The sequence below is a fragment of the Nicotiana tabacum genome, chromosome 19 (assembly GCF_000715075.1).
Source record: "Nicotiana tabacum cultivar K326 chromosome 19, ASM71507v2, whole genome shotgun sequence".
NCBI lineage: Eukaryota > Viridiplantae > Streptophyta > Magnoliopsida > Solanales > Solanaceae > Nicotiana > Nicotiana tabacum.
This window is the reverse complement of record NC_134098.1, coordinates 107,199,709-107,261,207: the sequence shown is the minus strand read 5'-3', so window position 1 is coordinate 107,261,207 and position 61,499 is coordinate 107,199,709. Positions and strand designations below refer to the sequence as shown.

At 38.9% G+C, this 61,499-nt stretch overlaps 2 protein-coding genes across 2 annotated transcripts; one reads left to right on the top strand and one right to left on the bottom strand.

Moving 5' to 3' along the window:
• Nucleotides 1-8,342: 8,342 nt before the first annotated feature.
• LOC142173633 (uncharacterized) lies at nucleotides 8,343-10,256 on the bottom strand. The gene is made up of 5 exons (XM_075239259.1): nucleotides 9,559-10,256; nucleotides 9,407-9,459; nucleotides 9,144-9,287; nucleotides 8,908-9,041; nucleotides 8,343-8,540 (listed from the first exon to the last, which is right to left on the bottom strand). Exons 1-5 carry the CDS (start codon nucleotides 10,254-10,256, stop codon nucleotides 8,343-8,345), a joined length of 1,227 nt encoding a protein of 408 aa, XP_075095360.1.
• Nucleotides 10,257-35,702: 25,446 nt separating this feature from the next.
• On the top strand, nucleotides 35,703-37,399 carry LOC107803422 (tyramine N-feruloyltransferase 4/11-like). Its single transcript, XM_016627137.1, has 2 exons — nucleotides 35,703-36,005; nucleotides 36,917-37,399. The coding sequence occupies exons 1-2, from the start codon at nucleotides 35,703-35,705 to the stop codon at nucleotides 37,397-37,399; spliced, it is 786 nt and encodes a 261-aa protein (XP_016482623.1).
• Nucleotides 37,400-61,499: the final 24,100 nt, after the last annotated feature.

Genomic DNA, 61,499 nt, shown 5'->3' with positions numbered 1-61,499 from the left:
GAATTTCAGCATTATAGTCCTGAAGTTTTTGTTTTTGTGTTTGCTGAACTTCGAGTTTATGCTGAAGTTTTTATTTTGTAATTGGTGAACTTTCAACATTCTAGGAGCTGAAGTTTTATTTTGTATTTGCTGAACTTCAGCATTTAGGAGCTGAAGTTTTTATTTTATATTTGCTGAACTTCAGCCTTCTTAGACCTGAAGTTTTAACGGATATTTGTTCTGACGTTATTTTTTCTATATTTTATTTTTTTTGAACAGATGGCATCTACGAATCCTAAAGCACCTAAAGATCCTAAAGCACCTAAAGCATGTAGAATACGCAAATCTCTTTCAGTCCCTATTGCTATACCTACAAAACCAGGGGACGAATATTATGAGTTTGGAGATTTGTTTAACTGTCGTGCTTATTGGAAGGGGAACAACGGATTGAAGCATTATATTGCAACTTTCTTGACTCCTACACAACAGCAGAAGCTGAATAATGGTACATTTCGGTATATTATGGCTATGGAGAATTTCCATTGCAGCATGAAGTTGGATCATTATTTGATTCTTTCTCGCGTATTCACCAATGATCGAGACTCCATTAGTTTCAAGATTTTTGGTCATAATGTGTCGTTCACTCTTGAAGACTTTCATATTATGTGCGGTTTGAGGATCACATCACATGATGTTGAAAAATCAGTTAAACAAGAGAGCAAGATTCTGAAGCGCTATTTTGGCAAGTCTAAGAGTGTGATCTTGAAGGACATTCGAGATTATATGACCCGGAATAAAATTCAAAAGGATGGTGTGAATTTCAAACACGTATGCGAGAGTGATGAAGATGTTGTGAAGCTTATAAAAATTCTTGTTGTGGAGTCTGTTTTGTTTGGAAAAAAGAATTAATCAACTGTGTCGGTGGATTATGCAACTATTGTTGAAGACAATAAGGCTTGTGCTGATTATCCTTGGGGTAATGCGTCTTATGAGAAGCTCATTACCTCAATGAAACATTCTTTGAACAACCAGGACAAAAAGAAACCAACTGAGTATACTGTAGGTGGATTTCCATTTCAACTATGTGTTTGGTTCTATGAGCGCTTCCCAGATATTCGGGAGAAGTATTTAAAAGAGGAAGACTTCCTTGATACCCCTCAAGTTCCCAGGATGTTACGTTATGTATCTTTGGGAGAGCGTAAATATAAAGAACTTTATGAGGATTACTTAAGTAATCATGGTGTAAGTTAATATTTTTTATTTTTCCTTTTTTTCTGTAGTTGTGTTAATATGTTGACGTATCAGTTTTATTTTATTTTCATAATATACTTTTTTGTATTAAACAAAAATATCGGACATTTAGGATATTGGATATAATTCCTACCGAAGAGGAATTGAATTCAATGCCTTTAATTGGACAATTACCATGCAGCCAGATTCATTCAAAGGTACTGAATCCGGTTCCATCAACTGGTGAATCACCACATAGTCGGAGTCGATCAAAAGAAGCCAATCGAACTCCTGTAATTGGTGAATCATCGCGTAGTCGGAGTTTATCAAAAGAAGCCAATCGAACTCCTGTAATTGGTGAATCACCTCGTACCAGAGTCATTCTAACCGTTCTACAATGGCGTTTGACAATGATGAATTAGTCAACACAATATGTCGTATAAGTTTTGAGCTGAAGTTTTTTGTTTTTGTGTTTTGTAAAACTACAGCATGTTTTAGCTGAAGTTCTTTGTTCTGTTTGTGATGAACTTCAACATTCTAGCAACTGAAGTTTTGTTCTGTATTTTTTGAACTTCAGCATGTTTTTAGCTGAAGCTTTGTTCTGTATTTTGCTGAACTTCAGCATGTTCTAGCTGAAGCTTTGTTCTGTATTTGCTAAACTTCAGCATGTTTTAGCTGAAGTTTTGTTATGTGTTTGCTGAACTTCAGCATTCTTCTAGACCTGAAGTTTTGTTCTGTGTCTCTATACTAGAGGGTAACGAGGGAGGTTAAAAGACATGTAGAGGAAGAAAGACACATGATCGCGAAAAAAGTTGTTGAGGAGTTTCAATAGGATGATCGATCTTCTATTGTGGATAAGGTTATGATAAAAGTCAAGGTAAGCTTATTTATAGAGAAGTCTTTTTTTTCTGCTAATGTTATTCAGATTTATCATTGTTAGTAATTTTTTTATAGGAATATTTTGATGAGAAGTTAGAAAAGTTGTTTAAGATTGTCGATAAATAAAAAAGAATGGACGATGGTGATGCTGATTTTGATTTGATGAACTATAGATAATATGATAGGATGAACGACTCGTTCGAACCTCTATCGGATATTAATGCTGCTCATGATCCACTGCATAAAGTCGCAGATGAAAATATAACAGGTGGGGAAGTGGCTCTTGAAGGCGATATTCAAGTATTCGAGGAAGTTCAACGTGTTGAACAACAAGTTGAAGAGGAATGTACCAGTGATGATAGACTAAGCAAAGATGGATATGATGAACAGTTATCAACTGATACTGTAGGAAGTAAGAAAGGTGCAACTGATGAAGTTGTCGATACTGAAGAACATGCACCGAGTTGTGCTTTGGGTAGTGATATTGCACAAGGCAATGTGTGTGGTGATGGAAATCATGAACCTGTTGGTACTGAAGAACTGACACTGAGTGATGTGTGTACCACTATTGGGAAAGGCAATCCGTTTGCGGACGCAATAGCTATTTGCCAAGAAATTTTAGGTGTCGAGACATAGAAAGTTTTCACTACAGGTATAAATATTTTCTATGTTATATATACATATATCATTGATCCCTCCCCCATCTTTATGAATATGCAGTGGAAGTTAAAAATAGTTGTGCTTCAATTGATACTACTCAAAAACTCTCTGATGATGCTGTATTGCATGAAGATAGAGTTGAGAAAATCCTTCTAGAGAATACTTAAATGCTCTTCGACGTCGTTGCTGCACAATTGAATGAAGCTGGAGCTGCTGAGATTGACAAAGGCATGCAGTCTGGCGAAACCGCAGTGGAAGACAAACGTCAAGGTATTCTATAGATCACGAATTTATTACATTTGATCCAATTATATATTTTCAGTTTGAAATTTTACATACTTTCTTTTCCTTTTTTATGCCTTTTGATGATTATTCAAAAAGACTCAATGCAGCTGAAACAGAAATTGGTGAGATCATTCGGCTATATAAAAAAGGAGAAATACATCTATTCATACCTGTTGGCTCAGAGACTGGTGTGAAGTCTGTTTGTATTATTTTTAAAATTTAGTCAGTATTATTGAGTATATTATTTTTTTGCATGAAGATATAGGCATATCTGATGGTAATGGTAGTGGATCCATTGGAATGCAAACACAATTTGTGTCGTAACACTTAGACCAGGTAGTTATTTTCTGCAATTCGATTACAAGGTATTTTTTTTGCCTAATGTGTATTTTATATCAGTTATATTTTATGTATATATTTTCCTTGCTTTTGCAGATCTCATCTGATGCATCACAACTTCTTCCAAATCCTAAGAGAAGGAAGATGTCCAGTTATCCTAATGTTATGAGTGACACCAGTGATATCCCCAACTTCAAGTTATGTTCATTTTCGCTGGGTAGTACAGAAGGGACTGGTTCAGAAGGTAATTCTGCTGCTATTGTTGTTGGTGAAGAGAGACAAGAACATCGTGAACAGCAGGGAGTTGGTCAAGTATCTGCCTCCATGGCTGTGGATTTTTCCCCTGCTGCTGAACCGCAACAGTTAGTTGTGACGGAACAGCAAGCAGAGCAAGCAAAAAAGAAAACCAGATAAAATAGGGAAAAGAATTCGTATGGAGAGTATTTGGTTGAAATCTCCTTACATCATTCCTAAGCAAAAGCGAATGGGGCAATATTGGAAAGTAGGAAAGACTACACGAAGGTGTACCTTCCATTATGTTAATCAAGACAGTGCATTGATGCAAAGATTTACAGACTGGTTGAAGACGATGCCAGTGAATATAATTCCAAGCCATTCAGATTAGCTGGAATTGATATTCCAAAGTTATTTTTACCGAGCTTGTGGATCCTACCTCTGATCTTTCGGGTGAAGTAAGTTATTAAGTTTGTTTTTTGAATTGGTTTTCGACTATATTTTTCAAAACTTCAGCTTATTTTTGTTTTAAAGTTTTTGTACTATAATTTGGTAAACTTCAGTTTTATGCGTGGTAAAACTGCTGAAGTTGTTTAGCTTATTTGCTAAAACTTCAGACTAAATTTGCTGAAGTGTTTTACATGCAGTCTCTAGTTTTTTTTTCTAAACTTTAAATCAAACATGCTGAAATTTTTTAGGTTATTTCCTAACACTTCATACTGAATATGCTTAAGTTTTTGTCATGCAGTTTGTAGTTTTGTAATGTGTTTTTTCTAAACTTTATACTTATGCATGCTGAAGTTTTTTATTTCACATATTTTCTTTTGTTGTTGTTCATTTGCAGCATATTAAAGTGGGCGTATATTTCTTGTGCAAAAAATATTGTTATCACCTTCCAAGTTATCCAAAATCAAGATGTGCAGTAACAAATTTAATTTTTGATCAGTATATGACTAAGTTGGCTAGCGTTCATCCTTCAGATGAACAGAAGGAGAAAATTAGAATAAGGAAGGAAAAGAGAATGGAGGAGAAAAAAAATGAAAGGAAAAAAGAGCAAATCAAAGAGAAAGAGGACTGCCAAAAAATAGGAATGTGAGGATTATGAAAAAGAAGAAGTGGAGATTAAGGATCTTACCGAGTTTACTTGGCTTATTGAAGAATCAACTGGTGAAAAGGTGGCCAACTACGTAAGAGGCATTGACCTTTCATGTGGTATCACATGGGCATCTGCCGAAAAAGTATTCTTTCCATTTCGACTTAAGCCAAGGTCGGGCCAGAGATCTATGCATTACTTTCTTGGAATTCTGCACTTTAAAGATAAAACTATATATGTGTATGATTCCATGAGCAATACGCCATATGAGCGTGCGGTTAAACATGTCCAAAATTATGCCCGGTTGATCCCATACTATCTCAAATGCTTGGACTTTGGCACACACAATAAAATTTATGGGAAAAATCATGTGGAAAAATTTACAATTAAGTGGATGAACACACACCTACAGGATAACAAGTATGTGTTTGGCATATGTTTACCATGCATCTTATGTTTATTATTTTTTCTTCTTGTGTTAACTATTCTTCAATTCTTTTTCATGTTCTTTTTGTAGTGTTGGTTGTGGTATATTTGCTCTTAAGTTCCTTGATATGCGGTTGAAGTAAGAAGATGTCTTCAAATTCAATCAAAGTCATGCGTTGATATTCAGGAGAGAATTGGCTACAAATCTTTGGGCTCATGGAAAGTGAAAACAAGATAGCGGTTATGAAACTCCAGAAGAGCAACTAGGACATGACTATGGAGAATATGAAGACACTCTATGTGATGTTTTTCGATAGAGAATAACTTGTAAATGAAAAATAATTTTTTTTCTTTTTTTTCAAGGATGTAAGTGAAAACAAAATTGGATTTGTGAATATACACTATTTTTTGTGAATTATGTGATGTCTGTATTTTAAATTTTTTTTCTATTCGCGTTAATTAGTCTTTTAGTTGACTTAAATCGTATCAAATACTTTTGTCTCTTTTATCATGAACTTAAGTATATTTTTGTGAAAATTCAGCACACTAAACTTCAGCATGAACTCAATAACTTCTTGTTTAGGCTGAAGTTTTGGATAAAAAGTGTCGACTGTAGGACAAAAAGTACATTAGCATATTTAGCATATTAGCATATTAGGATATTAGCATGAAGTTTTTAAGTTCTGCATGCTTATTGTGAAGTGTTAGAAAATGAACAAAAAAACTTCAGCATGTTCAGTCTGAAGTTTTAGCACATGAACTAAATAACTTCAGCATCTGTAGACTGAAGTTTTAGCACATGAACTAAATAACTTCAGCATATTAGCACATGAACTAAATAACTTCAGCATATTAGCATATTAGCATGAAGTTTTAACTTCTGCATGTTTAGTGTGAAGTGTTAGGAAATGAACAAAAAAACTTCAGCATGTTCAGTCTGAAGTTTTAGCACATGAACTAAATAACTTCAGCATATTATCACACGAACTAAATAACTTCAGCATATTAGCACATGAACTAAATATTAGCATATTAGCATGAAGTTTTAACTTCAGCATGTTCAGTCTGAAGTTGTAACACATGAACTAAATAACTTCAGCATCTGTAGACTGAAGTTTTAGCACATGAACTAAATAACTTTAGCATATTAGCACATGAACTAAATAACTTCAGCATATTAGCACATGAACTAAATATTAACATATTAGCATGAAGTTTTAACTTCAGCATGTTCAGTCTGAAGTTGTAGCACATGAACTAAATAACTTCAGCATCTGTAGATTGAAGTTTTAGTACATGAACTAAATAACTTCAGCATATTAGCACATGAACTAAATATTAGCATATTAGCATGAAGTTTTAACTTCAACATCTGTATACTGAAGTTTAGCACATGAACTAAATAACTTCAGCATCTGTAGACTGAAGTTTTTATTGGAAACTCATTGCTAACCTTCAAAACTTCAGCATGTTTTGGTATTTTTTTAACTTGATACTTATCTTTTTTGCATTTACTAGCTACTTTTTGTCTTTTATTACCTACTTCATCTTACATTTAAATTTGTTTGACCATATAATAAATGAACTGAAAAGTTACTTTTGAATTTACAAATAATAAATGAAAACTTTTCATGCTGAAGATATTTTCTTACTATAGATAAACTGTGGAATTATTAGGATGAATTTACATTTCTTTTTCCATTTACCACCTACTTATTTTTTTACCACCTACTTATCTTGTTACATTCAATTTCTCTGAACGTAAAACAGTAAATAGACCTGAAAAGTTACCTTGGCATTTATAGATATTAAATTGATTAGGTGTACTCTTTGGCTATATTAACAATCTCTTCACTTGAAAATTTCATAGTCATCCATAGACTTCTATCATATTTCTTTAAATTTATATTCATCCTTAGCCTTTTAGCTTTTTAAAAGAAATAATGTCTGGTGCTAGCGGAAGTAGGAAGGTTACAATGGATGAACTTATGCAGAAGTGGGAGAGTTTAAAGTCTGATTGGAATAGTAACGTACCAATGGCTAATCTTATGCAGACGTGGGATCAAATAAAGGTTGATAGGGAAAGAATCAAACCACAGTTTTTTGCCGATGAATCATTCCAGAATAGGCTGAACCTCGAACGCAGTTGTGAAGGTTATTCAACCTCGTTTGACAAGATTGTCCAGCAGTTTGATTGTTTTAAGTTTCCCATCTGGGACGACTATGCTAAGCTGCAAAACAGCTTGAAGAGTCTTCCTTATCTTATGGACATGGTAATAGTTGAACAAAGTCAGTTGCGTGATGAATTCAACAAGTTGAAGTGTAATCTCATTGGACTTTGTGGTCTTTTTCCCGAGTATCCTATAGTTATCTCTGATTCGGATGATGATGAGATATATCGAGAAATTGAAGATTACTGTTCTGATGATGGTGATGATGCTCAGTTTTTGTAATCCTTTTTTTTATGTTTTTCTTCTGTGTTTGTTGTTAATGTTTTTTATGGATCTTCTTTTTGTTTTGTCAATGTTTTGATGATGGTTGTATTTTGTTAATGTTTATGTTGTTATATTAATGAAAATCTTATTATATTTTTTGTAATGATTTTTTCCAAACTTCAGAGAGAATATGCTGAAGTTATTTAGTTCATTTTCTAAAACTTCAGTCTAAATATGCCGAAGTTTTGTTATACATGTTTTTTTTTGTGTGTGTTAAAGAAATGTATTTCACTTACAGTTTTTTCTCGCTGAAGTCATTGCGCACTTTTTAAAAATGCAACCAAACATATAAGTCGCGAAACAAAAATGAGTGGTTTGTACTTTAAGCAATATATAAAAGAGTATTTTTCAATCCAAGAGCTTATTGTTTTTATTTCTACGAAAACAATCACATTTCACATATATCATTCAATAATGAAAGTGTAAATTCAGACCAAGAATTATTGAACGTTGGAGTATTTTTCAGCGTGTTTCTTAGAATATGGATGAGGTTCTGGAGAAGACAAGCAAGTTATTCTGTCATGCCCAATTTGTTTACAACGACTGCATTTGGTAGACTTCAATGGTACTGATTCAGTCGTAGGGATATGCCTCTTCTTTTGTCTTCTTCCTTGTAAAATCTCTACATCGGGAGGTTGAGTGATTTCATATTCTACATTTTGTGGAATATCCCATGTATTTTGATCTGCCACAATATTCACATGTCCTTCATATGTTTTGAACTATGTTTCCCTTGAATACCATTTTGAGCAATAATCAGATTTCTGCAAAAATCTCTTATTAATAGCAGCAATTGCGCGTGGACAGGGCAATTCATTAAGTTGGAATTCCAAGCAGTCACAAGTTCTCTTCTTTAAGTCCACAATGAATTTCATTCCTTCACTATTTATTCTAAACAACATTGAATCGAGGTTGAACACCTAAGAAGGAATAAAAAAATAAAAAAAACTATATTAGTGTATTATTGCTTCAAAAAGAAATAGTATAAAGTTTTTTATATGTAACCAGTAAATCACTGCAACGGATATAAAAAGCTGAAGTGATTATGCATTAGTTAATTACTTCAGAGAAAACACGTTGAAGTAAATTCTGAAGTTAATAAATAGACTCGCAAATATTTTGCAAGCATCTCTTCTTCTGCCCATATTGATACTTTGTGAAAAGTTTCATGTGTTTTTTTTTTCTCCGTTCGTAAAACCACTCTCCCAACTTTTCTTGGATGAAATCTAACATTCTTATAATAGGCATCTCTCTCGCTTTTAGTAACACAGAATTCATTGATTCTACCATGTTTGTTATCAGCATATCATAACGTCGCCGTGGGAACCACGATGGAGCCCATCTCTCTGGCGGCTCTTCCATTATGTAATTGTATGTTTTCTTGTCAACACTTTTGATTTGGTACATTAACTGATTAAAATCTTTACATTTGTATGACCTTGCAGTGCTTTGAAAAAGATTTATTACCGTGGCTTTTGCATGTCTTTGCTTTAAATTTTTCTCAAAGTGATAGAGGCAGATACCATGGTGAGCTTCAGTATAAACTTTTCTAATCCTATTTGTGATCAATTGGTTTCTATCTGATAAGAAAATCAGTTCACGACGGACTTGAATTGCTTTTCTCATTTCCCCGAAGAACCAAATGTATGCATCATTATTTTCTGAATCTGCTACACCAAAAGATAAAGGAAAAAATTTGATTGTTTGCATCCTTTGATACAACAACAAATAGAACGCCACGATATTGACTTTAAAAATGTTGTATCTACTGCAATCACGGGTCTACAGTAGCACCAACCAGCTATTGATGCCGCAGGAGCAAAGAACATGCAAGCAAATCTGTACAGTGAAACACAAAAAAACAAATCATAAGGTGTGAAGTTTTTCAGATAGGAACATTTGAAACTTCAGGCTGATGGTTAGTATTGTTTTGCTTACCGATTCTGCTCATCTCTTTTTATGCTAGTGTACATTCCTGAATTTTTATGCACCATCATGTGTAGGTATGAAGGAAGAATCTGGTAGTTCTCTTCCGGTGTTCCCTTTATGGAAGCAATAGCTTTTTGAATAGCGCGCCATGCCTTGTGATATCCAATGTCAATTCCAAATTTCTTTTTCATTTCACTTTCTACAAAGGCTGGTGTAACCTCAATCTTTTTATCTCGAACATGTTCTAAAATTTGTTCACTTATAAAATTTGATGTAGCATGCTTCTGATCTGATTTTCTTGCATCAACCGAGCATTCATGATTGTTATGATATTTTATCACCCTGAAAAGTGAGGAATTTTTTATTCTGGTAGCACGTACATTCCAACCACATTTCTCCACGATGCATTTCAGCTCGTATCTCTTTGAACATGATCTAATAGTAGTGAATTCAACTTTTTGGTTTATCTCCAAGCTGCAGAAAAATTTAGTCATGTTCTTCTTGTTGTCAAAAACTGATCCTACTCTTACTTCCTCAGGCAATGCATCGTGCCTAAGTATTTTACATGGTGGAGATTCTTTCAGCTTTCTCCTCACTCTTTTTCTTGATTTCTTAGAAGCAGTAGAAGTTTCAGCAATTTCTTCAGTTGTATCTGGTGTTATTGGTATAAATTCCTTGTTTTCTTCATCTTCGTTGTTGCTTGTCATTGCAGAAGGTAACAAAAAACTTTGTTGGATCGTGTGTTGGTTGTCTATTTGCATTATTAGCTGTCCTTTTTCTTCTTGATCGTCAACAAACTAGTATGAATTTATTGTAGCGGTATATAATTGTTGTAACATTCCATATTCTGAAGCAGCCATAATGTTAGAAGGTTGTTGCTCGTTGTCTACTTTCATTATTGAATGTTCTAGTTCATGTTCATAATCAGCAAATTGTTCTGAATCTATTGTATATCCAAGAGATGGTTTGAATGTTGCAGATTCTGAAGAAGCTATACTGTCAGAAATGAGTTGTATTTTTTCGACGACAAAATGGCAATTCTTGTAGGCTGAATTAGTTGTTAGCAAATATATACAGGTTCTGAGTTCTTCATCTGAAGTTACAAGCATACTTTTGCTTGTATTTAGTTTGATATCAAACCATATCTTTAGTGAATATTTGGTTGAATCAATATATGTAACTTCACTAATTTTCTTTTGGAAAGTATTGAATGATACTTGTTTATTAAGCAGAACAAGTTTTGTATCATGATCCAAGTATTTTAAATCAAAAGTCCACCTCCCATTGAAAGTAATAACAAGACAAATTGAACTCATCCTGCAGAAGCATGTTTAGTGTCAAGTATTAGGAAACTGAACAAAATAATTTAAGTGTGAAGTTCATAAAACATTCATTAGAAAATTACATACTGCAGGAGAAAAACTTAAGCACGTTTAAGCTGAAGTTTTGGCAAATGTACTAGAATACTTCAGCTTGTTTATTCTGAAGTTTTCGAAAAAAAGCTCATGAAAAAGCTGTTTAATGCTGGACAAAACTTAAGCATGAACGAAATTTAACTTCAGCATGCAGGAGAAAATTACATAGTGCAGGAGGAAAACTTTAACAGTTTCGTCCTGAAGTTTTTACAAATGAACTAAACAACTTCAGCATCTTCTGCTGAAGTTGCTGAAAAAGCTCATGACAAAACTATTGAATTCAGGACAAAACTTCAGCATATTGAATGCTGAAGTATTAGCAAATGAACAAAAAACACTTCAGCTTGTTTATACTGCAAGACAAAGATTTCAGCGTTTTGGTGTGAAGGTTTAGCAAATTATGTAAAAACTCAACTAGTTAAATTCACTAGAAAATTACATAGTGCAGGAGGAAAACTTCAGCAATTTCGTCCTGAAGTTTTTACAAATGAACTAAACAACTTCAACATCTTCTGCTGAAGTTTCTGAAAAAGCTCATGACAAAACTATTAAATCCAAGACAAAACTTCAGCTTATTTTATTGCTGAAGTATTAGCAAATGAACTAAAAAACTTCAGATTTTTTATACTGCAAGACAAAGACTTCAGCGTTTTAGTGTTAAGGTTTAGCAAATTATGTAAAACTCAGCTAGTTAAATTCACTAGGAAATTACATAGTGCAGGAGAAAAACTTCAGCAGTTTCGTCCTGAAGTTTTTACAAATGAACTAAACAACTTCAGCATCTTCTGCTGAAGTTTCTGAAAAGGCTCATGACAAAACTATTGAATCCGGGACAAAACTTCAACATATTTTAGTGCTGAAGTATTAGCAAATAAACTAAAAAACTTCAGATTTTTTATACTACAAGACAAAGACTTCAGCATTTTGGTGTGAAGGTTTAGCAAATTATGTAAAAACTCAGCTAATTAAATTCACTAGGAAATTACATAGTGCAGGAGGAAAACTTCAGCAGTTTCGTCTAGAAAATTTTACAAATAAACTAAACAACTTCAGCATCTTCTGCTGAAGTTTCTGAAAAAGCTCATGACAAAACTATTGAATCCAGGAAAAAACTTCAGCATATTTTAGTGTTGAAGTATTAGCAAATGAACTAAAAAACTTCAGGTTTTTTATACTGCAAGACAAAGACTTCAGCGTTTTGGTGTGAAGGTTTAGCAAATTATGTAAAAACTCAGCTAAATAAATTCACTAGAAAATTACATATTGCAGGAGGAAAACTTCAGCAGTTTCGTCCTGAAGTTTTTACAAATGAACTAAACAACTTCAATATCTTCTGCTGAAGTTTCTGAAAAAGCTCATGACAAAACTATTGGATCCAGGACAAAACTTCAGTATATTTTTGTAACGACCCGGCCGGTCATTTCGAGAGTTATAACCCTGTTTTATCCATTCCTACTTCTTTTTGTATAATTCAGCTATATTATGTTATATCGGGTTAGTTGGTTCGAGTCCGGAAGGAACTCGGGGTGAAATGAGACACTTAGTCTCATAATTAAAATTTTAAGTTAGAAAAATAGATTGGATATGGACCTATATGTAAACGACCTCAAATTTGAATTTTGATGATTTCAATAGCTCCGTATGGTATTTTGGGCTTAGGAGCGTGTCCGGAATATTATTTGGAAGTCCGTAGAGGAATTAGGTTTGAAATGCCGAAAGTTTTATTTTGAGAAGTTTGACCGGGGGGTTGACTTTTTGATATCGGAGTCGGAATCCGATTTTAAAAATTGGAATACCTCTGTCATGTCATTTATGACTTGTGTGCAAAATTTGAGGTCAATCGGACGTGATTTGATAGGTTCCGGAGTTGTTCGTAGAAATTAGAAATTTTAAAGTTCATTAGGCTTGAATTAGGGTGTGATTCATGGTTTTAGTATTGTTTGAGGTGATTTGAGGATTCAACTAAGTTCGTATGATTTTTAGGATTTGTTGGTATATTTGGTTGAGGTCCCGAGGGCCTCGGGTGAGTTTCGGATGGTTAACGGATCAAAAATTGAACTAGAACAGCTGCTGCAATTTCCTTCGGTTGGAAATTTCTTCTGCCCAGCGATCGAGCCCAGCAATCTCCCAGCGATCGAGCCCAGCAATCTCCCAGCGATCGAGCCTGGAATCGAGGGCCACGATCGAGCCCAGAATCGAGGGGCACGATCGAAGACACGATCGAGCCAGGAATCGAAGGCCACGATCGAAGATATGATCGAGCCCAGGGTCGAGGGTCAGGGTCGAAGGCCAGGATCGAAGGCATGATCGAAGGCCTAGGACCGAGAATCAGGATCTAAGGCCCAGGATCAAGGGCCAGGATCGAGGCCCAGGATCGAGGCTCAGGATCGAGGGCCAAGATCGAGGGCCAGGATCGAGGGCCTCGATCGAAGACCGAGGATGTCTGGGCAGAATTATAAAAATAGGGACTTCGTCCCATTCTCCATTTTTGGCAAATTGGAGCTTGAGGAGAGCCGGGTTTTGGTATATTTTCAAGGAAAAACTTGAGGTAAGTCCTTGTTATCATTTCTACTCCAAAATATTGAATTTCATCGAATAATCCGGATAGATTACATGATTTTGAGGTGTAAATAGGAGATTGGAACTTAGAAATTTGAAAATAAGATTTATACATTTGAGGGTCGAGTTGAGGTCGGATTTTGGTAAAATTGGTATGGGTAGACTCGTGGTTGAAAGGGCTTTCAGATTTCGTAACTTTTGTCGGGTTCCGAGACGTGGGCCCCGTAGGTGATTTTGAGCCAATTTCGGGTTTTGGTCTAATTTTGAAGCTTTTCTTGTGGAATTCATTCCATTAGCGTATATTGATGGTATTATACTGATTGTGAATAGATTTGGAGCATTTGGAGGCCGAATCCAGAGGCAAGAGCATTGCGAGGTAGAGATTTGACCGGTTTGAGGTAAGTAACGATTGTAAATCTAGTCCTGAGGGTATGAAACCCCGGATTTCGTATCATTCTATTATTTTGAGGTGACGCACATGCTAGGTGACGGGCGTGTGGGCGTGCACTATTGGGGATTTGTGACTTGGTCCATCCCGTAGCAACTGTAAAGTTGCATACTTTGTTGAAACCATTTGATACTCATATGTTTTAGAAAGAATTTCAGTAAATTGGGCTGAATGTCATGTTTGGGCCTTGCACCAATGCTGTTTGGACCCTCAGGGGCTGTTTCTTATCATCCTCTCATTGTTTTCGATTGAAAATCTATGCTCAATCATGTTTATGCTTGTTTACCGCATAACTCAGTTTTTATGACTCTATTTTGATGCATATAAATATTTTGGGCCGAATGCCCTGTTTTACTGAAATGCCCGAGTGGCTTGAAATATTTATGACTGAGTGTGGCCGAGGGCCTGATTTGTGAGGATGAGTGTGGATCGGGGCTGCCCGCTTGCAGCATACTTGTGACTGAGTGAGGCCGAGGGCCTGATTTGTGAGGATGAGTGTGGATCGGGACTGCCCGCCTGCAGCATACTTTATTATTATCGCACGTGAGTTGTCCGTGCAGATTATAGCGCTTGGGATGAAGGATCCCCTCCGGAGTCTGTACACACCCCCAGTGAGCGCAGGTACCTACTGAGTGCGAGTGCCGAGTGCTGAGTGATTGTGAGGTATGCCCGAGTGGCAAGAGTGATTGTGAGGTATGCCCGAGTGGCAAGAGTGATTGTGAGGTATGCCCGAGTGGCAAGAGTGATTGTGAGGTTTTTCCGAGGGGCTGTTCATGATTTCATCATTTTTGCTCACCTTTGCATTGAGCCTTTGTTTGAAAAACTATTGGAAAGTAAAAATGTCTTTAAAAATGATTTTTATTGGAACTAGGTTTAAACGAGATGTTTGATTCAAATCCTGATTTTTAAGAGCATATGGTATTTTACTGAGATTTCCTGATATGAACGTTATATGCTTTATTGCTCGTCACTACTGCTCAGTCTTTATTGTTGTTACTTACTGAGTTGGCGTACTCACGTTACTCCCTGCACCTTGAGTGCAGATCCAGGTGTGGCTGGACACGGTAGCGGTTATTGCGTTTCTGGTTGCAGATTTTCTTGGAGATAGCAAGGTAGTTGTTTGGCGATCGCAGCCCCTGCTCTTCTCCCTCTTATCTTCCTCTAGTAGTATTTAACTATTTTTCCAGGCTGAGTTAGCCTTGATATTGTTAGACAGATTATAGTAGATGCTCATGACTAGTGACACCTCGATGTCGGACTTTTTTTTTCTTTTCCGTAATTCTATTTGTTTTCTTTGATTTGAACTCTTTTAAATGGAGGTTTTATTTTAAATAACCTTGGAATTTTCTTTGAAATGAAATATCGATTTGTTTTGGAATGAGTCGGCTTGCCTAGTTCCACGATAGGCGCCATCACGACAGGGAATTAGTTTTGGGTCGTGACAGATTGGTATCAAAGCCTAGGTTACATAGGTCTCACGAGTCATGAGCGGGTTTAGTAGAGTCTTGCGGATCGGTACGGAGACGTCTGTACTTATCTTCAGGAGGCTACAGAACCTTTAGGAAACTCCATATTCTTGAATTCTTGTCGTGCAAAATTGATTCAGCTTGAGACATAACTCTTTGAATTCCTTCCATGCATCTCGTATGCGCACATGAGCGCTCAGTATCAGTTGTGCATCGCCGGCTTGTGATTCTATGAACAAGGTTGAGTTGTGTATTCTGTGTTATGGTGGTGAGCCAGTCTGGAGGACTTGAGGCCATGGTTAAACTGCAGCTTAGGCTCGGTAGCTTCAGTTGTAACCTATACATTTGGACTCATGTCTCCGATAATGTCACTACGAGTTGAATTGTGGCTCGATGAGCAGTGGAATGGCTATGTGGTGAGTATGACGTAACTGCTGGAAGTGTTAAGACTATGTGAATATTTTGAAGGATCTTTCACGTTGTTAAATTTTGGGGCAAATTAAATTCTCATGTCTGTTAATGAGTTTGAACTCAAGAAGAGTAAATGGTTGTGTAGTAATGGTGGTTGCGAATGTGTATTTTGATGTTGATGGCTCGGGAAGGATAATCTTTGAAGAAACTTAGAATCGGTAACATTTTATTGGTTCAGGTGCGACAGAGATACATTTCGATTTGATGCAGCGGTTGGGTAGAAAAGTATGAGGGGAAGACATGACGGGAAGTGTTTCGCGGTGGTTGAAGTACTAGCAGGTCAAGTAGGAGAAGTAGAGGTTGAGAAGTTTCTTAAAGGAGATGATTTAACCGAAGTAAGAGTGACAGATTAGCATATGAATTCACTAGTAGGCTAGTCGTGTGCCTTGAGAAAGGGTAGAATGGTTTGGAATCGTGTTAGCATGTGAATCGGCCTGCAGACTCTATTTGGAGTGATGGTTAGTGTACAAAGGAAAAATTTAATACGGCAGAAAGGAGTGTGTTTGAAATGAATAGAGGCGTGGAGATCTGATTATCGTGTTAGGTGCAATATGACTTGAGTTCGGAAGGTATTGTTGACGTATAGTTGATGTCAATAGGGAAAGTGCAGACTTATACAAATGGTGGGCAAGCATGAACTCAGGAGAATTTACGGATTTAGTGGTCGTTGCACTCAGTGCAGTGTCATTGGTAGATGTCGGTAAGGAATTCCACATGTGGGTTATCTCCTGTGTGCAGCTAGCGGTAGCATGATGTTGATGAAGCGTTGCGAGGAATATTACTTGCTACCCGGTAGGAGGTCGCGTGTGTGATTTTGGCTGGAGATTCAGAATGTTCATGAAAGGCTTAATAAAAGACTTCGAGAAGTCTGGTGGGTTAATGGTGCGAGATCTTGGTAATTGAGAAGGAGAAATCCTTACGGGTTCTAATTTTTATTTTTATTTTTTATAATTGCATCTTAAGGCTAAGTGGGGGAGTCTGCTATCGACGAGTTGATTGCACGGTTATGGGTCATATTAGTTTCGGTTCGGGGTATACTTGTGAATTAGTTATGACTTGCAGAGGTCGAGATCGAGGATGACTCGGGTAAAAGAATTTCTGGACACAAGTTGTATTACACTCTATGGTTATAGGAGGACAATAAAATAATTGAGTGGTTATTCACGAAGAATGTAGTGTACATGGAGCGGGAATTTGCTCGGTTGCGTAGGAATGTGGGTTACTCTTTATTTCCATTGGATTTTGGTGTGCTAACGGGGCACGGGTCATTTCGGTCCATTTGGTCGGTTAATTCGAGATTTAAGTAGAGTGGATGACTCTCAAGAATGGGTACAATGGATTCAAGATTTATAAATATGGCTAGAAAACTGGGAGTTGCATTGAACGGTGTTGAGACTCATGGCATCTTATATCATTGTGAATTATGCATTTCAGTATCAAGAAGGTGAAGGAAACAGTTTTAGGTTCACATAAAATCTCTTCGGAGTAAGCATTTTTGGTTGTGGAGCCTTTGGAATACATAAAAAGGGAATTCGGCGGCTTATAAGCTTTAGGGCGGCGTGATTCTATGCTAGAGTTCGTGGGGTAAGTTTTAGTTAAGGATAGTAGTGTTCTAACAAGGAAAAAGTAGCAATTTGAAGGCAATTTAGCTAGAACTTGGAGAAATAGGACAACTTGGTAGTAGGTTGGGTTAGCACAGTAATGGGTATGATCGGTTATTTGTGTACTTATGACGTGGCTAGTATCTACAGGTGCTTCGTGGCAATGCTTCCAGATTTGGCAACCTGTGTGGCTTGGTAAAGTTAGAGGAATTCGGTTCAGATAGCTTGATTATGTGCAAATGGATTTCAAACATGATGGGTTCTACCATGGTTTAAACCAGATAATTTCTACCGATGTACGGAGCGGGTTGTGTGTTATGATTTTCTCCTAGAAAGAAGCAAGAAAGAGGTTTCTGACTAATAAGGTATGTAATTGCTAGTGACTCAGATTTGATAATGGAATTCTTATGTTTGTCACATGATGACATAATAGATGTGGTGTGTTGTGCGGGAATAGGATTTACATGTACCAGGTCACAGTTCAGTTCTGAAGGGAAGGACATAAATTCTTAGGCAGCATGAACGATTTTCGATGACTAGGTAAATGATATTACTATCTGGTATAGCTTGATGAGAGTGTACATTTCAGAAGGGGCAGTGTGTTTTGATTTATGGGTACTTCGCTGGTATTGCGGCACTCTCCTGGTTGATTGATTGTTGATATTCAAATTTTTGCCAGGTGGCACGGAAGAAGTTTCAAAGTATTTCTCATGGGAGGATTGTGTATGAGAGAGGTGTTAGGCATTCGGGCGGTGGAGGTGGAATAAAATAGGGTGATTCATGTGTTCTATGGAATTGAAGATTGGGAGTTCTCATGAGCAGATTGTTTCATGGTGGTGGACTGTGAAGTTGTGGCCGGAGCTAGCCAGATGATAGAAGGTGTTATGATTCCGTCATTTTGGACTTTCGGAGGTTGTTTATCTATTGGTGGCTGACCATTGTTGATTCGGGGCCTATTGGTAGGCCCAATTAAGATGTGTATTCTTTACCGAACCGAATTGATTGGCTCCATACTGCTATTATTGAAGGAAGTTCCATTCGGTTGATGTGAGGCTTATTCGTGCTCTGAAATGACCGGTGAGTTACTCTTCTAGGCTACGAGGAGTTGGGATTCGTGGTTATATGCACATATGGTGCGGTTCTATTGTGGCCTTATAGCGGAATTTGAGCAAGAATAACATTGGATATTTCTTAGTTGATGACGTATTGGTCGTGTTCTTTCGGGTTTTGTGTGGCATGGTGTCATTTGCTTCTCTGTGGTTATGGTAATGCACTTTGGGTACTTGATGTCGAATTGCGCATGGTTATTGATTTTTAGCAGGGTGACTTGAGGTGTTACATATGGACCAGTATTTGGATAGGGTCGCGTATTGCAGCAAAGTTATGTGGAAATATGATCCCTCGTGTAAGATTCATGTGTTATGGTTCTGCGGTGTGTGATGGGTTCTTAGCATTGCGTCGGGGTGGTACTCGTCGAGCTTGCATAACGGTTCTCCTGTTTGGGTCATTGTTATGATTGGGTACATTTGGAATGTTGCTATCTGGTGCACGGATTGCACGGGTTGTGGCTTTAGATTGTATTGATGTGTCATGTCATTAGAGTGGTCGTGTTGGATGAGACGAGGTCATTGGGCCTAGGATGGATGCTATCAGATTTGATTGTGGTATAATTGGGAGAAGGTGTAGATCTCTGGTTGTATGGTTTGAGCCGGGTGAGGATAGGCTCTTAGGTACAGACTTGGTCCAGGACGCATTAGATAAGGTGAAATTGATTCAGGAGCGGCTTCGCACGGCGCAATCTAGGCAGAAGAGCTACGCGGATAGGAAGGTCCGTGATGTGTCTTTTATGGTTGGGGAGAAGGTTTTGCTGAAGGTATCATCCATGAAGGGTGTTATGAGGTTTGGGAAGAGGGGCAAGTTGATCCCCCGGTTCATTGGGCCTTTTGAGGTGCTTCAGAGGATAGGAGATGTGGCTTATAAGCTTGCCTTGCCACCTAGCTTGTCGAGTGTGCATCCAGTGTTTCATGTTTCCATGCTCCGGAAGTATATTGGAGATCCGTCCCATGTTTTGGATTTCAGCACGTTTCTGTTAGAGAGTGATATGACTTATGATGCGGAGCCGGTGGCTATTTTGGATCGGCAGGTTCGAAGGTTGAGGTCAAAAAATATAGATTCAGTGAAGGTGAAATGGAGAGGTCAGCCTATGGAGGAGGCCACTTGGGAGACCGAGCGAGAGATGCGGAGCAGATATCCATGCCTATTCGAGTCTCCAGGTATGTTTCTAGACCCGTTCGAGTACGAACGGATGTTTAAGAGGGGGAGGATGTAACGACCCGACCGGTCGTTTCGAGAGTTATAACCCTGTTTTCCCCGTTCCTACTTCTTTTTGTGTCATTCAGCTATATTATGTTATATCGGGTTAGTTGGTTCGAGTCCGGAAGGAACTCGGGGTGAAATGAGACACTTAGTCTCATAATTAAAATTTTAAGTTAGAAAAATGGACCGGATATGGACCTATATGTAAACGACCTCGGATTTGAATTTTGATGATTCCAATAGCTCCGTATGGTGATTTTGGGCTTAGGAGCGTGTCCGGAATATTATTTGGAAGTCCGTAGAGGAATTAGGCTCGAAATGCCGAAAATTTTATTTTGAGAAGTTTGACCGAGGGGTTGACTTTTTGCTATCGGAGTCGGAATCCGATTCTGAAAATTGGAATACCTCTATCATGTCATTTTTGACTTGTTTCCAAAATTTGAGGTCAATCGGACGTGATTTGATAGGTTCCGGAGTTGTTCGTAGAAATTAGAAATTTTAAAGTTCATTAGGCTTGAATTGGGGTGTAATTCATGGTTTTAGCGTTGTTTGAGGTGATTTGAGGATTCAACTAAGTTCGTATGATTTTTAGGATTTGTTGGTATATTTGGTTGAGGTCCCGAGGTCCTCGGGTGAGTTTCGGATGGTTAACGGATCAAAAATTGAACTAGAACAGTTGCTGCAATTTCCTTCGGTTGGAAATTGCTTCTGCCCAGCGATCGAGCCCAACAATCTCCCAGCGATTGAGCCTGGAATCGAGGGGCACGATCGAGCCCAGAATCGAGGGGCATGATCGAAGACACGATCGAGCCCAGAATCGAGGGCCACGATCGAAGATATGATCGAGCCCAGGATCGAGGGTCAGGGTCAAAGGCCAGAATCGAAGGCATGATCGAAGGCTTAGGACCGAGAATCAGGATCGAAGGCCCAGGATCGAGGGCCAAGATCGAGGGCCAGGATCGAGGGCCTCGATCGAAGACCGAGGATGTCTGGGCAGAATTATAAAAACAGGGACTTTGTCCCATTCGCCATTTTTGGCAAATTGGAGCTTGAGGAGAGCCGGGTTTTGGTATATTTTCAAGGAAAAACTTGAGGTAAGTCCCTTGTTATCATTTCTACTCCAAAATATTGAATTTCATTGAATAATCCGACTAGATTATATGATTTTGAGGTGTAAATCGGAGATTGGAACTTAGAAATTTGGAAATAAGATTTATACATTTGAGGGTCGAGTTGAGGTCGGATTTTGGTAAAATTGGTATGGGTAGACTCGTGGTTGAAAGGGCTTTCAGATTTCATAACTTTTGTCGGGTTCTGAGACATGGGCCCCACAGGCGATTTTGAGCCAATTTCGGGTTTTGGTCTAATTTTGAAGCTTTTCTTGTGGAATTCATTCCATTAGCGTATATTGATGGTATTATACTTATTGTGAATAGATTTGGAGCATTTGGAGGCCAAATCCAGAGGCAAGAGCATTGCGAGGTAGAGATTTGACCGGTTTGAGGTAAGTAACGATTGTAAATCTAGTCCTGAGGGTATGAAACCCCGAATTTCGTATCATTCTATTATTTTGAGGTGACGCACATGTTGGGGATTTGTGACTTGGTACATCCCGTAGCAACTGTAAAGTTGCATACTTTGTTGAAACCATTTGATACTCATATGTTTTAGAAAGAATTTCAGTAAATTGGGCTGAATGCCATGTTTGGGCCTTACGCCAATGCTGTTTGGACCCTCAGGGGCTATTTTTTATCATCCTCTCATTGTTTTCGATTGAAAATCTATGATCAGTCATGTTTATGCTTGTTTACCGCATAACTCAGTTTTTATGACTCTATTTTGATGCATATAAATGTTTTGGGCCGAATGCCCTGTTTTACTGAAATGCCCGAGTGTCTTGAAATATTTATGACTGAGTGTGGCCGAGGGCTTGATTTGTGAGGATGAGTGTGGATCGGGGCTGCCCGCCTGCAGCATACTTGTGACTGAGTGAGGCCAAGGGCCTGATTTGTGAGGATGAGTGTGGATCGTGGCTGCCCGCCTGCATCATACTTTATTATTATCGCACGTGAGTTGTCCGTGCAGATTATAGCGCTTGGGATGAAGGATCCCCTCCGGAGTCTGTACACACCCCCAGTGAGCGCAGGTACCTACTGAGTGCGAGTGCCGAGTGCTGAGTGACTGGGAGGCAAGAGTGATTGTGAGGTATGCCCGAGTGGCAAGAGTGATTGTGAGGTATGCCCGAGTGGCAAGAGTGATTGTGAGGTATGCCCGAGTGGCACGAGTGACTGTGAGGTCTGCCCGAGTGGCTGTTTATGATTTCATCATTTTTGCTCACCTTTGCATTGAGCCTTTGTTTGAAAAACTATTGGAAAATAAAAATGATTTTTATTGGAACTGGGTTTAAACGAGATGTTTGATTCAAATCCTGATTTTTAAGAGCATGTGGTATTTTACTGAGATTTCCTGATATGAACGTTATATGCTTTATTGCTCGTCACTACTGCTCAGTCTTTATTTATTGTTGTTACTTACTGAGTTGGCGTAGTCACGTTACTCCCTGCACCTTGAGTGCAGATCTAGGTGTGGCTGGACATGGTAGCGGTTATTGAGTGTTCTGGTTGCAGATTTTCTTGGAGATAGCAAGGTAGCTGTTTGGCGATCGCAGCCCCTGCTCTTCTCCCTCTTATCTTCCTCTAGTAATATTTAACTATTTTTCCAGGCTGAGTTAGCCTTGATATTGTTAGACAGATTATAGTAGATACTCATGACTAGTGACACCCCGATGTCGGGCTTTTTTTTCTTTTCCGCAATTCTATTTTTTTTCTTTGATTTGAACTCTTTTAAATGGAGGTTTTATTTTAAATAACCTTGGAATTTTCTTTGAAATGAAATATCGGTTTGTTTTGGAATGAGTCGGCTTGCCTAGTTCCACGATAGGCGCCATCACGACAGGGAATTAGTTTTGGGTCGTGACAATTTTAGTGCTGAAGTATTAGCAAATGAACTAAAAAACTTTAGATTTTTTATACTGCAAGACAAAGACTTCAGCGTTTTGGTGTGAAGGTTTATTATGTAAAAACTCAGCTTGTTTAGTTTCATGTTCTAGCAAACAAACCAAAAACTTCAGCATATTTGTCCTCATGACAAAACTGTTGAATGCCTATGTGTCATGCGTTTAACAGTATCCAGAAATAAATTTATTATATAAATCTATGCAAGTGTGATTAAAATATATGGGTTGATTGAATTAAAACTTAAAAAGCATGATGGATTCATGAAGAACTAATTTGAATTCTGAAGATGATTTGCAATACTTACAATGTATTTTGTGATTTTGAATTTGGAATTTGAATCTTGTTCAACTTTCTGGTTTCGTGCTTATGGCAGATGCGGGAGAAGATCTAAGGAGCGACGAAGTGATGGAGGAGAACCGTAAAGTGATTTATGCGTGAAGCATCTTTTATATGTTTTGTAAGGGGTATAATGGTCATATTATTACAGATGTTTTGTCAACCGGGTACCAAATCAATAATTTTTAAAAATAGGGTAAATGTTTAAAGGTGGCACAAATATAGGGTATGGCTACAAATCCCCCGATATTTTACAAGAACTCAAGTTCAACCTTCAAAATTTGATTAAACCTGTTTTTGGTAGTGTTTACCCTAAAATCCGAGTAACAATTAAACTTATTTAGCGGTTTTAAGGATACGTGATTTAATCCAATACCAATTGATAAACAAGGAATTAAATAGATAATCTGAATAGTAAAATAAATCAAACTAGTATTCTAGCAGTGCTTTCGACCTCGATTCGGGATGGTCTCGAGGTTGGGTAACAAGAACAGTAAAGAACAGAAAATAAACAACAATGTACAGTAATGGATAGTAAGTGAAATTGAGAGCAGAGTTTGTGTATATTCTTATCAGTCAAAATCTTCCTCCTTCAAATGAATGGGGTCCCTCTTTATATAGTAGAGGAATCCTAAATAAGGTACAATTCTAATAACGGAAACAAATCCCATGATTGGCGTCAATAACCGCTTGATTCACCCTTTTCTGAGATTTCCGCTGAGATCTTCGGTCGGTTGCTAATATCTCGCCATTCCGTTATTATGCCTTACTCGAAGTCGGTCATGTTCGATCTTGATCTTCAATAAGCACTTCGATCTTCATATCCCATACTCTGCTATTGAGCTCGAGCCTGGTCTATCACGAGCTTACTTTTGAGGCAGCTCCTCGTGCCTATAAAATCGGACATGCCTGATTTCGACCGTATACAGATAGTCCCCACATTTCTTAGAATAAAATGATAAGAAACGGTTTGAGCCTTGATTTTCCGAAACCTCGATCATGACGTCGTCCTCATGACATAAGTGAAGGATGTGACCGAAATGTCCCGTTGGTTCAGTTCCCCAAATCATTAATTCCTGTCAGTTAGCGGTCGGCCACTAGCGCCACTGAACCGTCGCCGTGAGCCTATAAATACCCGCTCCTTCATTGAATCAAACTTTACTTTTGCTCTAATCAAACCTCTAAGTCTTCTCACCCTTTTCGTCTCCTCCTTTTCGCCGTCTGTAGAGCCACCTTCATTAGCACTGAAACCACTAGTGTTTCATCTTCCTTCGCTCTTCTTTACTTATACAAATGGAGAAAACCTCAAAGACCATACCGCAGAAGGAGAAAGCTTATTGCTCCTCTTCCCGGCCGTCCGGCGGCAAGGCGCCATTGGAGCCACTTCCCCATGAGTATGTTCTCGGCCCGTGTACTCTAAAATCTGACTTCAATGTCGAAAACCCTTCATCGATCCTGAGCCGATGTGATCATGTGTCGATGTACATGTGCTCGATAATGAAGAGCCACCTCGAGGCCGTGAAGAGGGACTGCAACTGGGGTCCCGAGGTCGTGGTGCAAATTCCTGCTCCCGAGGAGAGCATCACCGCTTATATGGAGGGGTTCCTGAGTGTTTACACTTACCCCTTCACATTGGGTCCCCTCGACCCAGTGATTATTGATCTCTGTAAAATATATCAGGTCACCCTCGGCCAAATCCACCCCTCTCTATGGCGCATAGTAATCATGCTCCGCTTCTTCTATAGCAAGGCAGAGGGGCTAGAGTTTACTCTAAATCACCTCATGCGGTTGTACCGGCCTCGAATCTATTGAGGACTAATCAGGCTCCAATGCCGGGAAATGAAGGCCTTGATCTCGAGCATCGATGATGACAAGGATCGGGGTTGGATGAGCCGTTTTATACGGGTGAGGACCCATAACATTATCCCGAAAGAGAAGATGTCATTCCCTGAGGAGTGGAACTTTGACCGTAAGTGATCTTTTAAACTTTGTTCTTCGTACCTTCTTCGATTTCTCCTGATATCCCATTTCGACATGCAGCAGTTCCTTGGATGCCTCAAGCGGTACCTGACCTCGAAGATTGGGTTCGGAAGTTAGCTTCAACTTCCACTTATGCCGAACGCACATGGCGTGATTTGGCAGGGGCAGATAGGAGGCCAAGAACTACGGTAAGAATCTCCTTTTCCATGTTCTGAAACACTTTTTATATTTCATTGGTCACTAATTTTCTTTCATGCAGGCCTGACCAAGGATGCCATTTTGAGGCCTCCAAGTAGCGAGGAAGAAACCAAGTCCCCGGTTCCGAAGCCAGGGGAAGACAAGAAGAGGAAAATTGCCTCGCAGTCTGAGGACCCCAAGCCCAAACCTCGAAGGGTAAGGAGGAAAGTAATCGCTCACGATGGACTCGGTCCAAAAACTGAGAGACGAAGAAGAGGAAAATGCCTCGGCACTGACGGTCCTAACTAGGAAAGCCGTCGAGGTCACCAAACCTTCTGAGCCGACGACAGCTGTTAAAATCAAGCCTTGTGTCGAGGAGGCTTCCAAAAAGAAATCAGGTGAGGATCCCAAATTACCAGAGGTTGAGATTGTTTCTCAAACATCTGAAGCTACACCGGACGGGGCCAGGGCCGATTCTGAGACCCCAAAAATCGATTAGAGCATCCCGAGCGACTTGCTCGGGACCATGACAGCATGTCACTTGCCTTCTCTTTCGACTTTTTCTGAGGAGGCACTAAGGGAAGCTCGAGAGTTGAAGACCCCTGATATAGGCGGAGGCTCTAGTGTAAGGGATCCCTTTCGGGATTGCTTTACTGGAGTCGATGATGCCTCTGATATTAGTGACGCTTCTATTCTTTTAGAAGAGGCCCAACGTCTCTTATCTCGGGTAAGAATCAGTTTACTGCACTTCTTTTCTTTACTCTTTTTTTTCTAAATCCGACTAATGTTTTCCTTTTTCGTATAGGCCTTCGCCAAGTTTTGAGGTGACCTCATCCAGTGTGAAACCGAGCTCCAAAAGGTTTAGGAGGAGAGGAACGCTTTGAAGCTTCTTTGCGGCCAAAAAGACGAAACTATAAAGGACATTCAAGTGGATTTGGCCAAGGCTCGTGAGGAAGAGGCTGAGCTAGATAAGCAGGTGAGCATCCTTTTGATAAAGTATGGACTCGACCCAACTGTGGAGGCTAATACTTCATTATCTTAGCTGCAGCAAAAGGTTGAAAGGATCGAGTTGCTTCGGGGAGAAGTCGATCAGGTCAAGGCCGATTGTGATCGGTGGAAGGGGAATATGGACCGCCTGGCTGCAGAAAAAGAAACTACCTTGGCCAAACTATCATCAGCCGAGGTTCAACTTTGGGGCATCAAAGAGAAAATTCGGCCCAAGCCAAGAGGATAAAGGTGCTTGAAACCGGGCTTGCTGAGGCCAAGGCGGAGATCGAGAAGACAACAGTCATGGTGGACAAGTCCATTGCCATGTACCGGGCCAATGCTGAGGCTACTCAAATGCAGCTAAGGGAGGCTTCTGACCGAGAGCAATAGATCATTGACTCAACAAAGTGTCAATCCTGGAGGGAAACCCTCGAGGAAATCCATACTCGAGGTTTTGACCTCTACGAGGAGATAGACCGATCCAAGGTGCTTGAGGCTGAAGCCAGGCATCTTGCCTCCTTCGATGACGAAGACGATGATGAAGAAGGCATTCGAGGCGGATCCGATAAGGGGCCTGAAGGAGAAGTTGCTCCCGAAGAAGAGGTCGAAACCGGTCATAGTTAGGACTTAGTTTCTCTTTTTGTAAGACCTTGATCGGTCTCTTGTACATAACCTTTTTTATCAATATATAATAGAAAAACTTCTTTTGAATATCTTCTCAGTTTTATGTTCAAACATGTTTTGTGCTTTTGCCTTGTGAAAATTTTGTTGTTGCAGCCTCTGTAATTGAGTGAACACTAGTTCGAACTTAGAACAAAACCCTTAGGTTTTTTAGACACGCAAAGGCGAGTCCCCGAGCTCAATAATATATTCGAGATTTTGGATGGCTTGATCGATTCTATTACTGCACTGTTTTTATATCTAAGTTCGAGTATGTTTTGAAATTAGAATAGAATAAACCCTTAGGTTTTTTATCAAATAATGGGTAATTTTTGAACTTACAGTAACATACCCCTTAAGGTTTTATGGCTGATCCTTGAGCTAAATTCAAGTCAACTTTGTTTGAACTCGAAATAGTGGAACCCTTAAGTCCGAGTTGAGTGAGAATAAAGTCTCAAACTCTAAATATTTTGGCCCTTAGGCCCTTTTAGGTTGGGCCCATATGGACTCTAAAAGACGGCTATTATTTCCCCCTTTCGGCTTAAAAGACTTGGTAAAAAATTTCTTTATGCCTTAGTATGTATTTATTTACCCATTGGGTTTTTTGAGGGTCCGATGTCGGTTAAAAACCTTTTTCTTTTTGTGCCTTAGCACGTTTGTGTTAAAGATAATTTGATACCTCTTAAGGTTTTTCGAGGGCTGATTTTATCGAAGCCCTTTTGATTATTTGCCGATGGTAGCCTTTTTTAACCAGTTTTTCAGAGAATTTGAAGGGCTATTGTTATTGCGGAATTCGGACATCTCCGAGCCGCGTTATTTAGGCCGTAGCCTTTAGTTTGTCCATAGACTTTGGGTATGCCTCTTGGGCTTATTTCCCAATAATATTTCGAACTTGTTTACAATGTTAGTCCCCGAGAATGGTGGCCTTGGCCTATAGATCGAGGGGTGCCTCTTTGAGGTCTTATGAATTTGTGTTTAGATAACTCGAATATGCCTATCATCGATGGTAGTCCCCGAATATATATTTGCACTTTGGCTCTTGAGTCGTTTCTCACAATATCATAAGCATGAGATTTGTATAGTAGAGAATTTTCTTCGAGACACAAAATGTTTAAATGAAGAGAGAATGCTTATTTGAATAGTTTATACATGAGCACATGTTTTGCCATCAGGTCTCGACTAATTTATATGGATACGGTTCACTTGATCGTTTGGTCCATTACAAATCTTCCCTATCGAGGCCCTTTGACATGAAGTACTATTCTCGAGAATACATCATTTGAGGGCGATGCCCTCCAGTATTCGAGGTTGATTGCAAAGAAGCCTTGGATACTATTGAATTGTCCTCAGGTAGCATATAATTATTTCCTCGTTAAAAACCTCGCCGGAAAATTCCAGTTGGGATAAAAATCGATCTAAGGGAAAAAGAGTGCAATGCGTACTTTAAAACCTGAGGTCTCGATATCTTTGGTCGAACTCCTGCAATGAGTTAGCGTCGAATATATATAAACAAAAGAAGGGAGAAAGTCATACCTTAACAATGATATCGTTTGAGAAGTGATATGTTCCAGTTGTTTGGCAGTGGTTCGCCGTCCATCGTTCCGAGTTTATAAGACCCTTTTCCGACTATATCGAGGACTTGATAGGGTCTTTCCCAATTCAGGCCGAGCCTTCCTTCATTAGGATCTCAAGTGTTGATGGTGAACTTCCTTAGGACTAAGTCCCCGACCCTGAAGTGGCGAAGGTTGGCTCTTCTATTATAGTACCTTTCGATTCATTGCTTTTGTGCAGCCATTCGAACGAGTGTCGCTTCTCATTTATCATCTAATAATTCGAGGTTAGTATTCATAGCCTCGTGGTTCGATTCCTCCGATGCATGTCGAAACCTAGCACTGGGTTCTCCGACTTCGACTGGAATTAAGGCTTCGGAGCCATACATTAAGGAAAATGGAGTTGCCCCTGTACTGGACTTCGATGTTGTTTGATATGCCCAAAGGACTTCGGGCAGAATTTCTCTCCATTTCCCTTTAGCTTCGTTCAACCTTTTCTTCAGGTTTTGGATGATAGTCTTGTTCGTCGATTCGGCCTGTCCGTTCCCACTAGGGTGATACGGTGTTGACAATATCCTTTTTATTTTATGGTCTTCGAGAAATTTCGTCACTTTACTGCCGATAAATTGTTTACCATTGTCATATACTATTTCTGTGGGTATCCTAAATCGACACACGATGTGATCCCAGATAAAGTCTATAACCTCTTTTTCTCTCACTTTTTCGAATGCCTGTGCTTCAACCCATTTAGAGAAATAGTCAGTCATAAATAAAATGAACTTAGCTTTACCTGGGGCCGATGGAAGAGGGCCGGCGATATCCATCCCCCATTTCATGAATGTCCATGAAGATAGGAATGGATGAAGTTGTTCTCCGGGCTGATGGATCATCGGTGCAAACCTTTGACATTTATCACATTTTCGAACAAACTCCTTAGTATCCTTTTCCATGCTATCCCAGTAGTATCCTGCTATAATGAATTTGTGAATCAGTGATTCGGCGCCGGAGTGGTTCCCACAAGTGCCTTCATGGACCTCTCGTAAAACATAATCGGTGCCTCCTAGTCCTAAGCACACTGACAATGGTCCATCGAATGTTCCATCTTCAGCCAATGTGAATCAAGCATCTTTGGTTCGTAAGGTCCTCGACTTTTTAGGGTCCGATGGGAGTTTTCCATTCTTCAAGTATTCAATATATTTATTCCTCCAATCCCAAGTTAAGTTTGTAGAGTTTATCTCGGTATGACCTTCCTTGATTACAAATCTCGAGAGTTGAACGACAGTCCACGAGCTAATCTCATCTTCCTCGACCTATGACCCCAAGTTTTCAAGTGCATCGGCCTTATTGTATTGTTCTCGAGGTACATGCTGTAAAGTCCATTCCTTGAAACGGTGCAAAGTTACCTTCAACTTGTCCAAATACCTTTGCATTCTATCCTCTCGAACTTCAAAGGTTTTGTTTACTTGGTTCACCACCAGTAAAGAGTCACACTTGGCTTCAATGACTTCTGCCCCCAAGCTTTTAGCTAGCTCGAGACCTGCAATCATGGCCTCGTACTCGGCCTCATTGTTAGTCAACCTAGAAGTTTTGATAGATTGCCTAATAGTGCTACCCGTGGGCGGCTTCAAAACGATGCCTAGCCCGGACCTCCTTACATTTCAAGCACCGTATGTGAAAAGGGTCCATACCCCCGATAACGTACCCGATTTTAACAAGAGTTCCTTTTCAACTTCGGGTACGAGGGTTGGCGTGAAATCGTCCACGAATTCCGCCCATTTGGCCAATCGGCCTGACAGTCTGGGCTTGTGCAAAATATTATGAAGTGGGTAAGTGATTAATACGCATACGGGGTGACATTGAAAGTATGGTCTTAACTTTCTAGAGGCGCTTATCAGTGCAAGTGCCAATTTTTGTAAGTGTGGATATCTAGTTTCTGCTTCTCCTAAGGTTCGACTTACATAATAAACGGAAAATTGCGTACCTTGCTCTTCTCGAACTAGGACACCACTTACCGTGATTTATGATACTGCCAAGTACAAGTAAAGTTTCTCATCTGCCTTTGGAGTGTGAAGCAGTGGTGAGCTCGATAGGTATCGCTTTTACTCTTCCAATGCCTATTGGCATTCCGGGGTCCAGGCGAAATCGTTCTTCTTTTTGAGTAAAGAGAAAAATCTGTGGCTTCGATCCGATGACCTCGAAATGAATCGGCCTAAGGCAGCTATCCGTCCAGTTAGCCTCTGTATGACTTTTACACTATCCACGACTGCGATGTCTTCGATGGCCTTGATTTTATTGGGGTTGATCTCAATCCCCCGATTCGATACCATAAATCAAGGAACTTGACCAAACCAACCCCCAAAGCACATTTCTCGGGGTTGAGCTTCATGTTGTATTTTCTTAAAATCTCGAACATTTCCTGCAAACCAAATGGTCCTCTGCGCGCAAGGACTAAACTAGCATGTCATAAATATAAACCTCCATTGATTTACCTATTTGTTCTTCGAATATTTTATCCACTAGGCATTGGTAAGTAGCTCCTGCATTTTTTAACCCAAAGGGCATTACATTATAACAATATGTTCCATACTTGGTGATAAATGAAGTCTTTTCTTGGTCTTCCCGGTTCATTTGGATTTGATTGTACTCGGAATAGGCATCGAGAAAAGTACGGATCTTGTGGCCGGCCGTGGAATCGATCATGCGATCGATGTTAGGCAGTGGAAAAGAATCTTTGGGGCACGCCTTGTTTAAATCCTTATAATCTACACACATTCTAAGTTTGTCCCCTTTTTAGGGACTACAACTACATTGGCTAACCATTCGGGATATTTCACCTCCCGAATGGATCCTATTTTGAGAAGTTTAGTTACTTCGTCCTTTATGAATGCGTGCTTTACCTCGGACTGGAGTCTTCTATTTTGCTTCACCGGTTTGAATCTAGGGTCCAGGCTTAGCCGATGTGTCGTTACCTCCGGTGGAATCCCTGTCATGTCTAAATGGGACCAATCAAAACAATCTATGTTATCAACAAGAAATTGAATAAGTTTTTTTCTGAGTTTGGGGGTTAATCCCGTTCCTAGGTATACCTTTCGCTCGGGCAGGTACTCGATTAATATATCCTGTTCCAGCTCTTTGACCGTTGATTTGGTGGTGTCAGTATCTTCGGGAACAACAAAAGTTCGAGGGGTCAGAAAATCCTCCTCTTCTTCTTCTATATTCCGCTTCCTTGATTCGGTTGAGGCTGGTATTTGTGCTTGCTATTTGACTTCCTTTTTATCTTTGATGCTCGACCTTTCCGAGGATGATAGTGTCGATATCGGGGTCACCTCATCGACCAAAAATATTTCCTTTGCAGCATGTTGCTCCCCATATACTGTTTTTACACCGTCCGACGTCGGGAATTTCATCATTTGGTGGAGAGTCGAAGGGACTGCCCTTATATTGTGGATCTAAGGCCTTTCAAGCAGGGCATTGTACCTCATGTCGCCCTCGATTACGTGGAACTTGGTATCTTGAATGGTTCCAGCCATGTTCACTGGTAGAGTAATCTCCCCTTTAGTTGTTTCACTAGACATATTGAATCCGTTTAAGACTCGAGCTGCAGGTACGATTTGACTTTGTAGGCCGAGCTGCTCCACGACCCTCGATCGTATGATATTTGCCGAGCTACCTGGATCTACTAAAACACGCTTAACTTGAACTTATTTAATAAGATAGAAATTACCAGAGCGTCGTTGTGGGGCTGAGAAATGTCTTTTGGTTCTTCGTTGTTGAATGATAAAGTTCCTTCCGGCACATAATCTCGGGTTCTTTTTTCCCTAGAGATTGATACCTTAGTGCGTTTGAATATGGGTCCCCGTGGGATGTCGACCCCACCGACGATCATATGAATGACATGTTGGGGTTCCTCCTGCTCATTTTTCCTGTTGGCGTCCCTTTCTTTGAAATGATTCTTGGCTCGATTGCTGAGGAACACTTGAAGATGGCCCTTATTAAATAGATGGGCTACCTCCTCCCATAATTGCATGCAATCCTCGGTCTTGTGACCATGATACTTGCACATCAAATTTGGGTTTCTTTGGGAAGGATCAGTTTGTATGGGTTTGGGCCACCTAGTATCTCTGATTCTTCTGATTGCCGAAACAATGCCCGATGCATCGATGCTTAAGTTATATTTTGATAACCGAGGTGCCTCTGTGGGATCGGCATACTTGTCAAAACTACTTTTGCTCATAAGTCCCCGAGAATTCTGTCCTCGATCACTTCTTCGATCGTTCAGGGCGGAATTGCGTCCTGAACCATTGTTCCTTCGATCTACGGTATATGTTTGATATCGGTCCCTGTTCGACCTTGACTCCATGTCGACGTCCATCTGGTTTTTAACTGTCAACCTTTTTGGATATACTGAACCGGAAGGGGCTCCTAATTGGTCGTCCTCGACCCTGATCTTCGACTGATATCGATTGTGCATATCTGCCCAAGTTATAGCTGAATACTCGATCAAATTTTGTTTCAACTGCCGTGATGCTATCGAACTCCGTTCGTTCAACCCTTGGGTGAAATCTTGAATGGCCCAATCATCTGTGACCGGTGGCAACTCCATGCGTTTCATTTGAAATCGGGACACGAACTCCCTTAGCATTTCATTATCCCTTTGTCTTACCTTGAAAATATCTGATTTCCTCATTGCGACCTTTATGGCCCCGACATGTGCCTTTACGAAAGAATCTGCTAACATGGCAAATGAATCGATGGAATTTGGTGGCAGGTTGTGATACCAAATCATTGCTCCCTTCGAAAGGGTTTCTCCTAATCTTTTCAACAGCACGGATTCAATTTCATCATCCTCTAAATCGTTACCCTTGATGGCGCATGTATATGAAGTATCATGCTCGTTGGGATCGGTAGTCCCATTGTATTTGGGTATGTCTGGCATACGAAACTTCTTTGGAATAGGCTTCAGAGCCGCACTTGGAGGAAACAACTTTTGTACAAACTTCTTCGAATCCATCCCTCTCAAGATTGGCGGTGCCCCTGGTATCTGATCAACTCGAGAGTTGTATGTCTCCACTTTTTTATCGTTGGCTTCGATTCTCTTCTTCCCTGATTCAATTCTTTTGGTGAGCTCCTCAAGCATTTTCATTACCACAGGATTAGTCCCCGATTCGTTACCATTCGACCTTTCCAGTACTGGCTCGGTATGACAAGTAATTTCTGGCTCGACTCTATTCGGAGCTCTATGTTGATTTTGTAACTGAGCAATACCGGCTTGCTGAGCCTGAAGCATCTCGAATATCAATTGGAGACTGACTCCTTCGTCTCCTCTGCCCTGTGTTCCTTGGCCACTAGATCGGCCTTCTCTGCGTACACTCCAATCAAGATCTGCGCCTAGGTCCGCGTTTAGAGCAACGTGCGAACTGACATCGACTGGGTTGGCAACCGGTGCTGCCCCGAGATTAGCCAGTGGCACCTCGACTCCTGGAGCGATCACATTTTCATTTTCATCGTGGAATCTGAGACCATTGTCACCGTGTGTGGATGCGTTTTGTGAGTTTGACATATTTTAACCTGAAAGCAAAGACACTCAACAAGAACAAGCGTAAAATAATGTGTTTTACCAGAATCAGTACTTAACAATCACTATTATCCTTAGCCCCACGGTGAGTGCCAAACTGTTTACCCTAAAATCCGAGTAACAATTAAACTTATTTAGTGATTTTAAGGAAACGTGATTTAATCCAATACCAATTGATAAAAAAGGAATTGAATAGATAATCTGAATAGTAAAATAAATCAAACCAGTATTCTAGCAGTGCTTTCGACCTCAATTCGGGATGGTCTCGAGGTTGGGTAACAAGAACAGTAAAGAACAGAAAATAAACAACGATGTATATTAATGGATAGTAAGTGAAATTGAGAGCAGAGTTTGTGTATATTCTTATCAGTCAAAATCTTCCTCCTTCAAATAAATGAGGCCCCTCTTTATATAGTAGATGAATCCTAAATAAGGTACAATTCTAATAACGGAAACAAATCCCATGATTGGCGTCAATAACCGCTTGATTCGATATGTTCCGAGATTTCCGCTGAGATCTTCGGTCGGTTGCTAATATCTCGCCATTCCGTTATTATGCCTTACTCGAAGTCGGTCATGCTCAGTCTCGATCTTCAGCGAGCACTTCGATCTTCATGCTCCATACTCTGCCATTGAGCTAGAGCCTGGTCTATTACGAGCTTACTCTTGAGGCAGCTCCTCGTGCCTATGAAATCGGACATGCCTGATTTCGACCGTATACATGTAGGTTTCGAGTTAAACCTTTATTGAAATTTTAATTGGACATCAAATTTTGAATGAAGTGAAATTTTACGATATATATAAATTAGTTTAATTTTCCCCTTCTATGTTGTGAAATATCAATAGAACTAAGCTCATAATTGCTCGTTTAGCTTAACTTTACGAGCCGATATTACACAATTTAAGAAAGATTGTATGATTAATACAGTACTATTTAGGTGGGTTTAACATTATTTTAGCTTCTTAAATTTTATTTCCTTTGTCATGAGTCGTTATACGATTTTTCAAGTGCTTGCGTCCTTCCGTCTTGTATAAGGAAAGGTGGTGGAAAGAAAGGGGGCTAAAACGATTTAAATAAGTAGGAATAATTGCATGAAGTTCTCTTTTTTTTGTTTTTTCTCTAATCTTTTCTCTTTTTTCATTTATCAGGTTTATGTAGGCACTAATTTGAGATTGTACTATTTCTTCTCAATTGACCATTTACTAGTGCGGCATAACTACAATGCACTTAAACAACTACCCAAAGTCGAAAGAGAGTAAGATGAAGTAATTTTCGTTTCCGCATAGAAACAAATTAAGCCAGTGCAAACTCTTTGCTAAAACCGAAGGTGAACTATTTTTCGTCAAAATCTGACTGCTATGACTACATGACGTGGCAGTCCGAGATGAAGGTGCACAGAAAATTCAGAAATGGACATGATCTCCCATTTGGGAATTGTACGATAAGCTAAGCTGCATCATTTTGGTAATTGCATGCATGCATTTGCAATCTATAAAAAGGCTTACAATATATCAAGATGGCAGTCACAACCTGAAGTACACGACCACGTACGATCGACATCCTAAATTAAAAATATCATAGTGTATCATATTCCATGGCTTCAGCTCCACACCTTCCAACTGATCCTATTTCATCACCTAACAATGGAAAAACCTTCGACCAAAAACGTTTTGCCAGAATTCGAGTAGCCACTGAATCCGACGTCCCACACATATACAAACTCATGCAACAGTTATTTGCTTACCACAACATAACTCATCTCCTTAAATCCACTGAGAACTCCATTGCCTCGGCGCTATTTAAGCCTAAATTCCCTCATCTTAGTCCTGTTACTGCACTTGTACTCGAAGTCTCACCTTATCAGTTTCCTTATTCCACGTGCAAGGTCGACTCCAATGTAAGGCCATTGAAATGATTACTTTACGCACAAGAATGACATTTTTTTATATTTAAAAATAATTTAATTTTAATTTAAACTTCGCATTTTGCTCATGGTTTATAACCCTATAAATATTTATGGCTTGTTTTAGACTATAAATTTCAAAAGTTTGTCCTTTTTTGTTAAACTTCATACCCAATCTAACACCATCACATAAATTGTGACAAAGAGATCAAAGTCTTATACATAACCAAGAGCTGATCTAGTAGTATAAAGTTGTTTTTATTTGAACCCATAATTTTTAGTCTAAATTTGACTTTATCCGTGTAAAATCCACTGGAAGTGCTGAAAATATTGCATTATGAATCCAGAACTCAAAAAAGGTGATGAGTTTAGTGGTTGGAACTTGGAACCCTACTTGAACCCATATAATTAAAATATTAGAGCTGCATTTGTATCTAACATATACTCCCTCCGTTCTGTGAACCTGTTGGACTGAGCACGAAGTTTAAGAAAAAATGAAGACTTTTGGAATTTGTGATCCTAAAAAATTAAAAAAGGGGCCCAAAGTATTTGTGTGGTTATAAAAGATTCTCATTAAGGGTAGAATTGTAAGTTCAAGCAAAATTGTTTTCAAATTTAGAAATGGGTCATTCTTTTTGGAACGGACCAAAAAGGAAAAAGGTTCATATAAACCGGAACGGAGGTAGTAATTTGTATAAGTAATTAGGTTAATAAAAGGTTCCAAATTGTACGCTTTCAATAAATTAAATTTGGTTGAGGCTGTAATTAGAATGAGAGAGTAAATCTTGGATTCTCATGTTTCCTCTACAAATTTATTTTCAACTCAACTTTCCTAAACCTAGCTATTCTCGTTTGATTAAACCATAGAAAGTTAGTCATTTTGCCTTCTTCGTATATGATTTTAGGTCATCAATTTCATTGAGCCGCCTCTGCCTCTGTCTGCTGACTTTGATGAAAATCTCCAGGGTGTTCTCCTCGGAGTGAAGGAAATTGATCTCGACAATATGCCCCTCATAGATGAGGAGTCAGAGGAGTTCAGAGATGTCAAAAATCAGCAAGATGATGTTTTTATTGCTGGATATGTCATGTTCTACCCATGCTTCTCGAGTTTTTTCGACAACCCGGTTTTCCACATGGAGGACTTATTTATAAGGGAGTGTTATAGGGGGAAAGGGTTTGGAAAATGGATGTTTTCTACCATTGCGTCGAAGGCTGCAAGAATGGGGTTTTCTTCCATTGATTGGATCGCTTCGCAATGGAATAAAAGTGCAATTCAGTTTTACACTCAAATGGGTGCTAGAATTTCTGATGATTTTCGAGTTTTGAGTTTAGCTGGTAAGGCTCTTGAAGCATTTAACGATGACAGTGACAAAGGATTGTGTTCTTGAAAAAGAATTGCTCCATCGCTGGAACAAGTTTTTATATTGTGTCTTGTCTTGGTTTTACCATATATTATTGTGTTAAATCAGTGCGGTGCACTAAAATAAAGACATGCAGAATAAAAATTGTGTTTAGTTTTCAACTCAAAAATAAAGAAAATATAGTGGAGAGAGTTACAAATTGATTTTTTTTTTAATTAAAGTTATATTTGGCCATAGTACGTAGTTGTATGTCACATTGTAATCCGTCGGTTTGATTTGTTTCATTCTTGACCGTACGATCTTGTTAGTTTTTCTATTATATTAATATAATGAAAGGGCAAAAAGATAACCTTTTTGAAACGAGCTAGGAAGCAGTCCATAGATTTATCATGTGGTGCAGATAATTGCTTTATTAATTTCTCGTGTTTTATTTTGTAAAATGATTCTTACGTGAACATCGAGAAAAATCCAAAGGTTATCTGCGATAGTCTTAATACTTTATGAAGGGCCATGTATATATTTTGCTAATCTGTATTAATCATTTCAAAGGGTTGACGAACTTGAAAAAAACAAACGTCTTTTCAATCGGATCAAATCCTCTATATTTGAGAAAGTTCAAGAGTTTAATTAAGAAGAAATTTTGACCTAATTTTGGCGCAAATAAGAATTGAATAACATATATTGAAAGGTGTAACATCTGTTACAACCCAAATTCGCATACCATAGATCACGTCATAAGTTAGTCGATGTAAATCCAAGAAGAGATTATCTTTGAGATGATAAGAAGTTAATCCTATTGGTCTTAAACGATACAAGGGTGTATAAGAGTGGTTAACAAATATTAGAAGTTAAACGAATCAAGGATGTTGTAACCCGTATTTTCGGGTAACACTAGAGGTGATTAACTGTCCCAAGAGGTCTTGTTTTAATGTATTTGAATCATATAATATCCGCATCATAAGTCTTGAAGTCAAGCGAGTTATGAAACAAAAGTCGATAAAAGTTGTCGCAACTTAGGTTTATAATTTTACTTAAACTTTAGGTCAAATGTTACTGCATTTTTCTCCCAATGTGCTTGGAATTATGGGGTGATCTACCTATCAAATTGCAGATCTATGAGTCTAGTTTCCAACGCATTAAACCGTTCGTCGATACGATCTCGGAATAGAGAGATATTCGCGTTTTCGCGAGAGTGCGCCAAGCTGCTCTCTATGGGGCCCACAAAGGCGGTTTAAGACATTTGGACATATATAAGATAACTCAACCCCGTTTTAAGTCATTATTTTTCAGTATATTCAGACCTTATAACCCTAAAAACATTCTCTCAAGGTTCTCTCATGATCCAAGACCCAAACAAAGGGCAAACAACATAAATCAAATGTCGGGAATCCCGTGGTGCTAGTAAGTTTCTTGTTCTTCTTGTTGTTGCTGATTTTTGTGTTGTTCCAGCTCGTGTGGGAGGTTGTTTTAAGTGTTTTATGTCCTGTAAATACACCTTCAAGTTTTTAATATCAACCCTAGGTGATTTCAAGTCTTCTAAAGTAATTCTAGTGCCGAAAAACCCGAATTAATTGCTAGTTTCGCTTCCTTGTTCTTGTGGCAGAATTGAAGGGATATTTCGTGGAAAATTAAGGTCAAATTGGAGTTGTTCTTTATGTTTAAAGGTAATGAACCTCTTACTCTATATATATTAAACATTATCCAAGTTGTGGCTAAGTCGTTGATGCTAGAACTTGTGAAATATATATCGAAAGGCTTGGTAGTAATGTTGTTAGTTGGTGGACTGTTTTGGAGACTCAATATGATTATTAATGATGTTGTTTGGGCTGTTTGGTGATTGTATTGACTTGTGGGAAGTCATATAAATAGGGGAGGTGCTGTCCGTTTCATCGTAAAATAGGTTGCGGTCGATACATAATAGTTACGACGCTTAAACGATAATGATAGTGTCATTTCTCTTATTGTAGACTAAGGAGTCGTGACATTTGCATAGCTTGAGGTTGGGAAGTATATACAAGGTATGTGAGGCAATACCCTTCATTCTTTTGCACGACTCCAATTGTACATAATGTAATGAACGAGCTCCCAAAGATACTCTACTCTTAGAAGCTAGCAGTACTTACATTGCTGCCCTTCTTATGAAACGATTGATATTGATGTTACTTCTCTTATTCTTATATTATCAATGTTGTTGGTAGTTCCTGATTCTTATAAGATTCTTGATGAAGAGTTAATCCTAATAACGTGTACGAAGGATACCGACCTTACGTCACTCCGAAAGGTTCAAATTATGATTCCAACGAGTCCAGCATGCATCATATATATGTATCTATTTTACTCTACCGAGCTGCGCTATAGTCGGCCGGGTATGGCAACCTATTGTGCAACCACTGATCAGTTGGGTTTTACCGAGCTCCACGTGGCCGGGTACGATTCTACCGAGCCCTATGATGGCCGGGTACGTTTTACCGAGCCTATTATGGCCGGGTACGATATGATGATGATGATGCCCACAAAGGCATATGTTTTAAACGTTTACGTATATATATATGTATGTATCATGTATTTCATGTCAGTAGCCCTCAAAGGTACCCAGATGTCACAGGTTGTATATTCCCTATCACTGTTTACATTATTGTTCTTACTTATGCTATTCTGCCTTACATACTCAGTACTTTATTCGTACTGACGTCCTATTTATTTGTGGACGCTGCATGTCGTGCTGTAGGTCCTGATAGACGGGTAGACGCAGCTCCCCCATCACAGTAGGCTATCCGGTTCAGCGTTATTGGCAAGATCCTTTCTCCGGACTTGCCGTGGTCTTGGTATGCATTTTTGTTATCGACATTATGGGTATGTCGGGGCCCTGTTCCGGCAATGTTGTAGCACTTATGTTCTTTTAGAGGCTCATAGACAGGTGTCGACTCATGTATGGTTTGGAATGCCTTGTCGGCTGATTTTTTGTTGTATAGTCTTTCATGGCACCATGGTAGCTCGTACCTTATATATAGTTTCTTGACAGTCTTGTCGTCCCATGTTACGTATGTTCATGACATTATCTTTCATTGTTGGATGTTCATGATCCATGTCTTTCATTTATATTGGTCTTGTAGGCCCTTAAAGATAATAAGGAAGGTTAGAAAATGTACGTTGGTGCTCGGCAAGTATGGCCCGGGTGCTAGTCATGACCCTCCAGTTGGGTCGTGACAAACTTGGTATCAGAGCAAGTCTATCCTAGGGGTTGTCTATGAGCCGTGTCTAGTAGAGTTTTGATTATGGATGTGTAGCGCGCCACATTTATAATCAGGAGGCTACGTGACATCTAGGGTTGTTACTTTCTTCCTAAATCTAGATCGTGCGTAGAGTTGAGTCGTAAGTGTTCATATCTAATATTCACATTGTTTTCTTTCAGCGATGCCTTCGACTAGGAAGCAAGCGATTAGTAAACGGCTTGATACAGCTGTGGGCGAGGGTAACATTCAGGTGCCTCCAGCCAGAGCAGGCCAAAGTGAGCCTCAGAGTGAGATGCCGTCTCATACCTCTCTGTCCTCCAGAGGATATTAGGAGGCACCCAGTACATCCAGTTCCTCGGTCTGGCACTACAGACCACGATATGCGCAGTGCGGTGCAGTTGTTGAGTAGATTAGTAGCTGCTCAGGCTCAGAGGCAGAATACCGGTGCTGCTGATAAACCGGTTAGTGCGAGAGTTTGTGATTTTATTAATCTAGACCCTCCAGTGTTTACCGGATCAAACCCCAAGGAGGACCCGCAAACATTTATTGATCAGGTTCATTGTACATTGCGGGTTATGCATGCTAGTGATACAGAGGCAGTAGAGTTGGCTTCTTATCGGTTACGGGATTTAGCGGTTTTCTGGTATGATAGTTGGGAGAGATCTAGGGGTCCGAACGCTCCTCCAGCCGTGTGGAAGGAATTTTCTGAGGCCTTTCTTCGTCACTACTTGCCAGTTGAGATACGACGAGCTAGAGCTGATAAGTTCTTGAACCTTCGACAGGGTAATATGAGTATACGAGAGTATAGTATACAGTTTGATTCTTTAGCAAGGTATACTCCCCATATCGTGGCCGAGATGAGTGATAGGGTGCACCTGTTCGTGAACGGGTTGGGACCACATCTGATAAATGAGTGCACAACAGCCTCCTTGGTAGAGGGCATGGATATTTCCCGTATTCAGGCTTATGCCCAGACCCTTCAGGATCATAAGTTATATGCTAAGTTCTCTAAATGTGAATTCTTGCTGAACTAAGTAGCATTCCTTGGCCATGTGATATCTGATGAGGGTATTAGTGTCGACACTCAGAAGATCGATGCAGTGAAGAATTGGCCGAGACCTACAACACCATCAGAAGTCCGCAGCTTCCTGGGGCTAGCAGGGTATTATAGGCGGTTTGTAGAAGGGTTTTCCTCTATATCAGCACCATTGACTAAGTTAACACAGAAAGCTACCAAGTTCCAGTGGTCTGATTCTTGTGAACATAGTTTTCAGGAGCTAAAGAATCGATTGACATCTGCGCCAGTGCTCACTCTCCCAGAAGGAACAGAAGGTTATGTGGTATATTGTGATGCCTCAGGTATAGGTTTGGGGTGCGTATTGATGCAACGTGGGAAGGTGATTGCTTATGCATCACGACAATTGAAGAAGCATGAAAAGAATTACCCGACTCATGATTTGGAATTGGCTGCAGTAATATATGCTTTGAAGATATGGCGGCACTACTTATACGGCGTCCATATTGACATCTACACAGATCACAAAAGTTTACAATACATCTTCAAGCAGAAGGAGTTGAATTTGAGGCAGCGTAGGTGGCTTGAATTACTGAAAGACTATGACGTCGAGATATTGTACCATCCTGGTAAAGCCAATGTTGTGGCAGACGCTCTCAGCCGTAAGTCAATGGGAAGCTTAATACATATTGAGGCAGGTAGACAAGGGTTGACCAAAGAGCTTCACCAGCTGGCCAATATGAGAATCAGATTGTTGGACTCTGATGACGGAGGTGTTACTGTACAGAATACAGCAGAATCATCTTTGGTAGCCGAGGTAAAAGCACGGCAATATGAAGATCCTACCTTAGTAAGATTGAGAGAGGGAATTCAGCAGTGTAAGATTACAGCTTTCAAGATCGGAGGAGATGGGACACTGAGATACCAGGGCCGATTATGTGTGCCTAGTGTGGCAGGGTTGCGAGAGAAGATTATGATTGAGATTCATCAGTCCCGATATTCTATCCATCCTGGCTCGACAAAGATGTATCATGACGTTAAGGAGCAGTATTGGTGGGACAACATGAAGAAGTCTATTGCAGAATTTGTAGCCCAGTGTCCTAATTGTCAACAAGTAAAGATCGAGCATCAGAAACCCAGTGGATTGATTCAGAATATAGAGATTCCGACCTGAAAATGGGAGGTGATTAATATGGACTTCATTATTGGATTACCTCGCTCTTATCATAAGTTTGACTCCATTTGGGTGATAGTTGATCGACTTACAAAATCTGCCCATTTTCTACCAGTTAAGACAACTTACACGGCTGAAGATTATGCGAAGTTGTATATCAAGGAGATTGTTAGGCTTCATGGTGTGCCGGTATCTATTATATCAGACCGAGGAGCTCAATTTACGGCTAACTTTTGGAGGTCTTTTCAGAAGGGTTTAGGCACACAAGTAAATCTCAGCACTGCATTCCATCCGCAGACTGACGGACAGGCTGAACGTACCATCCAGACGCTTGAAGATATGCTACGAGCATGTGTTCTAGATTTCAAGGGAATTGGGATGACCATCTGGCACTTATAGAATTTGCCTACAATAATAGCTACCATTCCAGTATTAAAATGGCCCCGTATGAGGCACTGTACGGGAGGAGATGTAGATCACCAGTTGGATGGTTCGAAGTCGGTGAGACAGAATTATATGGGCCAGATTTGATTTACCAAGCCATTGAGAAGGTGAAACTGATACAAGAGCGGCTGAGGACGGCACAAAGCAGGCAAAAATCTTATTCCGATGTCCGACGTCGTGATCTGGAATTTGAGGTTGGTGATTGGGTTTTCCTGAAGATCTCGCCGATGAAGGGTGTTATGCGTTTTGGGAAGAAGGGTAAGTTGAGTCCACGGTATATTGGGCCGTACAAAATTCTTCGACGAATTGGACAAGTTGCTTACGAGTTAGAATTGCCATCTGAATTGGAATTTGTCCACCCGGTATTCCATGTATCTATGTTGAGGAAATGTATTGGAGACCCTTCTCGGGTCGTCCCTATCAAAGATGTACAAGTTACAAAGGATCTATCATATGATGAAGTGCCAGTGGCTATATTAGATCGACAAGTCCGCAAGCTGAGAACAAAGGATGTAGCTTCCATGAAAGTATTATGGAGGAACAAGAATATAGAAGAAATGACATGGGAAGCAGAAGAGGAGATGAAGTCTAAATACCCTTACCTATTCCAGAGTGAAGATAACGAGGATGCCGGGGGAAAGAAGGACGCATTATAAGGTGAAACGGCTCTATGAGATAAGCAATAGCTTGTGAATACTCTTTTTTTAAATACAAAATGGTGATATGCAGATAATGTACATATCCATAATGCTTTGTATAGTCTTGTAAGGCCATAGGTTGGGTTTAACTGCTTGCAAGTTTGGCTAGTGTCCATTTTATAGGGGAAACTCAGCCGGAAATCTCCGTCGGAATCCACGATGAGTTAGACACCCCATAAACCCTTACATTCGAGGACGAATGTTCCTAAGGGGGAGAGGGTGTTACAACCCAAATTCGCATACCATAGATCACGTCATAAGTTAGTCGATGTAAATCCAAGAAGAGATTATCTTTGAGATGATAAGAAGTTAATCCTATTGGTCTTAAACGATACAAGGGTGTATAAGAGTGGTTAACAAATATTAGAAGTTAAACGAATCAAGGATGTTGTAACCCGTATTTTCGGGTAACACTAGAGGTGATTAACTGTCCCAAGAGGTCTTGTTTTAATGTATTTGAATCATATAATATCCGCATCATAAGTCTTGAAGTCAAGCGAGTTATGAAACAAAAGTCGATAAAAGTTGTCGCAACTTAGGTTTATAATTTTACTTAAACTTTAGGTCAAATGTTACTGCATTTTTCTCCCAATGTGCTTGGAATTATGGGGTGATCTACCTATCAAATTGCAGATCTATGAGTCTAGTTTCCAACGCATTAAACCGTTCGTCGATACGATCTCGGAATAGAGAGATATTCGCGTTTTCGCGAGAGTGCGCCAAGCTGCTCTCTATGGGGCCCACAAAGGCGGTTTAAGACATTTGGACATATATAAGATAACTCAACCCCGTTTTAAGTCATTATTTTTCAGTATATTCAGACCTTATAACCCTAAAAACATTCTCTCAAGGTTCTCTCATGATCCAAGACCCAAACAAAGGGCAAACAACATAAATCAAATGTCGGGAATCCCGTGGTGCTAGTAAGTTTCTTGTTCTTCTTGTTGTTGCTGATTTTTGTGTTGTTCCAGCTCGTGTGGGAGGTTGTTTTAAGTGTTTTATGTCCTGTAAATACACCTTCAAGTTTTTAATATCAACCCTAGGTGATTTCAAGTCTTCTAAAGTAATTCTAGTGCCGAAAAACCCGAATTAATTGCTAGTTTCGCTTCCTTGTTCTTGTGGCAGAATTGAAGGGATATTTCGTGGAAAATTAAGGTCAAATTGGAGTTGTTCTTTATGTTTAAAGGTAATGAACCTCTTACTCTATATATATTAAACATTATCCAAGTTGTGGCTAAGTCGTTGATGCTAGAACTTGTGAAATATATATCGAAAGGCTTGGTAGTAATGTTGTTAGTTGGTGGACTGTTTTGGAGACTCAATATGATTATTAATGATGTTGTTTGGGCTGTTTGGTGATTGTATTGACTTGTGGGAAGTCATATAAATAGGGGAGGTGCTGTCCGTTTCATCGTAAAATAGGTTGCGGTCGATACATAATAGTTACGACGCTTAAACGATAATGATAGTGTCATTTCTCTTATTGTAGACTAAGGAGTCGTGACATTTGCATAGCTTGAGGTTGGGAAGTATATACAAGGTATGTGAGGCAATACCCTTCATTCTTTTGCACGACTCCAATTGTACATAATGTAATGAACGAGCTCCCAAAGATACTCTACTCTTAGAAGCTAGCAGTACTTACATTGCTGCCCTTCTTATGAAACGATTGATATTGATGTTACTTCTCTTATTCTTATATTATCAATGTTGTTGGTAGTTCCTGATTCTTATAAGATTCTTGATGAAGAGTTAATCCTAATAACGTGTACGAAGGATACCGACCTTACGTCACTCCGAAAGGTTCAAATTATGATTCCAACGAGTCCAGCATGCATCATATATATGTATCTTATTTTACTCTACCGAGCTGCGCTATAGTCGGCCGGGTATGGCACCTATTGTGCAACCACTGATCAGTTGGGTTTTACCGAGCTCCACGTGGCCGGGTACGATTCTACCGAGCCCTATGATGGCCGGGTACGTTTTACCGAGCCTATTATGGCCGGGTACGATATGATGATGATGATGCCCACAAAGGCATATGTTTTAAACGTTTACGTATATATATATATGTATGTATCATGTATTTCATGTCAGTAGCCCTCAAAGGTACCCAGATGTCACAGGTTGTATATTCCCTATCACTGTTTACATTATTGTTCTTACTTATGCTATTCTGCCTTACATACTCAGTACTTTATTCGTACTGACGTCCTATTTATTTGTGGACGCTGCATGTCGTGCTGTAGGTCCTGATAGACGGGTAGACGCAGCTCCCCCATCACAGTAGGCTATCCGGTTCAGCGTTATTGGCAAGATCCTTTCTCCGGACTTGCCGTGGTCTTGGTATGCATTTTTGTTATCGACATTATGGGTATGTCGGGGCCCTGTTCCGGCAATGTTGTAGCACTTATGTTCTTTTAGAGGCTCATAGACAGGTGTCGACTCATGTATGGTTTGGAATGCCTTGTCGGCTGATTTTTGTTGTATAGTCTTTCATGGCACCATGGTAGCTCGTACCTTATATATAGTTTCTTGACAGTCTTGTCGTCCCATGTTACGTATGTTCATGACATTATCTTTCATTGTTGGATGTTCATGATCCATGTCTTTCATTTATATTGGTCTTGTAGGCCCTTAAAGATAATAAGGAAGGTTAGAAAATGTACGTTGGTGCTCGGCAAGTATGGCCCGGGTGCTAGTCATGACCCTCCAGTTGGGTCGTGACAACATCATTGCTAGCTAACGGTTCAATTAGCAACAGCTAGGGGATGCATAAATTATACTCCATCCGTTTCACTTCAGATGAATTAATTTAACTCGGTATGAAGTTTAAGAAAAAAGAGGAATACTTGTGAAACTTTTAGTCTAAAAAAAAAGAGGAAGACTTTTGAAACTTGTGATCTTAAAAGCTTAAGCGGTAAAAGCTAGCTTTGTAGGACCATGCCATCTGTGTGGTTATAAAAATTTCTCATTAAGGGTAAAATAAAGCGTTTATAGTAGAATTATTTTCAATTGTAAAAATGTGTCATTCTTTTTGCAACGGACTAATAAAGAAAGTGTGTCATCTGAATTGAATAAGATGGAGTAACACATTACATGGCTAAACATTTTAGTCACAATGACAAAGCTCCCGTCTGGCCATAGATTTTGGCTTCATTTAAAAAAAATAAAATTAAAAACATTGTTTGTTTATGAAATATGATCATGTTTTGGGAAAAAAGATTCAAAATTTTTCAAATTCCTAAAAACTGATTTAGGGCAGTTTTTGGGTGAAATTTTTTCTTTCTCTTACAATACTTCAACTTTTCTTCAAATAAAATGCATGTCCAAATACAACGACAACTTTCAGAATTTATTTTTCAATACAACTTCAAAAATTCTTTTTTAAAGTTTCAAATCAAATTTATGTCCAAACACTAGCAAAATATAATGTGACGTAGCAATAAATAGTGTAACGAAAAGTCAAATACAAACTTTACATGATCCCATTAATAAGACTAATTGCTATAAAAGAGTTATGGTGGAGGCATGTAGCCATGTAGCCATATTAATGGCAAAACTTGTCACAAATAATATACACTTATAGCAAATGGTTTTATCTTTTATCACGATGAATTAAATATGTAGCTATCTTTACAGTGTTAATGTAGCTACAAGGTGATATATTGCCACAAAAATTTAATATTGTTGCAACAAAAAAATTAAATATGTAATTGCGCTCACATATTAGCCTACAAATTCAAAAATTCACAGTTACATTCATCTCGAAATATGTGGTTAGGCTTCTTATATGTTTTAAGGGGCAGTGCAGTAATAGTCACTTTTAAGCTCGCTATTTAAAATATATTCATAATTTACAATGTATTTAAAAATTAGCCAATTTTTTTAAATTTCAGTACTAAGTATCTTGAATTTGGAAATTCAGGACTTAGTGTCCTGAATTTTTGAGCTGCTAATTTGAAATTCAGGACTAAGTGTCCTGAATTTCTGAACCACTAATTTAAAATTCAGGACATAAGATTCGAACTTCAGGACACAATTTTCGATCTTTAGGATATGATGTCCTGAATTTCTGAACTAGTAATTTAATATTCAGGACATAAGATTCGAACTTCAGGACACAATTTTCGAACTTTAAGACAAGATGTTCTAAAGTTTGAATTTTAAGGTTTAAACTCTAAGACGCCGTATCCTGAAATTTGAGCGAAATTGGCTAATCTTTAAATACATTGTAAACTGTAAATATATTTTAAACAATATGTTTAAAAGTGGCTACCTAATGTCTTTTTCACATGTTTTAATGACAAAAAATTGGTTTCTTAATAGCTATAGAAGTTTCCATCACAAAATACCTAATTAATATTTTTCGAATTCTCAAATTTTCCTTGCCCCATGCATACTATACTAAAACGAGCAAGTATAATGAGCACTAGAAATAACTTGGTCCGATCCATATACATTAACATCTAAATTTTCGTTTTAGTCCCTCGATCAAATATGGACAAACTTTGATTTTGGCCCTTATAATGTCTCAGTTTTAAGCATATTTAACTTATTAATTGAAACCTGCACTTTTGGTCCTTCTAATTATGAATCTTTAAATTTTTACCGGATTATTTACTGTTACAGCATTTGATTACCCATGTGTCATAGTATTAAAGGTGTATTATAACTCCATAATGAGACTATAATATATAGTCTAGAAATAGTCTATTTATGACTTATTTTTTAACGTAAAAGGACTAAATATTTATTTCAATCAATTGAAGATTAATCTGTTTTTGTCATATATCAAGGACCAAAATCAAAACATACCAATAAGTAAGGGATGCTATTATATATCTTTTTCCAAAATACACAATTGTATAACCAAAATTCATTTGCATAGGCGGTGCATGTACAATAAGCTTCATCGTCGAGCCGGAAACAACTTGAGTCACAAACTAAGTCCCCTTAATGACCGCTCAGTAATAAAAGAGGTGGTGGTGCAGAGATGGCCAGAAGATTGAAGAATAAAGAACTTGCTTATGTGAAGTTTGATATTAACAGTATTTCAACTTTAAATTTGAGTCAAACTGAAAAAAAAAGTCATGCCCCGAGTCTGGGCCTGGACGTAACATGGCACCCGGTGCCTGACTACATACGACCAAGCGAACCAACTGGCTGGCTGAATCAACATGTTATATCATGACATATTGAAATAGGAAGATAAGATAACACATGCTGATATACTGAAAGTCTGAATGATATAAATCAAGTGCAAAAACACTAATATAATTCTGAAACATATCTGTAGCAAATATTGCTTAACATAAAAAGCCTGTGACTCTGTCTAACTGTTACTCTTGTCTATGAAGCCTCTAATGAAGTACTAAAAACACTGTCTGTCTAAAAATATTGAAAACTATAAAGTAATGATAATGACCCGAAAGAACTGGGGCTCACCAAATAACTGGTACGAGAATTCTAGCGCTCTAAATAGTCAACCTGTAAATCATTACCTGCATCGTGAGATGCAGGCCCCGTGTGAAAGGGACGTAAGTATATTTGAACTACACTGGTATGTAAAACAACTAAAAGAAAGAACTATAAATGTTGTAACTAAAACTGAGCTGATAATTGAAACTGAAATGATAACTGCTGAAACTGAAATGATACCTGATAACTGAACAAAGGAAGTAAGGATATGAATACTCTCTCTTCTGAATGATAAACCACATGTTTATCTGAATAAACTATGGCCTTGGGCCCAATATATATATGTGCACAAGCTATGGCCTCGGGTCCAAGTATACGTATACATAACTACGCCCTCAGGCCCAAAAATGCATAAAGTATAAACTATGACCTCAGGCCCAAACATGCATAAAGCATAAGCTACGACCTCAGGCCCAAACATGCATAAAGCATAAACTACGACTCAGGACCAAATACAGGTGTTCAACATTCAGGGATTTAAATTCAGGAACTAAGAATCATATTGCAATATGTGATGCTGAAATACTGAATCATACTGAGTTATATGATACTGGAATACTGAATAGGACTAGGCTGAGACATGTATTCATGAACTAATTATGAAAAGTGAAACTTCAACTGTTTATGACATAATGAGTAATCTAGATTGAGACTCAGGGGCATCAAACCTAAGTCTATATTGATTACGCACTAAGCTCACAACGTTCATAATGAAAGTCATGAACGAGTTACGAAGCTAGAGAATAGAAGTTCTACAACTATTCAAGGAACTAAGCTTAACTATATTTTAGAGGCAATTAGTAATGTCGTAAAAATAACGTAGTGTAGGAAGAATCATTAACATTACCAAACGTAGATAGCCTCACATACCTTAACTTCCTGTTCTTGAGCGTAATACAACATTCGCCAACGCTTTCAACTTTAATTTATATCAATACAAGTCAAAAGGATTCCATATTAGCAATAATAGTCATGTTTTGGTTACTTATGTATTTTATCAAACACCTTATAGATGTAAAGCCTCATAGCCATCATTAATAGTGTGTTTACACCCGATAACCCATTCTCTTGCTCCTAGATAAATTCTAAAATATCAATTTTTTTATAATCAATATCATTCATCACCCATAAGATAAACAACACCCTTAACCAATAATCAACAATCAACAATCGAAACCTATAACCGTTCATGCCTTTCTATCAAACCCATCAACTCATATCTCATGAACTTAGAGTCTATAATCATTAATCCAATTCTATAATCAATTAGAGGATGAAGATATTACCTTTTGACGTTCAATCCTCTTGAATTTGAGTTATATGATTTCTTTTCTCAACAATGATGTCCAAAAAGAATATCTAATAATTTGGAGGGTTTACCCATGTTAATAAGGTGTTTGAGAATTAAAATTAACTTAAAATCATCATTAGAACTTACCTTGAATGATGAAGGGACCTTGGGGGAGTTAGGTTCTTAAGAGCTTCCCTTTCTAGAGCAAGTTTTCGCGTTTTGGGGTGTGGGGGACGAAGTAGGGCTTTTAAAACGGCTTTCCGGGTGCAGTTCCACGTAGCTGAAGGCCCAACCGTGCATCTGGTCAGGCATCAAGGGTAGTATCACTGTCACAAGTGTGTGGCCGCACAAGGGACCACCTGGGTGCGCACCTGGGCGCGTATACTGTGCATTGTTTAGTTAAGCGCACATAACATTTTGCATAAAGATTCGTTCGGGCTCCACTTCTGAACTTACTTTTTGCAGGATGTTCATATTTTACAGACACGCATAAACACTGAAGTTAAACGAGAGTTGAGAGCAAAACAGCAAGGCATTTTGCAAATAATTCCTGTGTGATTCAAGTGTGCAAACTCATAAGTAGAGATTTTGACTACTTATTAGCGCCTTTTAGCTTTTGTTTTAGTCCAAAAGCGTTTAATTGTATTCTCGAAAACTAATGAAATGTGCTTAATTGCAGGAATATTGGAAAATGAACTACCGAGATGAAATCCAACTCAAAAATGAGTAATCTGAACTCAAGAACATAAAATGCACAAAAGCTCAGAAGTGCGGAGCGCAAAATATCATCTGCGGCTGCAGGTTATGAAGGAAAAGCCATCACAGTTTGGTGCAAAGTGCGGTTTGCACATGAATTGTGCGGCCGCGAAAGCTAAGCCAGAGCAAAATTCAGAGAAGGTGCATTCCAAGTCCCAGAAGAAGAGCTATGTAGACACACATGTAAAAGTGCAGACCGTAGAAGAGCAAGGTGCGGCCGCACATGTAAAAGTGCGGACCACAGAAAGAGTGCATTGCGGCCGCAAATTAGAATTATGCGGCCGCAGACTTCCAATCTTGACAAAATTGAAGGAAAAATGCGGACCGCACATGGAATTGTGCGGCCGTAGAACCCCCCGAAGGGTATTTTTGTCCGAAATTTCCAGCTATGTATAAATAGATGAGTTTCACATTTTTAGGTCAACTTTTGACATCAGCTGCTACAGTAGCCGTTCTATTTTACTCTTTTTAGTAGTTTTTCATATTTTGAGCTATTTTAGCTTAGATTTTATCATTTTGATCTTGCAATATGAGTTTAGTTATCATTTATTCTTCTATTTCTTCCATTTCAAGCATGAGTAGCTAGATTTTTACTAGGGTTGTGACCCAACCCTACTGTTTAAACTTAATGGGTGTCTGATTTAATGCTTGTTTATGGTTGGATGTTTATTATTTAGCCATGTTCTTGCTTTTAGTTGTGGAATTAATGGTTTCAAACATTAGTTTATGCCTATTTGACTTGGTCTCTACTTGAGAAAGAGAGACTTAGTCTAGGAAAACTTGGCTAACAAGAAATTAGGTCAATCGAGAGATTGATAATCCCAATTAAAGGGTTCAACCTAGAGATAGTAATAATCCGACTTGAGCTTTTATCAACCGTTTTGTTCAATACCCATTTGGACTTGAGAAAGGCAAATTGGTCAAAATCACTCTCTGACTTAGAGGTATTGAATGGGTAATTGAGTGTCGATAGCTATAATACACCCCGATTAATAAAACAAGCATTAAGGTTTATATCCCATTAGGCAAACAGCTAGGTGAAGGTCATAGCCCTAGGCTTTTTACAACATTTGAAAAAACAACAAAAACAATCTCTTAGTTTTATTTCCTAACTTGCAATTGTAGTTTTAAATTAGACTTTACTACAACCCTATTTTGTGGAAGAGTAAACTTAGATATTCAAACTCTCACGCTATGATATATACTACTAACTCCCATATATAGCTCCCTGTAGAATTCGACCCTGACTCTTGTTGGATATTATTATTGCATCGACGTTTTCATAACCTTGCATTGAGGTGTAAAATTGGACGAGATCACGAACCTGAAGCTACATGAACCAAATAGAAGAACCAGTTCCAAGTGTTTGTCTTTTATTCTAGTTCAATTGTAGTAGGACTTTTGAGTTGTACCTTTCAACTTTCTCTAGAAGCATTTGTACTAGGTACTCTGAGTGTAATATTCAAGTTAGAGTTCACTTGAAATTGTCGCAACAGTCTGAGGCTGGTTGCTACAAAGGGTTAGAGGTAATCCTTAGGTTTACAAAGAGTTTTGTAAATGCTATTTTTGGCTCAGTGATTTAGTAAAGTGTTGGGAAAAATCCTACTGGGTAGTAGGTCGTGGTTATTTCACGTTTTGAGCCTGGTGTTTTCCACGTAAAAATACTCGTGTTATTTACTTTCTGCATTTATTATTCCGCAATAGTAATATAAGGAACATATAGAAGAACCAGGTCCTTCTATAATCTGTGCACACAAAACATTGGACACCATACAAATTACCCCCTCTTGTGGGGTATTAAAGTATAAAATATCAATTGGCATCAGAGCAGGTTATCCTTAAAGAGGTTATAACCTTAGGAGAAGATCGAGATGAGTGCACCACCTGAAAACTGGGAAGGGCAATCCACTGATAGGCCACCACTCTTTAATGGCCAGTACTACTCTTGGTGGAAGAGCAAAATGAGAGATCACATTTAAGGAGAAGACTATGAGCTATGAGACATTGTCACTGATGGTCCACTGGCAACCTTGAAGAAAAATGCTGAAGGAGTAGATGTGCCAAAAACAAGAGCGGATTGCAATGTTGAGGACTTGAAGAAGAGGGAGAAGAATGCTAAAGCCAAAAAATGGCTTGTTTATGGGATTGGTCTAGATGAGTATAGCAGAATCCAAGGTTGTTCCACTGCTAAGCAAATTTGGGACACACTGCAAGTGGCCCATGAAGGAACGACTCATGTAAAGAGATCCAGAGGAACTCTACTGTATTCTCACAATGAGAACTTTGTTACGAAGGATGGGAAAACCATTCAGGAGATGTACACAAGGTTCACTACATTGACAAATGAACTAAAATCTCTTGGAAGGATTATCCCTGAATAAGAAAGGGTTGTGAAGATACTTACTAGGGTCTTGCCAATCACTTGGGAAAGCAAGATCACTGCCATCTAGGAGTCAAAGAACATTGCTACTCTCCCATTAGATGAATTGATTGGGAATCTCACTGCCTATGAACTTAGGAGACAAACCATGAAAATGGATGTACTTAAGAAGGAAAAGAGCTTGGCACTCAGAATTACTGAAGGTTTTGATCTGGAAGATGATGAAATGGCTATGATCACCAAAGACTTCAAGAAGTACCTGAGGAGAGAAAAGGGTTTTTCAAGAAGTGGAAGCTACAACAAGGCAAAATCTCCTGAGAAGCAAACCAATGATAGCTGCTATAAGTGTGGAAAAACTAATCATCACATAAAAAACTGGCCTTTGTGGGAAATTGAATGGAAGAAGGAAAGAGTTGAACGAAGGAACAAAAAGAAGGAACAAGTTCAACTCAAGAAAAGGAACAACCAAGGCTATGGCCGCTGCTTGGGGAGAAAGCTCAGATGAAAGCTCAGATGAAAGCTCAGATGATGATGATGATGATGATGATGAACGAGCACTTATGGCCATTGGAGAATCTGATAAATTAACTGAGGTAAGTGTCTTTCATTTAAAAGACAAGATTAAATTTTTTTCTAAAGAAAGGTTATCTGAGTTACTACTAGAGCTAATTGATGAATCTAAAGATGTGAATAATGAAAAGGAACAATTGTCGAAAGAATGTGTGATCTTGAGAGCCAAGTGCAAAAACCTAGAACTTAGGGCTTGTGAAACTGAAAGTGAAAATATTGTGTTGAAGAACTAGGTTCATGCACTTAACACAACTGTCCTAGAACTTAGATCTGAAAATCTAAAATTGAAATTAGGAACATGTAAAAAGACAGTTGATCACACACTACTCACTTTAGAAGAAAATGTTGGAAAAATGAAAGATGAGTTGTATAAGAGGGATGGACAGGTAAGAGTCCTAAAAGGAGGATCTGAACAGGTAAGAGTCCTAAAGGAGGATCTGAAGAGGTAAGAGTCCTAAAGGAGGATCTGAACAAGGTCAAGCATGAGCTAGACAGAACTTGTAAATAGAACAGGTCCTCTAATGCACTTTCATGGCTACAAGAACATCATAGTAGCAACAGAAGATGACTTGGCTTTGGGAGCTCTGCACCTAAGTGGGATCCCAAAATCAAGTACCTCACACTCCTTGAGAACAAGATTTGCACACACTATGGTAACACTGGCCACTATAAGAGGGAATGCACTGCAAAAGAGAAGACAAGTCAAAAGAACAAAAATTTTATTTTATGGAAAAATAGGCTTCCAAGTTGGGCTAAAAAGAATTTAATTTATCCTTTTTCCTATAGAAAGGGACCCAAACTAGTTTGGGATCCAAAGACTAACCCTTGATTTCTTTTTGCAGGTCCAAGTGAGGGGGAGCAGCCAAATATGGTACATGGATAGTGGCTACTCAAAACACATGACAGGAAGCAAGAACCACTTCCTTTCACTTGAGGACCTTAAAGGAGGTAATGTCTCCTTTGGAAATGGAAAGAAATGTGAGATCATTAGGGTTGAAAAGGTAGGTAAGACTGATTCTCACTATAGTTAGAATGTTTACTTGATAGATGGACTAAAGTAAAGTCTAATAAGTGTATCATAATTGTGTGATAGAGATAACATGGTAGCCTTCACCTCTACAAAATGCTTTGTGATTAATCTTACCACTGACAAGATAGTAAAAGAGTGAACAACATATATGTGGTGGATATGTCCACACTTTCAGATAATGAAATTACTTGATTAAGTGTATTGGATAATGATCCCCTCCTTTGGCACAAGAGACTTGGACATGCCAGTCTAAGTCAACTCAACAAACTAGTCTCCAAGGACTTAGTGATAGGGCTGCCTAACATTAAGTTCAAGGAAGATAAAGTTTGTGAGACTTGTGCAAGGGGGAAGCAAGTAAGATCCTCGTTCAAAAGCAAGAAAATGGTAAGCACTAGACGATGGAACTGGTCCATATGGACCTTTGTGGGCCAATGAGAACATTGAGCAGAGGTGGTAAGAGATATGTTATGGTGCTTGTTGATGATTACTCTAGGTTTACTTGGACATTGTTTTTAACATCTAAATATGAAGCATTTGACATGTTCACTTCTCTTGTTAGAAAAACTCAGAAACAACTAGGTAATCAACTTGCATCAATTAGGTATGATCATGGTACTAAATTTGAGAATGCTAAATTTGCTGAATTTTGTGATGAGCATGGCATAAATCATAACTTCTCTGCTCCTAGGACTCCACAACAAAATGGAGTAGTTGAAAGAAAGAATAGGACATTGGAAGAAATGGTTAGGACTATGCTTCTTTCTAGTAAATTGCCCCTTAGCTTCTGACCAGAAGCTGTGAACACTGCTTGCTACATCATAAATAGGTGCATGACTAGACCTCTTATTGAGAAGACTCCCTACGAGTTACTTAAAGGGAGAAAGCCAAATATATCCCATCTTAGGGTATTTGGATGCAAGTGCTTTGTGCACAATAATGGTAAAGGCTCCCTAGGTAAGTTTGATCCCAGAAGTGATGAGGGAGTATTCTTGGAATATTCTTCACATAGTAAAGCTTATAAGATTTATAACAAAAGAACTATGTGTATAGAAGAAAGTGTACATGTGGTTTTTGATGAAACTAACATATGATTTTTGATGAAACTAGCATTCTTTCTGAGAGGCAGGAACATGGTGATGAAGCAATTGGGCTAGTAAGAAATTCAAATGAAACTACAGCCCAGACTGAAGCTACACCAGAGGAAGGAACAAGTGATGGAACAGGTCCTTCCACCCAGGGCAACATGACAGGGGAACTGAAAAAAGAGGAACTGATCCTCAAACCTCGAGGGAACCTGTCCGTGAACCTATTCCTCAGCAACAAAACATTGAAGGAACATCTAGGGGAAACTAGCTGGTTGTGAAGCCTTACAATTATCAAAGTTCTCATCCCATTGAGAACATAATCACTGATCCAACCTCTAAAATCAAAACCAGATATTCTTTGAAGTATCTTTGTGCTTTTGATGCTTTTTTTTTAATCTCTTATTGAACCTAAAAATATTGTTGAGGCTTTGCAGGATGAATAATGGGTGAATGCAATGCAAGATGAACTCAACCAATTTGAGAGAAGTCAAGTTTGGCATCTGGTACCAAGACCCAAGGACAGATCAGTAATTGGCACAAAATGGGTCTTTAGAAACAAACTTGACGAAGATGGAATAATTACAAGGAACAAGGCAATATTGGTGGTTCAAGGATATAGTCAATAGGAAGACATAGATTATGATGAGACTTTTGCTCCAGTTGCAAGATTGGAAGCAATTAGACTCATTATAGCCTTTGTTGCTTACATGGAATTCACTCTCCATCAGATGGATGTCAAGAGTGCCTTCCTCAATGGCTATCTAAAGGAAGAAGTGTTTGTCAAGAAACCTCCGGGCTTTGAAAGCAAGGAATGTCCTAATCATATGTACAAGCTTGACAAGGCACTTTATGGGATCAAGCAGGCTCCAAGAGCATGGTATGAAAGATTGTCAAAATTCTTGCTTGAGCATGGCTACAAGAGATGTAAAATTGACAATACTTTGTTCTTGAAAGAAAAAGGTAAAGATCTCTTGGTAGTTCAGATATGTTGATGATATAATCTTTGGAGCAACTACTGATAAGTTAAGTAAAGAATTTTTTAAACTAGTGGGGAGTGAATTTGAAATGAGTATGATGGGTGAGCATAATTTCTTTTTAGGCTTACAAATTAAGCAAAATTCAAATGGGACTATGATCCATCAGCAGAAGTATGTGAAAGAGTTGCTTAAAAGGTTTAAAATGGAAGACTCCAAAGAAATTGACACTCCTATAGCAACATCTACAAAATTGGATATAGATGAACCTGGTTCATCTGTTGATCAGAAGTTGTATAGGGGAATGATTGGCTTTTTGTTATATCACTGCTAGTAGACCTGACATTGTTTTTAGTGTAGGCCTTTGTGCTAGATTTCAAGAAAATCAAAAGGAGTCTTACTTGATTTCCGTCAAGAGGATCTTGAGATACCTAAAAGGCACCACTGACCTTTGTCTATGGTATCTAAAAGGTAGTAATTTCAACTTAGTGGGATATACTGATGCTGATTACACAAGTTTTCTTGTGGATAGAAAGAACACTTTAGGTATGGCACACTTTCTTGGCTCATGTCTTGTGTCTTAGGCCACCAAAAAGCAAAATTTTGTGACCTTGTCTATTACTGAAGCTGAGTATGTAGCTGCTGCCTCATGTTGTGCTCAATTTTTGTGGATCAAACAATAATTAATGGACTTTAGAATTAATGTAGGAGGTGTCCCCATTTTTGTGACAACACCAGTGCAATTAGTATGACCAAGAACCCGGTTCATCACAAAAGAACTAAGCATATAGATGTTAGACATCACTTTTTGAGGGACAACTATGAAAAAGGTTTGATCACTGTGGAATTTTATGCTGCTGTCAAGCAAATAGCTGACATCTTCACAAAAACTCTAAGTAGAGATCACTTTGAAAGGAACAATTTAGAGTTAGGGATGATTAAGATCACCTAAAAAGAACCAGTTCTAACTCAAAAATTAGTTAGATAATTTGTGAATTTTGTACATAATTAAATTAAATTTTTGCTCAGTCTCATACTTTCACTAGTATACTCTTGTGCCATGTGCGAAAATGTATCATTAATCTTTAATGATATTATCTCTATTTTCTTGAAAATTTCAGACTTATACAAGAAAATTCTCAGTGAAGAACCCGATTCATCAAGATTATATGATATGTACTCTACACTCAGCATATTTTGAAATAATTGTATTTGGATCATGATTAATAGGAGAGTCCCATTTATTCCTAATCTTCCTCAAGCTTATCAGTTACAATAAGAACCGGTTTCACCCAAAGAGAGTCCCCAGCGCTATAATCAAACTGGGAGTCAGTTTGAGAAGATGTTAGAGACTTCCCTAGATTCTAGGCAATGTCTTCCAGAGCTTCTAAAAAGCTGTCGTTATCCAATTAAACTCTCCCTCTTTAAATTGATTTGGACTTAGCCATTTCTTCACTTCTAATTTTCTACCGTCAAATAATTCTCTCTATCTTCTCTCATCTTTTCAATACATACACACACTTCTTCTACCATCATCAATGGAAAACCTTTATGAAAATCCTTCATCACCACCCAAAGAATCCATACCCATACCTTCAACCACACCCTCAACCACACCTATCTCTAAGAAAGAAAGGATCCGGAGGCTTGCTCGCAAGAACGTCGCTGGCAGTGAACAAATCAAGAAAATAAATGAACAATTGAAAGCAAGCCAGGCAAAAGAGCCCCAAAATATTAAAGATTCCTTTAAGTCTACAACTGAGGGGGAAGAAACCGTTTCATCTGAAATAGAGCAGGTAACATCTAGTCTTAAGATTACATCTGAGAAAATTTCTGAGGTTACTAAGAATTTGGAGGATAGGTTTGTTTTGGTAGGAACTATTGCTAGGGATGAAATCGTTGAATCTGGAAGAACTAGTGGTAAAAATAAAAGGAGAAAAGAAAAGGAGAGTGAGGGTGCTCAAGGTGATGTGAGGGGAAACGAAAAAGAAGGAGTTGTTGAATCTTCACTTGTTCCTGCTGAGTTGACTAAGGAGACTGGGGCTATGGTGTTATAGAGTGAGGATGTTGCTGGGGAGGAAGACAATTTGAGAGAAGAAGAGGGTAGTGGGTCTGGAGATGCAAGTGCAGCTGAGGGGTTGGTTAGGTTGAGGAAGAGGTTCCAAGAACATGTTCCAACTGTGCAGGGACCCCTCGAAGACCTACTAAAATGGGTGTCTGATAGCTACAATTCGAAAAAGAAGAAGAGTTCAGGAGTTAAAATCCCTAGAACTGCTAGGGCAAACAAGAGGAGAAAGGCTTCCTCTTTTATCCCTGTAGAGACTCCTCCTACAAGAGGAATATCTACAAGGAGTCAGAATAAGCAAAGTGAGGCTGAACTGGAGAGAGTCCTAGAAGAGAGTAAAAGAAAAGTTGCTGTAAAGGGAAAAAAGAAAGTGAGTGAGCCTGTTGAGGCAGTTGAAATTGAGGAGATGGACCTGGTACTTCATGATGAAGACAAGGCAAAGGAAAAAGAGGTTGCGACTCCTAAGACAAAGAAAAGAAAGACTTCCAAAAAGAAGTCTCCTTCAAAGACAAAGTCTGCAGAGCCTTCTACATTGGTGAAAAGAACGAGGTCTGCATGAAATCTAGAAAAGTGAAAGTAGTGGAGGAAAATGAGAGTGAAGAAGAAGAAAAACCGATGAAGAACAGGACAAGGAGGAGAAGTTTGGTAAAGAACTATCTTGAAGGGTAGACTCCGTAGGGACTTGGAGGAGGAAGACATGGTGATGCTGCTGGAAAAACTGCAACTGCAGGGTTGGAAGGACATAGTCCTTCAGATGGATGGAAGGCTTGCCAGAACTGAAATTGTGGAGTTCATGACAAATTGTGAGATCAAAAATGGCAGTCACCAGTGTGGTGAAGGGGGTGACTGTGAGCTTTGACGATAAGGAATTGGGAGAGATTCTGGATGTACCTGTTGAAGGGTACAATGATTATCAAAAGCTCAAATGGCCAAGCCTAGAGAACCTCCCCACCTCCCTTGCCATTACAAAAAATTTTGCTGATAATGAGTTAGAGCTAGAGCTCAAGTCTATATACAAAAGTGAGATGAAGCCTGCCCACAAAGTACTTTCCGAATTCGTTAACAAAGTTGTGCTGCCCAGGCAGGAAAGAAGGCCCATTACCACCTTTATGGACTTGGTCCTCATGTAATGCCTGGATAGTGAGAGGCAGATTAATTGGCCAAGATTTATTATCCAGCTCCTTGATAGGGTTCTAAATGGCACCAAAACTCATGTCATACCCTATGGTTTCATTCTCACCACCATACTGGATCATTTCAAGGTTCCCCTAAAGAAATGGGATATTGGTACAAGCAAAGATCACTTTGGGGCAAACACTTTGATTATTTGTGCCTATGAAGTCCATGTTGCTGCTAAAGAACCTGGTTCTTCCAAGAAGGTGCCTGTGAACAGCAAAGTGAGAGCCTTGGTACAGGAGAGTGGGGCTAAGGATGCTGAGATTGAGAGGCTGAAGAAGGGGCTAGCTGAAGTAGAAACTGAGAGGGATGCTCTCAGGGCTGAGCTTGCAAAGGAGAAGGAGAAGAATGAAGGCATTTTTCATGATATGTTGAAGCTGCTTCAGGCCAGAAACCAAGAACCTGGTCCTTCCCAGCCTTGAAACCTTCCTAGCCTAGTTAGACAAACCAGTGACCTGGATGGGATTTTTGTTGTTGTTATTTTTGCTCATGATCCAGTACCTTTATTTTTCTTTATGCTTTGTGGATGACTAGTATCAATGATAATCAACTATTTTTGTGCTCTAACTATTTGTTGATGCTTCTTAGATAGCTAATATTATTAGATTGATAAATGATGCTTGACTCCATGATTGCATTTCAAGTAGCCCCAGTGGCCATGAGTGATATCTATTAAAATCTGGTTATCTAATATAATTATGCAACTTTTCGATGATGCCAAAAAGGGGGGAGATAGGTTGTGCTTTTTACTT

Bases quoted from the DNA above. Each gene is read 5' to 3' on its own strand.
- LOC142173633 (XM_075239259.1), bottom strand. From the start codon at position 10,256: ATGACAAGCAACAACGAAGATGAAGAAAACAAGGAATTTATACCAATA. The intron at 9,288-9,406 runs GTAGACCCGTGA...TTGGTGTAGCAG, and splicing joins AATAGCTGGTTGGTGCTACT to ATTCAGAAAATAATGATGCA. The intron at 9,042-9,143 runs GTATCTGCCTCT...ACAAATGTAAAG, and splicing joins TTATACTGAAGCTCACCATG to ATTTTAATCAGTTAATGTAC.
- LOC107803422 (XM_016627137.1), top strand. From the start codon at position 35,703: ATGGCTTCAGCTCCACACCTTCCAACTGATCCTATTTCATCACCTAAC. The intron at 36,006-36,916 runs GTAAGGCCATTG...ATATGATTTTAG, and splicing joins CGTGCAAGGTCGACTCCAAT to GTCATCAATTTCATTGAGCC.